This window comes from Aphis gossypii, chromosome 2 (assembly GCF_020184175.1).
Source record: "Aphis gossypii isolate Hap1 chromosome 2, ASM2018417v2, whole genome shotgun sequence".
NCBI classification, from domain to species: Eukaryota; Metazoa; Arthropoda; class Insecta; order Hemiptera; family Aphididae; genus Aphis; species Aphis gossypii.
In genome coordinates, this window is record NC_065531.1 from 77,254,174 (window position 1) to 77,315,121 (window position 60,948).

The following is a 60,948-nucleotide window of genomic DNA, read 5'->3' on the forward strand; positions in this document are numbered from 1 at the left end:
AACAATGCCTCAATATTCAAGTTCGTCGGCAGTCTCTCATAATGCAAGCCTATTGACAATACCTCAAAATCCACATTCACCAACAGTTCATCAAAATTCAAATTCATTAACATTCCCTCAACGTTCAAGGTCGTCGGCAGTCTCTCAACGTCCCAGATCGTCGGCAGTCCCTCAATCTCCAAGGTTGTCGGCAAACCCTCAATGTCCAAGTTTAATGAAAATACTTCAAAATCCATATTCGCAGACAGTCCCTCAAAATTCAAGTTCATTAACATTTCCTCAACGTCTAAGGTCATTGGCAGTCACTCAAGATCCAAGCTTATTGACAATACCTCAAAATCCATATTCACCGACAGTCTCTCTAAATTCAAGTTCATTAACATTTCCTCAATATTCAAGTTCGTTGACAGTCCCTTCAAATCAAAGTTCATATTACAATAATATTTTATCCAATACTCAATATCCAGAATCTTCGCAAACAGTGATTCCTCAAAATCCATATTCACCAACAGTTCATCAAAATTCAAGTTCATTAACAATGCCTCAACATTCAAGCTCGTTGGCAGTCCCTCAACATTTAAGTCCATATTACAATAATTTTTCTTCCAATCATACTCAAATTCCGATTGGTTTTCGAAAAGATTCTTCAATTTCTAATACTACACAAACTTCAAAATCGAAAAGCACATCTCTACCAGTGAATAACAATTTACAATCGTCAATAACAACTCTGCCTCCAGATTCTTCAAATAAATCGTCTACCATGAATGCGATGTGCTCGATGGTGGCAAATACATGTTCATCCAATGCATCAAATACATCAAACGTTAATAAAAATCCGTGTTTCGGGAATTCATGCCGTCACTATGCTCACCATACACCATACACGGGTTTTATCCAATCTCATAAACAATCGCTTTATAATGAAAACATTCCATTTACCACTTCTCAACATTCAAATACACCTACATGCATTACAAATCACATGGAACCGATATCAAGAGACGTTGCAGGAAATACTCAAACAATTGAGGCATCAATTAATAACGCCTATATTCAACAATTAAATGACAAATATAATAATATTAATCATGGAAGTAGTCTTGTGAATCAAAATAACTTGCAAACTCCGGAATATAATTCTCAGGTAAATTACAACTTAAAATTTAAATTTTATTGAACCCGACACATAAAAAATTAAGTGAAATATAAATAAAGTTTAGAATGGAGTAGATACTAAGTATTAGAAGTTCTTATTGTTTGTGAGACTGTGAGAGAATAGTTAATATAGTTAATATCAAGGATACGTGAAAGTGGTGTGGTATGGTACAGGAAATAATTTCAAGAAAGAAATCTGCGTTTAAAATAGTAAAAAGATAGAAAGATATAGTAGTAGTTAGTTTTGAAATAAATAAAAATTACAATATGGGAAAATATTGGTATGATATTTATCAGTCAGCAAAAATAAAATTTGAGGTAAAATATGTGGATGTGTATAGGTTGCCCAAGAAAGCTAAAATCCAGAGATAATCGAAAAAGTATGAATCAACAGAATAGAGAATGAGACAAAAACAGCTGTTACAAACAAATGAGTTGAAGTACAGAGTTATATTGAGCCACGAAAGTGTAAGATTTGAGTAACCGATCACATGTCACATGACAAATGATTCAGATAGATGGATGGAGAAGAAGAGTATGAAATTTGAAACTAACACAATTCTTCTGTTTTAATTAACATCAATAATATGGTTTACTTCTGTTAAATAAATCAAAATGTATTAAAAGTTATTAAATTTATAAAATATTGTATAGGTTTCACCAGATTTGCCTGATGCACGACTACCTAATATGCCAATTCTTCAGGATTCTAATACTAGAAACAAAACGGTAAGTTTTGATTGTTTGTCGCATACTCTAGTAACAGTAGTTTGGAGATCTAGTTTTTAACACCTATTATAGTTTTACAATGATTTGTAATTATAAGGGTGCTGGGAAGGGAAAATAAAAATGTATCCAACTTTATATAGCCCTACTGACCAATTTCAGTTTATAAGTTATAACTATTTACTTTGAAACAATAGTTAATTAGAAATTGTAGGTTACATAATAATATTAGATTTGCACGATTAATTTTAAAAATTAAATCAATATTGTGTTATGTACTCGTAGTTATAATTTTATTTTTATTATACTTTGATACTTAAAAGACTGAATTTCTCTTGATTCAAAATGAAATATAATTGATCTTATTTTTAGTGTATGGCTGCCAATTGTACAAATATTTCCTGTTTTCGTTGTGAAACTTGTATGGCTGCCTTTTATTGCAGTACACAATGTCAAGTAAGATTTTATATTGTTTATATTACTTGTAAAAGCAATTTTTTATGATTATGTTTTAAGAAACACATACGGAACCAAAAAAATTGGTTTATTTCAATGTATTTTTAGTCCTTTATTTTATCAATTCCTAATATTTTCTGTTTCAGACTAATGATTTGCATTACCACAAAAACGAATGTCAACGTTTTTAACTGGATATAAGGTTATTCATTTAAAATTATTATGAATCTTTTTTGATATATTTTGATATTTATTATAATTTATTTCTATTTAATATGTACTTAATTAGTAATTGTTTATAGCATGAGAATAGTTGTTATTATTATTTTCATATTTTATACTGTACAAATAATTAAGCATAACTTCTTATTATATAAGATAACTATTTGTACATACACTGTTGTTTATATAATTGTATCAAAAGACTGACGTAACTTTAAAGCAGTTTAACTAAAACTTTATTTTTATTTGTTATTCAACTTTCCTATAATTACAGTAATTAAGAGATTGAAAATCAAGGATTATTTGTAAAGATTATACATCAGTATACTCTGTTCAGGATGAGATCGTACTTCTGTGGCGACCAGTTTTCGTCACCAACTGTCAGTTGCTTCCCAATCTATAGTGAGACAATAATTCCAAAAAAGCTCAGAAAATTAGCCTTGCGGAATGAAGCCACACCCATGCGCACAAGTTGGCTGCCGAGGTATGATCTCATTCTGAACAGAGTAGTATTACAACGGGTTTTCTATGGATACAATGTTATTTCAATTAATGATTACTAATAATGATAATAACTAATTATACATAATGATCAGTGGAGATCAGTGCGTAATTAATGCTAGACAATTAATGGATGTGAGAGGCTATTAAAATCAATTAATACTTCTTAATATTTAAATGGTAATTAATATTAAATTACTTAATAGAAAATACATTTTACATGAGTATTAAAAGATAACTTTGAATTGGTTATCACAGAGTTAAACTATTAAAATAATATAATAAATTAAAGAATCCTGGAACATTTAGTACAGGGTGCGGCAGTCAAATCCGACAATTAAAAAAAATGTTTTATTAATTTTTTGTCAAACAAATAAAATCTACACATGTGGGATTTTATGTTATGTATTTAAAAACTTAATTTTTTAAAGATTGTGTCACGCAAATGCCTTCCTTGGTTAGCCATAGATAAATCATTATTATTGTAATTCGCTTTTACCATGCACGTATGCTATTCACTCAATCAATGCTCCATGATTACTAAATTTCGGGTATTTATAAGCGATAAGAACATTCCCGAAATCTACCACTTTGGCCCTGCCCACCAGTTCTTTTTAAATCGTCGGGTTTAACTGCCGCCAGGTCCGGCTCAAGTGTTTAAACACACCTAGGCAAACTTGAGTTTTGCCGCCCCTTGTACATCAAATAATTTTTTTTTATTTATAATACAAACATAATAAATGCCGCCCTAGGCGTGGGCCTATGTGTCCTACCCCTTGAGCCGGGCCTGACTGCCGCACTGTACATACTAGTGTATATTAAAGATGTAATAGATAAATAATGTCAAATTATTGATTACATTTCTTGTAATTAATAATAAGTATTAATAGACAATTTAAATATAATATCAGTTATAATAATTTTAAATTTTATTATAGTTTTATTTAAAATTAAGATTATTATTTTAAATGATATACCTAAGTACCTATAAGTATACATTTATTATACTAATAGTAAGACCGTAATTTGAGTGGGTCTTATTTAAAACGTTAAATTATTTAAATAATATCTAATAATATATTATTTATTTTGGAAACATTTTATGTTTGACCCCATGAAGAACTCTAAATACGGTCTTATAAAAGCGATTAATTTCATTTTGACCAGAGTCAGAGCATATATTTGTATTTAATAAAAATTATTTTCAATTAAAATGTGTTTTCCTTGGTTGTTCTAATAAATGACCGGTTTTTCCTACATTTATTTTACTAATAGATAAATATTAAAAATCGTTGCACAAACAATTATTAATTATATTATTATATTTTGAAGTTTGAACTATATAAAGTATATATTATATCAGGGGTGGCCAACAGGTCGATCGCGAAGGGAATTAGAGTCGATCGCAACACCATTTGGCATTTTCTTAAATTTTTGGATTTTTTTCCAGAGAAAAAATTATTATTTTTTTTTTTTTTGTAAATGTGTGTGTATCTTTGTATACCAATCCCACTAATATAAAAATTAGATTTAGAAAGAGGCAATAAATAATTCTGAAAGATGAGTCTTTCGTTCGACGCGGTACACATACAGTGTCCTCGCCAGGCGCCACGTCATTTTCAAAATACATGGGTTCAATAGTACAATGTTCGACGTCATGACTGAACGCTGCAAAGAAAACGTACCTTTACAATTGGGATAATAGTTAGTCTAGAAGTGTAGGTCTGTAACTACCTTTTGATTAGGTCCTCTACTCGTATTTATACGAGTTCTCGCAATTACGTACAGAAACCTATCAATAAATATGCGTGCCTGTGGAAAGGTGGTGTGATCTCATTAATAATCTACCTATTTATAGAAATCTTACACGGTGTTTCGGCCGTAAGCGGGGCAAAATGTCCTATTCAGCGGAAATGACATGTTTTTTTGGCCTTTGCCCTTTTAATTAAAGCCTGAGAATACAAAGTGTATTACATTAATGTATTTCGTGTACTAAATAATCGTATTATACAGTAGATTTTATATTATTAAAAATATAAAACAAATACCAGTACATTAATGGGTAGAAAGTACTACGATGTAATTATTTCTCATTAGTATAGTATTTACATTAAAATAAACTTTAATCATAATAATAAGTACAGTTTTAAATTATTTTCAATAAACTATCTAACATTAAAGTCAATTAGAACTCTTAAGAAAAAGCACAAAACGCACCTCCATACAGCAACAGCTCGGTAGTCTTCTGGCGTCTACTGATGTACATATCGTTCGTTGCCAATAAGGTTAACCCAAAAGACATTATCTAACTCTTATGCTAAATCATACATAAATCTATACATTGTGTCAATGAATTTGACGAAAAAAAAAGGTAATAAATTAATTTCAAGTATAAAATTGCTGTTTCCACTATATTCCTGATGCTCTGAGGGTTTTCGTTTTCGGAGCATTACCCCATATCTGAATTATTATTTCTAAGTTTCTAACAGTCATATAGTTGGCAAGGTTTCCTTTAAGGAACCATTGTATTCCTCTTAAATGAATATTATAGGATTATTTACAAAATTCACGATCCCCCTAACAGTATTTTCTACTACAGGAAAAGATAATATAATTAATATTATAATATTAAGTTAACAATTCTATTTGTTTTCCACTATATTATTTTATAACAATTATGTACTGCGCCCGAATTGTTGTCACTTGTTAAAATATGTCAACGATATACCTATTATAAAATAGTACTAAACAGAAAATTTTATCAAACGTGTTCGGGAAGTATGCAACTATATAATAATCAGTAATCACGTTAAATAGTCTTCGAATGTTAATATAATTTATACTTTTATGCTTCTTTAACTTCTGTAGTGATCTCTCACTGTACTTTATAAAATTCTCAAACGTTATCCATTCTCGCATTTAGATTTTAGGTTATTTAGGTTTGTTTGAAGAAAGAACAACTAGTTTGATTTGGTGTTATGTTAAAATATTTAACGTATTGTGATGACTCACTATTATATAGGTTGTTAAAATGGATGAGTTGAATAATTTCAACACGAAATGCCAAGTCTTATGTATTGTAGAGACTTTTTATAAATTTAAAATAAATTTAGGTCCAAATGGTTGTATAAATTAAATAGTAAATAGTACAATAGTAATGAGTGGAGTGTTAGTTGCAAGCTCCGTAAATCCACTTTTAAATACGTTGGGGTATACGAGTACGTCAATTGCGCCAGAAATCAGAGGTAAGGAAAAAAATTATGAGATTCACAAAAGTTCCAAAAAGGTTACCATGATGCACAGGTAAATAAGTATAAAATCCAAGCCAGCTGTACATGAATTGCTTCCCGAAGATATTTAACAACTATACGAATTGCGTCCCAACGACCCAACGTAAAAACATTATTTTCCTTCCTCCCATTCCCCATTTCATATGGACTTTGGATTGTCAATTACGAACTGTGTTATTAAACTTATAAAAAAATTGTAGATATAGTGAAATAACTACTGTCTGCGAATAAATCGCCATATCTTGAATCTGGACTAATGATTGAATGAATGTCGTTATTAGGGCATAGCCAAAGTCAGCTGTAATCTGACTAATTTTATAATGTTTCGGGACTCTTATAATTATATAGACATCGAATATAGGCCTAGTATAATACAACGGTATAGATAAAAGATGGTATCATACTATCATGGTGGAATTAATGGATATTTAAAAACTTAAGGCAACCGGCCAAGTGTTGTTTAATATCCTTCAAATACTTTGTTGCTGTACTTGTTGTTATAGTTTTTACTGTTTAATTCACATACGATAATATCGAGAACGATTGAGTTTACCTCGGGTGTGTGGTGGATCACTATGATCTTGTTCTTGCTTGTCGTTAAGTGTTGACTCCTAGGAACCGACGAGCGAGTAAATTGTGAGTGTGTTTGGTGCCTACCTAATACGAGTAGGTAATAAAATATATTAACCTTGTAGTAACACGGATGGTTATGTTTATTCACCTTGAACTGATTACGACATGTGTTTATATTATATTCTATTATTGTGGTTTTGGAAATTAGCATATTATTTTAAATAGCAATGATGTCTCAAGTCACCTTGAGTGATTAGAACATTTTAGCATTAGATATATAATTTATTCTATAATTTTTATACTACTTTGGTAACGGTCATATTATTTTTGATGATAATTTTAAATAACTAGCAATATTTTTCACGGTCACTTATGTAAAGATCAGAATGACCAAATCTTTGTTATGTGGTAAGCAGCCCACATTTGTTACCTGTTTACTTTCACAGACACGTGGGAACTACGCCTTACTTTCTGTATAAAAAGAGTCGTAGTTACTATTTTTAATCAGACGTGATTCGACTATAATAATGAACAGAACGGTACAGTTGTTCCAACCTAACGATTTATCGGGCTAGCTTAAATTTGTCTCAGTAAGTAAACTTACCAAGTGTTAATTTACCTAAGTGTTAAAAGTGGATATTTTAATTTACTTAAACTCGACATCTAGAATTTAGAGTTGAATATTTGTACACTGAATTCGTACGAAACTACTGATAAACAGTTACACGTCCCGAGACGTTATTTCTGTACTTAACTTATTTCATTTTTCGTACATTCGCTTTACTGTACCAAGTATCTTAAGCTGGATTTTCTTGATTGGTTTTTTACTTGTCAAGTACATTTGATCAACGGCAGGTAGACATATTTATCGAGTATCTTGGTAGTTCTTTTGATTTATATGTTGTGTACTTGTGTCACGTCAACCGGCAACTATCAGGAAGCGCACCATCGACCAGTGATCAATAAGGTACAATTCCAATTAGTGTTCTAACGGGTAACTAAATTACCAGTAAGGGTAGGTACCACGTATTGGCCTGGTAGAAAGGTCGTAACTATGTACACGATATACCTCAATCGTGGAAATGCCGATCGATAATATTGTTATTCACACATCAAGAAGTATATTCTGCAAATTATTGCATTATAGATAATAATATACTTGTCGGCTCTCGTATTGCTTTTGTTACGAGCTTCTTTGTATTTTATGCCTTCCCCACACCACTTATTTTAAATCCGAAGTGAATTCAGGGAAGTCCATTATTTTGTTACGGCATCATCGCTGTTGCGTATTGTTTGAGAAAGGTATTGTATATACGTAGATATTATTGTGTGAACCATTGAGATTATGACGATTTGTCATTACAGTAGTATTGTATTGAGTCGAAACCCTTTAGTCCATATAATCCAGTATTTCGTATATTGTAGCTTGGTACGTTATTAAAATAATATTATTGATTCCGATTAGCGAAATTCCGATCTCTGTATCTGTACACCATGACTCGCAACGATGAGCTCAAAGGTTAATCGTTACTGTGAAACAGCATATTTCCAGTTAGTTCTTGGGACCTGTAGTAATTGGTATTTGGTAGACCATTATACCTAACAGCATTTGTGCATACTAAAACGTAATAAAACTATAACAACACATAATTCCACTAAATAATTGTGTATAAATAATAAAAGGTACGGGTGGTAGGTATTGTGGTAATTACTGATTTTAATTGTATATCTGAAGTTGAGCTGCTGTACGTGTTCATTATTTTATAGCTTTTATAATTTATATTATATTGTTATATATTATACAGGCAATACGATAATGAGTTCAACTCAAGGCCGCCCGTAGAAATTTTTCTCGGGGGGGGCCAGCGAAAACACAATACACTTATCATAAATTCTGTTTTTTATTTTTTTTATATTTAAACAAATTATCCTTAAGAGCGGGGGGGACCGTGGCCCCCCTGGTCCCCCCTGCGGGCGGCCTTGGTTCAACTGAACACCGAAAATAAAAAAAAATACGAGAAAATCTTCGATATGAGAACGCAATCACGTATAGGTACCTCTAACTAATGTATTTAATTTTTAATACGTTCTTATTGACCTTTCATAACACGCCGGTCAATATATAATATTATATTATAGTTTTTTTTCTAAAATATATTATTAATTAATACTTTTACAGTTTTCAGCTGTATCGTTTGGTAAAGAATAGTTGTAATGATAAATACACGGTTATTACTTTATTAGTATTTATCAAATAACTACATAATTATATATATTATATTATATCTTACGCGATAAAGCTGACCTTTTGTTATTGCTTATTATAAATAGTTATCATAAATTTAATAATATTTAATTTGATTGTATTACATCATGACTTGGGAGTTGTGATTAATCATTTTTCGAATTCCGATAAATTTTGAATGATTAATATTTTATAACAGTATTTCGTGTTATACATAATATATAAGCTGTTATTATTCATTTTATCAGTATTTCGTGGAGACCGTCAATTATTGTGTTTTAAACTGTAATTTCTTCTCTTTATTTAATATTGTTATTAATATTACCCGTAGATACGTCATAGTACGCTCATAGATAATAAAGAATGGATAGGCCATTCGACCTTATCATACGTTCTCAAACAATTTATTATGAATGTAGGTGCTTTTATTATTAATCCATATATATATATATATCAGATTTTCAATAAGGGATAACCAAAAGTAGAGATAACAGGCACCTTTGTGAGACAGAAGATATCTGCTCTTTAGGAACGAGGCACCTAATGTTATAAGCATAGGCGTGGCCTATCCATTCTTTATTATCTATGAGTACGCTACAGTAATTATTATTATATTTTATATTGCTCCTACAACATTGATTCAAACGACTCGACGACTTGTACAATATTATGTCTTTGAATCGTGTTGTAATTTTTTATTAACCACCTACCTGCGCGTTAAACTCTTAGTAAGATACTATGGTTTTCATTTAAAAGTTTTTTTCTCAACTTGACAACTATTTAGTTTAATCGTAGACCGTAGTGTACGATATTAAAGTATCGAATATTCGATGACTTATGACGCTTGAGCAATTTTATGATTTTAAACGAAGGAAAAAAACAAATTGTTTACGATTAGATTTTATGGAGTCTAACGTGAATATGTTTTTAAATCACGAACAATGCACATTTTTAAATTGTATTAGTGCGTAGCCTGCATTCTACAATAATATAATATAGGTATAGCAGCCGTCGTTTGTATCGTAAATGACATGATTATTTTTTAAATCTCGTAAATTTTTATTTGCTTTTTACCATTCTGAAAAATGTTAAGTATTATAGGTATAGCTCAACACATAAAAACTGCATACCTATTGATTCAACATAAGTAGGTATAAAAAATGTACCTAATCGTGTTATCTGTGGTTATACAATTTAATAATGTATTATTTATTTTTACTAGTTTTAAACAGACTAATAATGAGTTTGAATAAAAAAAATATGGTAAATATATTATAGTTTATAGGTAATCAATAATCGATATTATAACTATGTTTGAGATTATAATGAACGGTCAAAACTGCGAACATGTTATTAAAACAATATAATATTATACCTATTTAAATATAATGTACATTATACGTATGTCGTATATTAATATTTTAATATACGTATAATACTAATATACCTACGTGCTCGTGTGTGTGTCATGTCCATGTGTTTAGGATGTTTATTTCATCACAATAGAAAACGGATATGGTTCCTTTTCACTAATATAATATCCATCTATATATTGTGTAAATGAAAAAAATGCGGAAAAATTTATTTTGGTAAAAATTCGAGATGGGCCCTTTTTGAAATTTCCGATTCATTTAAAGTTTAGTTGAGTGGAGTGGTACGGAAATACCACGTAAAATGTTAATGAACTTCAGAAATATCAATTCTGACTTATACATAGCATATAATATGATATGTTTTAAATACACGAGTCTGCTCAATATGTAAAAAAAAATCCTAATTATATATAACTATAATTAATTATATATGTAAATAAATATTTTTTTGAAATTGTTCTAATTGTTCGAGGAAAAATCATTGCTTTTCGTAAAAATATTCAATTTCGTTAAAAATTTAAGTAAAAACGTCTAAATAAATTGTGTATACTTTAACAGTTTTTACCGTTTCATTTACTTGAAATAAATCTTTCTTTACACGATCTAGCCAACGCTGACGTGGTCTTCCTCTGGGACTTGTTTTATTTAGTTAAAACAGGTACCACGACTTGTCTCGTTAGGCCATAATATATTTCCCATTTCAGTCTCTTTGAAGGTCCTAGGCGAATAGTTCGAGTGCGGATGCGATTTTAAATCGTCCCGAACGTTCGCTTAAAATGTTGAACTGCTTAAAACATTAAATTAGACCATTCACACTAATAATTGACACTAGTTGACCTTAACGGATCAATATGTAAAGCAAGCGGATAAAATCCACGATCGATCGCGCATGTTTAATTTTAGGCGAACATTCGCTCAAAACGGCTATAATTAAACACGTTGTTTCGAACGGGTCTATTCACGCTGGGCGATTGTTTGCGCGCTTTTCTGCGAATAACACATTATGGTTTGGCTCGAATTTTAACCGCGTAAGATTGTAATGTGTAAGCTTTGTGTTCGAGGCGATTTAAAATCGCGTCCGCTCGCGAACTATTCGCTTATAGTGTGTTTATGGTCCTAATGGACCTTGAGACAAAATATTTTGGGATACTTGGTCCGTTAAAGATTTTTTTTATTAAGTATTTACTCAGGTTTTATTAGTTTACACTTAACTCTGCGTTTTATTGTGCGGGTTGCCACTAGTCCAATTCAGCTGCCACTTGCAATCAACATTCTTAGGACATAAATCCCAGTCTTAGGTTTTTATTGTTTTATAAAAAATAATTGGTCGTTTTACGCGGTTGTTGACGTACGTACTACGTTAGTACCTATCTAAACGACTAGAAAAAGTCATAGGTTTCAATACATAAACATGTTTTATTATGTGGCTAATAAGTTAATTATTTTAAGATAGATAAATATTGGAAGTCGTGAGATAATAGATTAATAGGTGCATTCACCCGTTGCATTGCGCAATTTTTGTCTTCGATGTATAAACAATACATTTGTGATAATATATGCTAAACAATAATAATATTATTTAATATCGTTTAATAATCATCTACGCATTTTACACTTTTTAGATTCTAAGCAGAGCGATAAATATATTTAACTATTTAATATACAATATAATATCATGTTCACATACATTACTAATTAGTTGTTTAATTAATACCTATTTAATGTATACCTATTGCTGTATATGTACCTATTACTGTAGATAATAAATAATGAATTAAAAAAAAATAATTATTATTTAGGTGATAATACATTCAATTAAATTGATATACCTACCTAATGAGTAATGAATTTATGAATGCGAATACATACATAAAATTATTTAAGTATAGAACTCATTCATCGATCAGTGCAGTGATCGTCGGTCTCGGTCTCGCGGAAAACCGCGGAGCCGCCAGATGATATTAAACATGTGCAGTTTCGGCCGAACGGTAGTGACTTAGCCGGTGGATCAAAGAAGCCGAAAATGTGTTAATGTGAAATATCTTTGGATTTCTACGGAATCTATGCGATTAACATCGAGAACCAGCTTGTATGTAAATTTTTCGCGATCTCGCTCGATTCACACGGTTTCGTAGAATCGTTGCGCCGTTACGGCAACGCCTACATTTACTAACATCAGTAACATCCAGTCAATAAATAATAATAATAATATGATAATATACTGCGTTTGTACAACGACGGTTTGGGTTGAGCAGCAACACATTGGTGATAAAACGATTTAATAATAGAAAAATATTATTGTACGTGTACATAGGAAAAAGGACGGTGCCGGTTTATTATAGTAACAGCAGTCGCTCGGAAGTCGGAAGTCAAAGGTTATAATTTAAAATTTAAAATTTTAGTGTTCAGGTAATATATATAATACGTAAAACGTGTAATATATGTATGTATTGTATAATAGGTATAACAGATAGGTGTAATTTTTTTATTTTCAATCCACAAAATAAATATCTCTCACATTAATAAAAAAGTCTACGAATGTACAATAACAATATATTACTAACGTATAGTTTAATCGTAGTACTCTCCGCGGTTATCCGCCGGCGGATTATTCGTTGTCTTCCGCTGAATCATCTCCTTTATACTTACACATATGTATACGAAAAAAACAAAAAAAATTATCTTTACATCGTACATCATTATCGTTTTAATTGGGTTGTGGTAGCCAATTACTCGAAAACTACGTGAAATACAACACGCTTTTTTTTGATATTAAATAATTTAATACTTTTTGATAACCGTTTATACGTTTAATGAAAAAAAAAAATCATTATTCGCGGATTATCGACAGTACATTGTACCTAACACATTATTAGATTATGAATTTTTTATTATTTTGTGATTACTAAAATTATTAATTTGTATTATATTATACATTTTTTTTTTTATACATAAGTAGTACCTAATAAAGTACGAAGTAGGCAACTAAATAATTCTGCAGCAATGAAATGAGTATTTGACCAACACAATATTACAATATTATTGTTATATATAAATACTGTGAATAAAATTCGTGGAATACATTTACGATTAATGTACGGAGGACTAATGATTATCTTTTATTACTAGTTATTAATGATTTGAATCATTGTAATAATAATTAAGTATTAAGTATAAATACGAAATTCTTGAAATTCTTCGTAAACGTTTTCTTTATTAACGATAATAATTTGTACGTTCTACGAACTATTATAATTTTAAACATTTTTCATTCAGCCATCATATTCTAATGGCTTTCGGAAATTTCTGAGCTGAGTATAACATTATTGCGTTACTGCATTGAATTTTTATTTATCGATTAGATTACCTCCAACTTGCATAGAATTTGGCTATAACAGATGTATTAAATTAAAATATTATGCTGAAACCTATTATTCTTAATTATTAGGATTGTTTTATCGGTTTAGTAGCTGTAGGTTGATTTTGGAAATGAATATAATATGTATCTAATGTTGCATTTTGAATTATTTTTATGAATGAATGTATTGCGTTATTTATTTCGGTGTTATTTTAGTAATGCTGAAAAAAATATTTTTAATGTTTATATTTACTACACAGACTAACATGATATAATTATTATAATATTTTGATTCTTTGTAAGTTATAAAAATTTGAAATTCGAATTTTTTTTTCTTATAAATAATTGTGTGAAAATTTCTTGAAAATGTAATACAAGCATATACAAGACCCCATATAATAAGTCGTTTAACGTTCTTGTAATTGAATAAAATTATTAAAAATACATGGGTACAGTTTTTTTATAGGTATGCATTTTAAGTTCAATTTTTACAAAGTTCGTCGAAATCATAAACATTTACAAGTTACAAGTACATATTTTATAATAAAAAATGTATAAAAGCCTCAATTTTTATAGCTTAGGTTTGAAAGTTTATTACAATATTCCACACACGAAGATCATACTATAACCAAAAAATCTAAAAAAATATATAAAAATAATGAGAATTAACATATGTGTACATATATATTAATAGATATTTAAAATTTAAAAATATTATTCGTAGTCTTAAAAATTGTACGTACCATATGAATTTTACTATACAAGCAATAACGTAGTAAACCGGCTTCGCCGAGTACATAACATTTATCATATTATGTGAATATATATTATATGTGATACGACAATTACATTCACTAGAATAATATACTATTTCTTAGAAGTAGCTAACTCGTCCTCGGGTCATTTTAATAAGACATTTTACAACATTTACATAATATTACATATACTAATATAATACAATGAAATTATATTATAAGTAGATAACTCGTTGTAAGGAGTAAGGACATTTTATATTATTTCTTGGAAATAGTTAACTCTTATTATTTTGAACTAGATATTACTTTAATCCTCTACGACATTTGAGACAGGTAAACAAAACTATTAAACTAAGAACAATTATCTCCTATTTTCAACATTTCGATTCTATTTATTCCACCACCTATGTACATTGTGCATCTCTACCGTGCATTTGACAGCTATAGGACTTTATATAAATACCTACCCAAACTGTAAGACTTAGAATCGTCGTTAGGCCGCGTCCTAATATCGCCGCTTTTCTAAGTCCATTCCCAGTATTACTCAGGGCTTAGTAACAGTATTTTATTAAACTAATTTCTCGGGTAGAGTTGTGTACAACTCTATCCTCAAATTTTTACAAGTATTTAATTTTATATTATTTTAATAAACAAACTAATATCCTATCACTGCGTTCTACGCTCTATTCACTTTCAACACACACACACCACAGATCCAAACGTAAAACGACTCGGCGTTGCTAAATAGTAGTTTTTAATTAATATTCGTCGTCGCGTGACTTTGGGACACCTAGAGATTCACTACACAAGCAATGACGTAAAAAAATGAGATTAATTTTGAGATATTATCCATTTATACTATGAATCTATTTACATTGTTTAATTGTAAGATGTTATTAACACAAAACTCGAAAGTTAATAATAATAATGTAATATGCTGTAAGTATATAATATTATAATAATTAAATAATCATACAAAATATACAATGTTTAACACTAAGTCGCTTTCAAGCATATAGTTTTGAATACATTAATAATTAATGATGTTCAGTATTGAGTTGCTTAAGTCTACAGAAACAATTTCTTCACATTATGTTTGCAAAAAATGAAAAAGTTGCCTTTTGAAGTTCGACCCCGATGTTTCTAAAATTTAGAAACATTTATTTTTAATATAACATAAATAATGTTCGAAAGGATCGGAACGCACTGGAAATAACAACGGACTAGCTGTTACCCATAATATTAAACATTAAAATTAAAAAAAAATATAAATTTTCACTTAATAAATTACATTTTAACGTATACCTATAAATGTACACAGAAATTTATTAACATAGGTACATATAAAAAATAACGAAAATAAGCATAATAATACATGTCATACATGGTGTTGACTAACCTAACCTAACGCGTATAATTGTAATAGGTACATCATATCATTCGTATCATTATCATAATAAATGTTGATCATCGAAAAATTAATTAGAACATAGTATGAGTAATATAATATGTATATTATTATTAAAATGTTTTCCGGTGTAAGTTATGAAAAATGTGCAGCTCAGAAATTATCTAATCTATTTACATAGGTAGTATTAAATAATTAAAATATCATTTGGATGCCTTCTAGTCGTGCAGGAAGTGAATAATAATATTAATAATAATAATATATCAATATAATATGTATTATATAAGGTAGCCAGCGGAAGTACTATTTTTAGATATATTTTTACGAAGAAATATTACGTCATTGCATTTTTTTTTTTAAATTAATGTTTATTTCAATTTATTATAGGTATTTTGAAAATTAATTAAACCTCACGTAGTCACGTCATGTCAATATTAAATGTCTAACGATTAGGCACATCGCATTATATCACACTTCCAATACAAAATAGGTTCAACAAGTACCTGTTATTCTTACTATCGTTGAAAGTAATAATTGAAATATGTAGGAACAGAAAGTCAAAAACGATGGACTTAATAAAAATTAGACATTCTGCAAAAAGAGAAAAAAATATTATTGGTTCTTACCCATAAAATAATTGAAAATTAAAAATTTATTTATTTGTAATAGTATACGGAACTAGCCCTTGTTACAGTTAAATCTGTTACATAGTTTACTTAGTACGTACAATAATAACAAGTATTGGATAACAAATGTTTGTTAAGTTACAGAATTATGATAAAGAAAATAGGTACTATTTAACAGTAGACTAAACTTTGTTATTGTATACTAGTTATAGATAAAAAAAAAAATGGAATACATTCTAATATTTTATCAATTCTATTTCTACACAACTCTATAGAAAGACGATCTAATTAAAATAAAAGTAAAATATGCATTGTATTGTTGTTGCTTAATTTTTTTTTTCTTCATATGATTAAATAACTGTGATTTTGATTATATTATTCATGTCATAATCGAATCGAATATTATACATAATAAGGTCATTTGATGAGTATTCATAACTATAAAAACCTATCTATAGGACATACAATTTTCATATAAAAATTTACCTTTGAGCTTTGGCTGTTAAACGCCAGCCTAAAGTGAACACTTATATTTTGGTAATAGGTAATAGTCAAAGTTGTAAAAGTTAATTCTAAATTCTTTACTAAATAGTAAATAATATCAAAAATCGACAATCGTCATTATCGTATTGTTACTTTTTACTGATATTATTAATTAACGTGTTACAAAATTAGTTATATCACACACATTAAGCTTTTAGTTTATTTTTAAAACAATTAAAAGTTTATTTATGGATACAAATATGACACATTTTATTGTGTTTTAAATTATTTAAATTTTAGTGATATTAAAAAAAGAAAAGAAAACACGAACGTGACAGAACAATATGTTAATATGACGTTATAAATTGCAGTTTAGGAATTAGGAATGTTCATTTAATATATATATTTTTATTATTATTCTAAATGGAGATGACAAAAAAAAAACTGAAAATTAATTTTAAAATATTACTTTTTCTTTGATTATCGAATACTTTTACGCTGAAATTGATAGAACAATAAATTGTACTTATATACTTTTGTCTTTTATGATATACCTATACTTACATAATGTAATATTTTTGTCAGTTAAAATGTATTTGCAATTGACTCTTAGAGGACGCTTCACTCGCATGTGTTGTTTAAGTTTAAAAAGCATAAAAATAATGAATTTTGAAGAAACGATAAGAACTTTTTTTGTACTACTGATATCGAAAAAATAATATCAAATATGTTTGACATAGTACACTGTGTGAAATTTCCTCTTTCTAGTGTAAAAATTTGATTAATTAGCTTATAGCCCGAGTGTTCCATGCCCGCGTGAAACGGTTAAGTATATTGTACGTTTGTAAGCCGATCACAATGTATGCGGGTGTGGTGTCCTTTTAAATAGGACTAATAACAGGAGTATGTTATTATTCATCCCATCTCTCAATACTTTCAGATTAGTGACTTGAAAATACTGAAAAAGTATGCGGGTAGTAAACGGCATATTATTTTGTTCCTCCAGTGATTGATAGAAATCTTACTTTATACGTTTATTATATTATTATAAGGAGCTAAGGACCGAGACAATCAAAAAGCCTTTCGGGATCTATAAGTATAAGTTGTAGTTTCTATAGCCATGCCGTGAACCATTATTAATATTTCCATTAGTGTTTTCAGCAGTACTCAGCATTTTATGGCACGCGTGCACACGTCAAGTGTTTAAAATCTACTACCGAAAAATAACCGTTTTTTGTGCGATGGGTAGGGACTTTTATGCTCACGAGTCACGGCTGCAGAAAGATTTTTATGATGGACATTGGGAAAGTAGATTGCAATAATACACGAATCTAACAATTTTGTATTTTTGTTTGCATACTTAAATTCGAGGTTTATAATTAGGTGAACTCACTGGTGAATACGAAAAGACTTGTTGTTTACTTAAAACGAATGACTTTTTAGTCTGACCATTCTGACACAATTGAATATTCTATAATCAATGCTAATACTATATAATATACTTTAGCTAAATCTAATGACTGCATTAAATATTGCAATGCATTATATATTATAAATATTTTTAGACGGCCGTCTCAAAAGCACCGGCACAATAATCGTCGATATTGTAGCGTGTCACGTAGAGATGTAGTACGAAGTAAATATTAGTTAAAAAAATAAAGACTGATGAAATATTTCTAAGTGTTTTATTTTTACGAAAATATTCTATGTTCATATAATATTAAATAAACTAAACTCTGAAAAATATTCTAAGTCCAGGAGACATAAATATTAAACTAAGTGACGTGAAGGTGCTTGCTCTAACTCTGGTGGATCACGTCTGAAATGTGCCCATTCAGGGCCCCCTTATAGGTATATTATCCAGGGACTTCCGCGGGTACCGGCAGGTCCCTGCTGGTCAGTGCTCGTGCATCCGCTTCTTCCCACGCCTTTACGTCACCCGCGCGACGCTGTGCGTCAATTATATATCTATAATATTCTACCGAGTGGCAATTATATAACCATAATATTCTACCGGGTAGCAATTATATATCCATAATATTCTACCGGGTAGCAATTATGTATCCATAATATTCTACCGGGTGGCAATTATATATCCATAATATTCTACCGGGTAGCAATTATGTATCCATAATATTCTATCGGGTAGAAAGCGTACGTGCGATGATGCCTTTTTGATTAGTTCTTACCCTTCATTTTTAGGTCCAAAATTACTGGTCTGTACTTGATCGTCACCTGCTCACTATTTTTTACACCCCTAGCGTAATTTTAAGAATGTTTGTCATACCCCTAACGTTTTGGTTATTGTTGGCTACGGTATGTAGTAATAATTTAAATATTATATTTAATATGTAGTATCAGATAGCATGTTGCAATATCAAACGATAATAATACAATTGTCCAACGTCCGCGATCATTGTATTAAAAATAGTAATTGGAAATTTGACCGCAATGGCGCAATTGTGTAATATATTAGTGTTCACAATTCGCAATTACCTTATTAGATTTTTGACAGACATCATTACATTATTATTATTATTTAAAATTAAAAAATAAATAAAATCCCAGAGTTTTTGTACAAAAAACTTACAAATAAATGACAAGAAAAATATTTTGTTTTCCTAACAAATAGGTAAACATTCAATTTGACATTAATTTAATAATTAACATTATTATTTAAATTTTATTTAGGAAAGAGCATTTTGAAAAGTACACCAATCAACGGGTAAAATCAAAAGGTAAAATTTTCTGGTAATGAAATGAATGTATTGTTCAAATTGTGGCGATATTTCTAGCGAGGACCGACCACCGCACAAACGCGTCTGTGTCCTGTGGCACCACAATTTTGTGGCGACACAACGTGTGAAAGTGTGAAATTAAAAATAATGTATTTCTACCAGTGGAGCCAATGTTATTGTTATTATACCTTTATAAATAGGTTAGGTTTATTTATTTAAAAATAACGTTATTTTAATGTATAACATTATTTACAGTAACATATACCTATTACACCTTATTACAATTTAATATAGCTTTTATAATATTAAATACTAAATAAAACAAATATTAGGCACAGGATAATATAGGTAGGTAGGTACATAAAAGTTAAAAACACCATTACTGTTAAGTTCTACACAGACTACAACAGTCAACAGTAGTGACATTGCATATTTTGTATTTTTGTAATTTAGAACGTGGAAAACCAAATATTATTTATAGATACAAAGTTTTATAATGTGACTATGAAATGTCCATGAAGAGACATTTTGGCACGTGTACATCCGTTATGATACAGGATAACGTGGGTAGCATCCGCTGACGTGCATCTCGTCCTAGAAAGCTATAAGAAGGGATACAACACTCAACAACTCCAACAGTGCCGTCTCGTCTCTCATACCGACGGGCGCTTGTCAGACTCGACTTCACGGCGCTAACAGCAACACTTCGCATCTCTTACATCTCGCCATTATATTTTTATCTGCGTTATCGAATTAATTTGAATTTGCCAATGAATAACAACACATACACATAATACTTAACAAGCTGCGTACAAAATTGTTCAACTTTCGGCCTTTCTACATATTGGAGTTTGACGTTCGTAACCAATACACATATATAATACATAAGAATATAAGATACGTAGATACATAAAATTCTCAGTTCCTCATAAACCGATTGGTACTGCTGAAAACCCCCTTCCCGTATTTTGTTTTCTCTTAAACATCGTAGCTTAACCTAGTTTATTATGCTGAACGTTGCGATACATAATTATTATGTTTAGTCTACTATAACTTAATGACCATAAGAACTTAAATTACAAATTTTGTACTACAATATTCACGTAAATATTTTCATAACCTAATTTTAATAAATAAATTAATTAATAAGCTTTATACATGTAAACATGTTCCGTTGTTCCTTAATCCTTAACTTAATATAGTTACGTATAACGATGTATACAACTTATGTTTAATGCGATATTTTCTATCAAAATAAATCCCAAGCACGACTGCATCATAAAAATATATAGGTATATTGTATAATCATAAATACGAAAATACACAATGAATATTACAAATATATTTTCATAAGCGTTTGAAGTAAGAAATTTGACGAAATTCGCAAAAACTTACAAACTGTTTTGTAGATAGAAATTCATAAAATATTTTCTCTGTATCTTAATTTTGAAGATTCTTCATAAGCAGTTTATACCGAAATCATAAAATCTAAAGAATGTGTGTATAAAGAGGATTATTTTTTGTAGACATTTTAAATTCCACTTTAGACGAAATTAGGCATTTAAACGATAAATAACGATGTTAATTTGTTAATTATTATTTAATATAATTTATAAACATTCTTCGCGGAAATTTAAAATGTTTTCATGTATTTTAAGTATTATTATGAATTTTATTTTATACAATGACATATTAGATTTATTTTAAGATATTATCTATGTATATTGTATATTGTAAATTTATAAACATACTTTTACTGTTTTACGGTATACTTACAGAATGATTTTTTTAAATTTTAAAGTTGATAAAAAAGTTATATAAATATATATTATATTATTTATTTATTTATTCAGCCAAATTAATTACAGTTAAATAGTTACAATAAATTATATTAATGATAGTTGATACGTAGACCAACTGAGCTATAAGCTCGTATATGCTCGTATCTGATATACGGAGTTCGTGGGTATCATATTATAACAATTGAACACTAATAATGATATAATAAATGCAATATTTTCGGGAAAAATTATATAAACCTAGGTACCACCTATAATAATTAAAGAAAAAATGATTTATAATAATATTAAATGACTAATAGTTATATTAAAAAAAAACATATCACTTGATGGATATTATAGGCTGATGAACCGTTTCCACTCAAAATGGTTATTTGTACACAATGATATTGTATTACTGAATTCAAAATTAACAGACCTATACTAGACGTCTTATTCGACACAGCAGAGTATGCAGAGGTATCCACTTACCTACCTTTTTTTTTTTTAATTGTTTGTATTTTTGAATGAAAATATGTTAGTCGTCTACTTTGCTCATCTTAACTTTAACTCCGGTATTAAGCACTTAACAATTATACCAATTAGTAATAAATAACTAAACTCGTTCAAAATTCAATTTGTACTTATTATAGGAATCCTAAGAACATGGTTATATACATTTTAATCATCATTTTAATTATACAAACAGTGAAATTTATGATATTTAAAGGGATTGGTGACGGTGATTTCCTGTCTTTGTCTAATACACGTGCAATATAAGAATTCAAACGTGTTCTTTATCCAACGTACCGATTGATACAGTAAAGCGATGAGAATTCTGAAAACAGATTTGAATTTGTTGTCAAGTCTACTTGAGAATGGCTAGTCCACATTTTTGTTATTAAAATTTAACTTTTTAAACAATTGAAATATGACAATTTTTTAATTACTCGTTTGTAATATTATAATGATTTTAGGATTTTGGGAGATAATATCAAAAATGTGGACTGGCCGTTCTCAAGTAGACTTGACGAAAAATTCAAATTTGTTTTTAGAATTATCATCACTTTACTGTATCAATCGGTACGTTGGACAAAAAACACGTCTAAATTCTTATGTTGCGCGTGTGTTACATAAAGACAGACAATCACCGTCACCAATCCCCTTAATATAATATTAGCTGGATGATACCTTATCAGCTCCCGTTAGACGATAATGAGTCCGTATCAGCTACGGACGTATGATAAATAATTGCTATCGGTTAATTAATATTGCTTTCTATAATAATAACGAATTGCGATACCAAGTTAGTGTAGCATAATTAGTTAGTATTTCACTTAGTTGTCTTAATCCAATTATGGTGAAGGAAAATTCAAGCACTTGGTTTAGCTTTATATATTAAAGATATAATATCAGAAATCAGAAGTATTTTAATTAATATATTCTTTGGTTTACCATTGCTTCCGCCTAATCAGATGTTGGGATGTCAAGTATAAGAGACTTGTTCCCTCTAAAACCAAAAAGTAACGAGAACTCGCTGAATTTTTTAACTATATTTGAGTTTCATTATTTGGATGACTCGCACTTTCCCTCAGACATCTGAACTGTCAACTGATATGTCGAATACAGACGATCGCACCACGAACTGCTACGAATCTTTTCAAGCAAAATGTAATGCTGAGGCAGAGTTACGGCTACTCACCCTAACATTTTTAATTTCATTGGCGTTTTGAAGTAAATAATTAATAAAGGCTGATAGGTACATATGTCGTACATAAAACTCCATAGTAGTAAGAATATTATGAAAAAAAAAAAAAAACTAAAAACCTGTAAAACATTTGTAATTTTATTCAAAAATTAATTGATTATTTATTTTAAACGTCCACATTTTCAAAATATTCTGAAGACTAAGAGGTAAGATAAGAGGTAAAATATAGTAATCTTTATGATTTGTTTAAACTTTCAGATTTGACGGTATACTATAGAAATAAAAATATTGTTTTTGTTTTAGGTATTTCATAACTGTATATAAACATGAATTAAGTTTATATAAGTTAATATCACTTTCAGCATGTTTTACGGAAATAAAAAAAAAATAAAATCAAATCAAAGGACTGCGGTGGTCCTTATAATAATAATAAACATTATCATTATATGGTTCATCAAACATGAAATAACAAAGGACACAGATACAAGACCACGTGTATGGTCCTTTTCATATGAAAGACACAGACTATAACATAAGAACTGACCGAGGCCAAACCACCACAAAGTTCCAGTGGAAGAGAGTGGAATGTCCACATTTGTTTATTTATTCAAAACTATAAGAATCATTAAATATGTGATGTTTAATTTTGTTTGTATTCTTTTTTAGTTTTTTTTTTTTTTTTTGTAGAAAGTCAAGGCTTTCCATCTTAGGGAGGTAAGGAGGAGATGTAGTAATCCTAAAAACATTGTTTTATACATTTGTAATTATGTAGTATATACGATAAATCATACAAGTGTCAAGTAGTTTAATCTATGATAATATATAAGTTAGGTATTAATAATAAATACCTTATGTTGTACATGTACGTATAATCTAAAACACGGAAGTCTATGTCAAAGGTGGAAACGACAATAAGTTGTTTTTACCGATTTACATAATCATGCGATTCGACAATAAGTTGTCACTCCACCATACATCATTGACAGGACCCATATAAATACGGGTAGAGCACCTAGCAATATTCAGAAGGAAGTTATGGTTCTATTAGACTGGCTAATGTCCCAATTGTAAGACTATTGCTCCTCGTGGACTTTGGCTGTCATAGTTATTCCCAGTGCTAGTCACTTTACATATAGCAGTTGGCTATTTTTATTTGTTTTATTAATTTTAAGTATTAAATTATTATTTATATTATAAAGTATAAGTTTTTTTGTTTTAACAACTACCTGTCTTCTCGCAACCATCTCAAGCTTACCGGAGCCGTAGGACGTCGTAAAAATTAACATAGTAAGCAGTGTCCTGCACAACGCATGGTGATCACAAATTTGAGGAATCGTGTAATTTTTTGGAATTAATAAAATTTTTTTTTCATATCTGGATATGAAGTTGTTCGGTATAGCGTATAAAATAATTAACATATTTGTAGCAGCTCACTTGTGAGCAATAGTTTATGATGTTGATTTGAGGTTTTAAATAAAGTTGACAAAATTTAATAATTTCGAAGTGTATTATTTATTAAAAATATTTCAAAGTGGTTGACAGATGAGAATATTCTAAGTGTTTTTGAATTAGAAAAATGAAAAAGTGTTTAAAATTCAGAAAAATAGACCAGGTCCCCAAGACAAAATTATTACACCCGTGACGTCAAGGTGCTCGTTCTAACTCTGAGGAATCACGTCTGCCAGAGGCCTATTTCGGACCCCCTTTTATATGTTCGATGCTACCCTCCATAGGACAGGTCCTTGCTGGTGAGTCACACGCACGTCATCACGTTCCCACACTCTGCGTCAATCGTACGCTGATCACATATTTTAGAATATAATATGCGTACGTATGATGATGCTGTGGTCCTATAACGTCCGGTTGACGAACCGCCCACACGCCTCGGTACAACCGTTACGCTTAGTATTTCCAAAAAAACTATTCTGCCACCTCTATTGATTATATAGGCCCATAACCCTCTCATTGAGTCTCATTATCAAGATCGTTTAATATTTTCGTGAGAGGGTGTCGCTGAGTTATTCCCAGAATATATTATGTAATTTCTACCCTTCACTTTTAGACCCAACTAAGTATTTGGCCGTTAAATCCTAAGAAGTAGTACCTTCGTGTATTACGTTTAGTATATATCCTACGCAGTACCTACATGTGTTATATTCAGCACGTAGCATATTGATAAATAAATGAAAAAAAAAATGTTCGACCGTATACAAAGAGTGTATCTTATATAATACAATAACCGTAAGACGTGTATTTGTTTGGAACTCTTCAGTTATTTACATTATCTATTGTCGTATACGTCGATCACTCAACGTACCTACCCATTAAAATATGAACAATCAAAATATTTACAAATACTACACTGCGTTAGTGGTAACCTATATAACCAGTATCGACTGCCTTTTTGGACATCCTATTCTCCTTATATATTAATCACAGACGCAATTTCAGTTTTTAATTTTGAGGGGCTCAATATTTTTAAATGAAGCAAGCCCGTGAGGGGCTTCGCCCCCCCCCACACCTCTCATTCAAATACCGAAATCATAGTTATCTCACCAATTTTCTTGCATAGATTATACATCCATTAACAAAACTAAGAAATATTTAGATATTTAAAAATATAACATTTATTTATTAGGTATATTATAATTGTAACCGTCGGTTCGAAATTGTAAATTTATCCAAAATTTGTTCGTTAGACAATTCATTTGACAAATCTCGTTCTGTATAAATTATTGATAAATTGGTAAATCTATCTTGATTCATCGAAGTTCGAAGCCAATTTTCAATCTATTATTTTTTCAAAGAACGTTTAACATATTTTGTATATTAGATAATTAATGAAGGATTCAAAACTTAAATTTAAATACAATTTTTGGAGGGGCTAAGCCCCTCCAAGTCCCCCAAAGTGCGCCTATGATATTAATTACTTATATATTATATTGTTGACTTTATTTTATTCTATAGTTATCTTATTGACTACGCATAAAATTATACTAGTTGCAATATTATTGATATCTTACCCTATAGTTACAGTATGGTTAAAAACGATTATTAATTATTATATTGTTACACAATAATAAAATTGTTTTTTTAACCTACTTGCATGTCTTATATTGTTATTTAACTTATTGGTTATTGTTTTTAAATTTCACTTATTACTTATGGTTGTTTTCTTAACCTAGTTTTAAATACTAACGTTACATATTTTAATTAATATTTTATTAATTACTCAATACAATATTATATCTAAAAATATTATCATGTTCCTTGATCTCCCTCCTATATAGACATATATTGGGGAACGGTAACCTATGTAAACTGCATAATTCGGACACTTTATACGGTCGGCGGTCGGGTGAAAAGATACATTGCAGAGCACGGACACTGAACTATTATATTTCATAAATTATATGTTATAAACCTAAGTAGTAAGTGTATATCTTGTCAATTATAAAATGTAAAAATTAAACTACTAATGAGTAATGTTATAAATATAAATATAGTACATTAACAAGTTAAAATAATCAAAGTTTTTTTTAATTGATCACTACATTATATTATCAAAAATAAGTCATGTTAAAAAATAAATTAAAAGTGAGTATAATATAATAAATATAAATAAAAAAATAATATCGAAAAAATCTATAAAATCTACACCTAAAATAAATTGAATTAAAAATGTTTCCCTTTTTTTTTTGTAGCTGGTTAAATAATAACATAATATAATAATTTTATAGTTTATGATTGTCACCAGCATTGGATTTTTGTCTCTTATGAAGTTTATTATCACATTCGTCCAATTCGTCACATTCGCCCCCAAAATTGTTCAAAGCTCGGATTAGTTGTCCCTTCTTGTTTACTTAACGAACATTATTCTACCCTCCACTGAAATTATTTGATCGATGAGACAGTCGTTGTCTTTGGTGAAATGCATTTGAACCTTAAACGCAAACGATGATTTGATTAAATTCAATATCGCTCCTGGGAAATATATTTAATTAAAAATTAATATCGATTGGTAATAATCCACGATTTTTTCCTATTATTGGAGTGAATAGTATACTTAGATTTACCAAATAATATTTTAAACTCGATAACATTTTTAATAAAATTGGTCATGACTTTTATTAAGACTTGTTTATATAATATGTCTAGGTATATCATTATACTTGATGTATATAATAGTACAAACTACAAAGTGTCCTAGTTTCGCACTTTTAATGCTCGACCGTACTAAGTAACCAAGAACGACACCTAATATTTACTGGTTTATACCCATTTCTTTTTACGTAGCAGCGATGTAAGTATAGATTATTTATGAAGGGTGCCAGGGCGTAGTAAACCGGTGTCACCGCTGTACAACATATAGGTAAATTTTCCACCGGAGGTACACCAGATATGTGCGGATTTATCTATTCGAAATCGATAAACAACATTTTAATTAAAACAATGCTAGTTGTTCAAATAACTATCACACTAGTTGTTATACCTATGAATTAGAATATTAATTGAAGAATTGATTTATCAAAACCATATTACACGTAGGTATGCTCTAAAACTGCGTTCACTTGACGCGCACTGCACTCCTTAAATCCAAACGTGAGACTGAGAAACTTTCACAAAGTAGTTTCACTTCGACGTAGAGTGGCTCTAAGGCACCAAGAGGTGACTACAAAGGCCAAGATTTTCAGTTATCTGTAAAAATTAAGCTGTTATAATTGCTGTACATATCAACGTATTTTTCTAACATTGTATCACAATAAAATATTCATGTTTTGTCTTTACCAGGCGGAGCTCTTCATTAAAACTCATCATTATGTATTTTTTTATTATAAATAATTTTTATTATTACTTATTGGGATTTTGCCATTGGTAATGGGGGGGTCAACTCCCCCTTATCCCTTCTTTACGGCTAGACCAGAAGTCATATATTATTATGATTTATGACTAACGCGCCTTTGTTGTTCACTCGAGTGAATGTTGTTTTTGTAAATACGAATAAATCATACTTGAAATATCAGTGGAATTTTGACTATAATAGTGATATTATAATATCACGGACTGAGATTAATTAAGATACTAAGATATCTTAGTCCAGCGGTTCTCAAACTGTGCTCCTTTGAAACATCTGAACTAAGCACAGATATTATTATTCGTTAAATTGTTTCAAGTTACATTTATATTGTATAAAGTTTGTATAATACAAATTTATTGATCTATAATTTTTTATGAGTTGTAAAATTGATAATTCAAGTTTTTGGGGCTCTGTGAATTTTTTTGTAGCATTTCAAGGGCTACACGAAAAAAAAGTTTGAGAACCGCTGTCTTAGTCCTTGATTAATATATTATATAGGTAATTAATCGTTATTTCGAACATTATTAAACAACGGCTTGTTGATTTTGTCAACAGCCTTGGAGTGTCATTCAAATTGTATTAATATAATATTTCCAATAATAATTAGCCTGTAACAATGACTAAACATATTTGAAAAATATTAAATTACCTAAGTATTCTATTAATGTAAGTTAAGTATTTCCTAATATTGTGCTTTTAAACCGGTGTGTTTCGTAGTGTCGTCAAATCACCAAAACAATTTATTAGCAATTTTTTATGAATTTCATTGATATTTAGTATTTACATGTAATAATAAACTATGTGGCTTTCAATTTGGATTTGTCATTTTCTAGTCGTAAAAAAAAAATACTGAGAACCACTGCACATACATGTGTGTGTGTATGTGTGTGTGTGTATGCATATAATATAATATAGGTATGTATTATATTTATATTTTACTGAAAAGCATGAATACCGGTTTGCCTAGTAAACATCTAGGATACACAAAATAATTTGGTCAAACCTTGAATGATTTTTGTAGGTCGGACTTTTACAAATGCGATTCGATAAATCTTAAAATGAACAACCTGCAGCGTTAGTAAAAGTCCGAAATTTTTATCAAATACTAATTATGTGATTTTTTCCTTTCTTTGTACTCGTATATTCGTATACATAAATAATCATTATTATTAACTTCATTAAATAATATATTATATTTTTCATTAGTTATATATAATATATTGTAACGTGCCACGTACAAGCAACCAAATGATATAGTGTTGAATGGAATAATTGTAAAAAATGAAGACTGGTTAAATTATTCTAAGTGTTTTTTATTGAAAAATATTCTAAGTCCAAATGATTTACCTAATTATTGAACTGGGTGACGTGAAGGTGCTCGCTCTAACTCTAGTGGATCACGTATGAAATGTGCCTATTCAGGGCCCCCTTATATATCATCCAGGGACTACCGCGGTACCTTCGGGTCCCCGATGGCCAGTGCGCGTGTATCCGCTTCTTCCCGCGCCTCTGCGTCATTCGTACGACAGTGTGTATCAATTAGATATCTATATTATTCTATAGGGTGATAATTGTATACCTTTAATATTCTACCAGGTAACAAGTATACGTGCAATGATCTGCCTTTGACACTGAACGATGCCGCCACATAATATAACTTGTTATAATGCAAATATTGTCGATGCGGACAGCGTTCTTACGCCGCCGTTGATGATTGTTAATGTATTAAGAAAATCTGTAGTTGATCACCTGCGCACTTTTAGAACCTTTTAGCATTTTATTTGTTCTACCCTTGTCGTATTTATAAAAGTGTTTGTTGCACCCCCAATGTTTAGGTTATTGTTGACTACGGTATGTAGTAATTTATATACTTTATTTAATATAAGTATCAGAGCACGTTGCAATATACAAATTTTTTTAATTATTTTTTACCGTGATGACGGTATTTGAAAATTCATAAAATCGTGTTTTAAGTGACATGATATTGAATGTAATGCACTATTGAACTATTCGCGACAATTTCGTAAAACGAATACTGCTTGTAAAGTTATTTGTAGGCCTGTATATCAATCAATTGTCTGTATTGTCTGTATAACCTGTTCCATATCATTAACTAAATTACAGATAACTTTTATCGCACGGAACATAGTAGATACATTTTTGGTCAACTGATTATTGATTGCATGAGTAGGTACATACACTTATCAAGGTCTTCAAAAAACCATGATTTATATTAAAATCAAAATCAAAATTCCCAAAGTCGATCGCAGTTTATAATAATTTGTAAGTTTGTAACAATACGTTATATTATGTTGTATGTACCTATTTAATATACTAGTAGGTATAGTAGCAAATGTAGTATCTAAGCTATACTTAAATAATAATAATAATTAATATTTTTATGTACAAATAGCAAAGGAAAAAATATCACACAATCAGTAAAGATTTCTTACTTTTACCAACGTCGGTTAATTATTATCCTAAGATTTGTCGAATCTCGACTGTAAAAGTCCCAATTACAAAAATCATTCGGGATTCGATCAAACTATTTTGTGCCTCTTAGGGTTTACCGGCGGTATTCGTACTTTCACTGGAACATATTGTACAATATAATATATGTAAACACATACACACACATGTATAATATGTATTGGGCAGCAGTGGTTCTCAGTATTTTTTTTACCACGACAAAACGGCAAATCTTAATCCAAATCTAAATTGATGGTGTCTCACTTAAATCATTTAGGCCTAAGATTATTACGTGATGAAATTTGGAAATTTACCGACAGCAGCAGTCGGTAAAACTTAGGATTTACCGGTATTCATAGTTTTACCGTGACCTAGCCTAACTTATACTTGTTTTCCATCGTCGTTGGCATGACCTCAATGCTGTGCCTGACTTAAAGAACATTCAACACAACACTAAAAACAAGTTCACGATAAATTTAGAGAATGTCTTTATCTAATAAAAATGGTGTGGCCTCACACTATAACACTAACTATTCAATGAGATATAAACATTTGAAAATATGGGTGTGACGTCATAGATTAGAAGTCTGAACGGCGACATACATTTTACGTGTAAAAGCGTCAAGCTTGATACGATTTCAATCGTTAAAGATAATATTTTTTTTTTACTTAACCCTAAGTGCTTTTTGCGTGTATATTACTGGTGAGATTTTAATTTTGATATATTTTCTAGTTTTTTCACAGTAGATAAAATTATTATCGTAAATTTCATAACATTTGGTATTTATACGGCAGTACGACGCCAAGTCGCCAATCAATAATTTTACTTAATTATAACTTATAATAACGAGAGATATATAATTTTAAATCACATCATCATCATATAGTATAAAATATATACTTGGGATTATGATCATTTTGAAATACCTACTATTTAAACATATTTTTTTCAACTTTAGATTTTTACCAAAACGTTTTTCTTTGTTTCGACTACAATAATAGGTAGGAGGTATATAGTACATACTAATAAACTTAAAAAAAAAATAGCGTTGTGATTAAAACGACGGTCGGCAAAATAAAAGCCAAAAATATAAATAGAGTTTTGTGGAAAACTTGTATCATCGAGTCGTAACATAGGTACCTATACAAATCTATATAATATGTACAACATACGTTTTACAAAACCTTATTATGCTGTAAATCGCAATTAATACAGCCAATTTCAAACACTGCAGTTTTCGGCGGAAAAATGGCCGTTGGCGTTTTCAACGATTCGGTCCTCCGACACTGCAGTTCGTATTGTTATTTCGGCAACGGTACGCGCTCTACTGCGCAAGGCTGCGTCGAGACGCACGCGATCTCCGGCGGTGAAGGGCCGTGGGATGGATATCGATTTTCTCGCTATCCGACCGAACACTTAACGGGCGGCGTGTGCATGTGAAAAATAATTGTTTCCGACGTCCAAACGGCAAACAATATCGTCCGTCGCACTCGCAGAAGATACAAATAAATAAATGTGACGTATACACAATCAGCGCCCGCGGACGAGAGTAACACGAGACGTTTGCTCAAGAAAATAACTCGGACTTGTGTATATTTTTATTGTTATAGTAGTCGAGTAGTCGAGTGGTTGATAATTTTACTTTTGAAGACGAAAAAACTCCGTCATATGATATGGCATGGAAATTGTTGTTAGTCGTTTACAATTTCATTGTACTGGCGCACTGCGGTGAGTACCTCCTAATAATAATTATTATCAATTAATAATAATATATAATATTAAAATATAATATGATACCGATAACGATACCTGAACGTGATAAGTGTGATAATGTGATATTTTATAAGTATTTAAGTATTTCATTCGATTATTCAATTAAAAATGTTACTACCTTTTGCTGAAAAAAATGTTTGTGTCATATCGTATACACATCTTATACGCACTGATAATAATATTAAATTCTGAGAAGGAAATTATAAAAGTGTTTTGTTTTCTCTGTATAAGATTAATGTTTTTTTTTAATAAATATATTATTTTTATATTAAAGTAAATATGTTAGGTATTATTTCTTTTACACACACAATATTTTATAATATATAAATAATAATATAAAAAATATATATTTTTTAATATTTTATATTTTATAAATAATAATTACGATATTATTATAAATACATGGCACAAAATTAAAGATCCAACGAAAAAAACTTTTTAGTGGCTCGGTGAGTCTTGTGGACCTCGTCCCCCTTAATTCGAGCTTATAGATATACCTAATCGGTTTTGTACTGATAAGTAAAAGTGAATGTATAACTCACCCCTAAACATTTTTTCAGGCTACACTTTAAATTTACAATAATATTAAGTAGGCATAAGCGAAATTTTATACTTCCGGAAAAAAACACAGAAATCCGTTTGCTGTAAGTAAAGTAAATACCTAGTTGTAATTTAGTGTTCCTCGTCATTATTATGAAGAGGTGGTTGTAACAAAGATGTCTTAAATTTAAATTCAATAATAAATCATAATAGTTATAGGCAAAACGATTTTGAACGGAAGTGATCTGTAATAGATAACTGCACATATTTTTTAAACAAATTTTCTAAAATCCTTTTTTTTATTAGTCAATGTCACCCAATTTTTAGATAAGAGAATGTCAACTGATAGGCAACAGGCTGATTGATCAGCCTATATTTCTATGGATATTTTACTGTTTTATATTTTATGAATTTATTACTATTATTATAGTAACTGGAAAAAAATTATATTAGTTTACCTAACAATAATTTGTAAATTTATTTTTATATGATATTGACTTTTGTCATAGTTGACTGGTCGGGAAAAATCTACCAGACAAACGCGGCTCTAGAAAAAGAAAACCTAATGTTTTGCTACGAATGCAATACAATGGTGAACGGGAAAAGCTGTAGCAATTTCACGGACAAGGAAGAGTATTCGAGGTTTTCCACGAAATGCATAGGAGATAGAAGAACATGCATGGTAATTTTATTATACTACTCGTTTAATATAATTTATATTTCATAGTATTGCAACGTGCTCTGATACTTAATATATAAATTACTATATACCATAGCTAATGATAACCTAAACATTGGGGGTATAACAAACATTTCTATAAAATATACGATGAGGGTACAACAAATGTTCTTAAAGTGAGCAGATGATCAAGTACAGATTTCCTTAAATATAAACTTTAATATAAACATACCTAATAGTCATCAACGGCGAAGCGACGTGAGAACGCCGGCACAATGTTTACATTGTCAAAGACAGATCATCGCACGTACGCTTGCCACCCGGTAGAATATATAGATATACAATTACCACCCGGTAGAATATTTTAGTCATATAATTGACGTACGGTATCGCTCAGATAACGCAAAGCGTGGGTAGAAGCGGATGCAGGTGCAGATGACCAACAGGGACCTGAAGGTACCGCGGGAGTCCCTGGACGATATATAAGGGGGCCCAGATTAGGCACATTTCAGACGTGATCCATCAGAGTTAGAGCGAGCACCTTCACGTCAAACCAAATCAATAGTTTTGTCATTTGGACTTAGAATATTTTTCATAAGTTTAATTATTTAATTAATTGGACTTAGAATATTTTCAATAAAAAACACTTTGAAAATATTTCAAGAGTCTTCATTTTTTTACAACAACCTATCCGATACTACATCATTCTACTGCTTGTACGTGGCACGTTACAGTACTACATTAGTATAATTTATATTCAATAATTTTAATTAATAACATTGTCTTAATGTCATTCATTATTGGTATACAATTAAATAAGATGAAGTTATTTCAAAATATGTAATCGCTAGTATGAAATTGACTCATTTTTAATCTGAAATTTGTATTCAATAATTATGTATTTACATTAAGATACGCGCCTTAATATCATCACATATTATGATAAACAATACCGAGTGAAACGGCGTGTCGGCCTTTATTTTTATTGATATTTTATAATTTATTTGTACTGCTGAGTACTTATAACGTACTTACACTATTATGATAGACGCCTAATTAATTTTTCGTTTAAATATTCAATTTTCTCAAAATTTGAACTACTATTAAAATGTGCTCATGTATTTTAAATATTTTTATATTTTTGGGAGAAAAACATAAATTAAACTCGTATTGAATTTCAAGATTTAGCTATTAAAATAGAAAATGTTATACATATTTAACTACAATTAATAATCAGCAACTTTTGTGATTCTGTAATAGCCAATACGGGCGATTAGTGTTACGTCACAAATGTTATAAATCCTTATCAAATGTCCCCATTGGATCCAAACAAATATTTTGTACTATATGAAAAGCATATACTTTTAGAAAATTTGAAAAAAATTGTAGTTTGAACTTTCAATTTACGCGATTTTTCATTAAACAACTATGCACAGTGTATTAGTACACACAAACCTTAAGAATTAAACAATTCTGCTTAAACAACGTGTAAAATATTAATTAAAGCGAAGTTATCACATTGTAATAGTCTTTGTTTGGATCCAACGGATCCATTGATAAGATTTGTACGTTCGATAAGAACGTGTATGACGTAAGCACTAATCGTCCGTATAGGTATATTTAATTATAATATATAAATCATTTAATATTTGATTATTTTGACTATGTTAAGTATTATTCATAGTAAAAATGCTGAATAATAAAATTTAAATATGTGTGCTATGTGCTCTGATGTCTATATATTAAATATAATACACATAGATACCAGAACGTAGATCTTCGTTCGCTAATATTATGATGAAAAATAAATTATACGAGTTTTGTCAGTTCTGAAAATTGTGAGAAAGTTGGCCTATTATAACATTATTAGATACCTACTATTATTAACGTAGGTATATAACGAATTAAGAATTCGCACATCGTTAATTATCAACAAGTTTCTTACAAATACTTTTTAATTCAAAAACTATTAACGTGTTTTAAAATGTGTTTTGTAATATGTTTTTGGTATGCTATCGTTTAATATGATTTTAATATGGTGTCGAGTGAGTCACTGTAATGGGTGTGTTAAATATGTATTATTCAAAAAATTGTAACAATAAAAAATAAATTTTTTTTCCAAAACCGTGGGTGTTTTCTGAAATAATGAGTGAATTACATTAATAATGAACTACCCGGCCGTATTTATATACAGGTTGAGTTAGCTTATATCACTGTGGTGATAGATAAATCGTATTCTTTTATAGGTACATCAATTGGAATTATTCTTCAATATAAGAGCTTTAAAATATTAATAAAAGCTTCAATGAATTAAAATACATACATGTATATTATATTGTATATAAGTACATTTAATTACTAGAACATCTACTCGCACATAAATCAAGATTATAATAATTTAAATAAACGTATTTAATATAAAGATATAAGAATCTTTGATCGAAATCACCTGGCAGTTTTTGTAACATTTACCACCACCAACAAATTTTTCGAATATGTGTCGAAGAGTAAATACATAAATTCACGTTGTGTGCGTGCTAATACAGTGTAATACATATATACTAGCGTTGTTTTCTTAAAAATAATTTAATATTTTCGAAATGTCAAATATGTTAATGGGCCGAGCCTTACCGCGTGCCACCGCTGTATGCTACGGTTTTGCGTTTTTGTCGCACAATAGTTTGGAACGCTCTTCTTTGTGATTTTTGAGTAGGTATTTAGTTTTGAAGAATAACGACATAAAGTAGTAATATGTTATTGCGTATTACACTGAAAACATAATATAATATAATACATTTATATATTGTAGCGTGCCACGTATGAGCAACAGTAGAGATGTAGTATGAAGTAGATTAGTTTAAAAAATAAAGACCGACGAATTATTTCTAAGTGTTTTTTTATTGGAAAAATATTCTATGTTCAAATAATTAATTTTATTAACTCTGAAAAATATTCCAAAAGGTACACTTATTGAACTGGGTGACGTGAAGGTGCTCGCTCTAACTCTGGTGGTTCGCGTCTAAAATGTGCCTAATCTGGACCCCCTTATATATCGTCCAGAGACCCCCGTGGTACCGGCAGGTCCTTGCTGGTCAGTGCACGTACATCCGCTCTTGCCACGCCTTTGCGTCATCCGCGCAACGATGTGCGTAAATCATATCCCAACAAAAACACTACGCCAAACTCCGTGTAAAAAAACGCTCAGTATAAAAAAAATCCACCTCAAAAAGTTGTGATATCATTTTATAGCTATGTATTTAAACTATATAAGAATAGATATATTATTATAATTTATGTTAAAATTCATTGCTTATAAATTGAACTTAGCTGGTGACATTATTTAAAACTCATGAGAATTCATTCGTATTGAGTATACATGTTATCTTTGAAAATGAGTGATACTAATTAAGTGTTATATAAATTAATTGTTATAATTACTAATTAAGTGTTATAATTTTAAAGTCACCAGCTAAGTTCAATTTATAAGCAATGAATTTTAACATAAATTATAATAATATATCTATTCCTATATAGTTAAATACATAGCTATAAAATGATATCACAACTTTTTGAGGTGGATTTTTTTTATACTGAGGTTTTTTTACACGGAGTTTGGCGTAGTGTTTTTGTTGGGATATCACTAATTTTTTTCATGTTATTATTATTATGTTGTTGTTGTAATCATTATTATTAAATATTATAATGTCATATATGTATTATTATATATCAAACATTTAAGTTTTTAATTATTTTTTTCCTGAAAACACCGCCACCGCAAGCGCTGTGACAAAGCACTCGCGTACGGTAAGTGTGTGTGTGTATTTCCTCAGTGGGCGGGGAACTTCATGCGGGCCGCAGGGAATATTATCAAATAACATTTTCTTTTTTTGCCATAAAAATTCATAATATATTTGGCTATAACTCCATTTATAATGTTCAGATCGGATTAAAAAGTGCAGCATGCACTTCTACGGAACATTTCCAATAAGATTGGTGCATTGTCAAACTAAATTATTGTACAAGAAATTAGGTATGCATTGTCAACTATTTTTTTTCGTGATTTCAGATGCTTCCTGTAATTATACCCGGCAGTTGTCACGCGTTGTGATTGCCGATGCGTTCATTTTAAGGCGTTTTTTTTTATACTTAGCGCGACCCTGCCGGGTCGTTGGATATCTATAATATCCTGTCAAATCATAAGCGTGCGTATTATATTTAATATAAGTATCAGAACACGTTGCAGTACTTATAGGTTCTATATCTGTATGAATCTATTTTTATTGTTGTACATTATTTATAAAAAGATGAGTTATATAAGTTGATACATATAAATACTATATTTTCAACAAAAAAAAAAAAAATATATTAACTTACTTGTGTAATACCAAAGATAAAATAAATGACTAATGGATATATCAAAAAAAAAATTAATATCACTTTGTGATATACTTATAAACTGTTTCCGCTCAGATTTTTTTTTTTGTATACATTTATGTATAATAATATTGTAGCAGTTCACGTGTGAGCAACAGTAAGTTTCGTTGAATTGAAATAAATTTTACAAAATATTTCAAATTGTATTTTTATTAAAATTATTTCAGTGTTTGACAAATGAAAATTATTCCAAGTCCTAGAGACCAAATTATTACACTGACTGGCGTGAAGGTGTTCGCTCTAACTCTTGAGAATCACGTCTGGCAATTGCCCGTCTGGGGCCCCTCTTTATATGCTCGGTGCCCCCCTTATTATCGATAGGTTAGTATCACACACACGCCGCCGCGTTTCCACTTTTTGCGTTAATCATATGCCGATCACGTCTTTTGGAATTGTAACGTGCCACGTACAATCAGTTGAATGATGTCGAATCGGAAAGGTTGTTTTGAAATAAATGAAAACTCTCGAAATTATTCTAAGTGTTTTTATTTAAAAATTATTCTTAGTCCAATTAATTAATTTAATTAAACTTGTGAAAATATTCTAAGTCCAAATGACAAAACTATTGATCTGGGTGACGTGAAGGTGCTCGTTCTAACTCTGGTGGATCACGTCTGAAATGTGCCTAACCTAACCCCCTTTTACTGCAGCCCACCCAGCTCTCCTCTAAATCTGGCCCTGATAATATAGGTCATAAGATATCAAAGCACGTAGCAATGTATCATAATTTAATTAAAATTTAATACATTTATAATATAGTGACTCACTAGCTATTATTGATACCTAACGTTCAGCCGAGTGGAATTCACTTGGCTACTTTTTTCTTTTCACATAATATTATGTATTTGAAAATCAAATTTTTACAAAATTCGTCAACATTATGAAAATTTAAAACAATGCTCCCCGTGAGTAGTTTATTGGTAAGCTGAACCTAAAAAAAAAAATTAAAAAATGTATATAACACAATTTTTATTTTTATTACGAGTATTATAATGATTTATTAATACCTAGTACGTATAACCAGTGACCAATATATGACTCGAGTAACGCGATCGTGGTCTTGCGGTGTTCACAGGTGAAACGATACTCGTACACGACGAGCAACGAAAGCACAACTTCCGGCCAACAGCTATGGTCACTCGAACGCAACTGTTCGGCCAAATGCGAAGACGGGTGCATCGTGATCGGCGAACGGATCAAGATCTACGCGTGCCAGGCGTGTTGTGAGTCGCCACTGTGCAACGTGTCCAACGGATCCCATCGTCGGCCCGCAGCTCCTTCGCCGGTCGTGTGTCTGGTGTTTATGTTCTTGCTCTTGAGAACTGTCGTGGGTCAGCTGCCGTTACAGCCGTCAAAACGACCGTCCGTCACTCACACGTCGACTTCCGTTTCCGCCTCGTCCGATCCCTTCCACTCGTCGTCGGACGCTAGGTTCACCACAAAATTCAATAAACATTTTTTAATTTTATCGTCGAGCTATCACCTCGCGGTGTATCGTCGGTAATTTTTTTCTTCTCAAATATATAAATCACCGATTTTTTATCGTTTATCGTATAAATATAATATATTGTTAAAAAATTGTACCTGTGTAGCGCCGTAGTGGTTCGTGCCTACCCATACGGATTTACATATAGGTACAAAATATATTATGCAATAATACATCGTATAATGAGACGATTTAGAGGCGCCGAAATACTGATGAATCACTATCCATCCTCCGTAAATCAATTTAATCTACCTTTAATTTAACTGATTAACACTGAAACTTTTATGTCGAATAACGATCACCACTATACCATAATATTATATTATCACATGCTACAAGTCATAGATAAAACTTATTATTTTCAGCGCCTCTGTATTATATATTATACGGTTTTGATAAATATTTTTCGATTAACGGTGCAAAACTGAACGATAAATTATTGCCCATTTTCCATCGGTACTTATCTACCTTTAACATATTATATTATTATACAATAAATATTACTTTTCTTTTTTTTTTTGTACTTTATTTCTGAAAATCAATCATTTTTGTTCCCTTATAAATAAAATGTTCTTCATGATTGTAGCTATTCATCATTTGCTAATGACAGAAATGTATATAATATAGTATTGATTTCTATATTCTATACCTACAATATGTTTATATCATTAATTAATTATAAAAAAAATGTATAGGTTACTTATCTATCTATGTCTAGTATAAAATAAATTTGTGAGCACAACAAACATTTTTAACAGTAATTAAGTACATAATCGTCATAAACTTTTTTTTATCAATTACCTCGGTTAGCACTGGGTGTATTGTACAGGTGTCAAATAGAACAATTTTCATTGGATACCTACATGATATATCCCATTAAGCTAAACTGAATATAATATTTAATATATCATATACCATAATATATCCATATCAATTATCATAAATAAATTCTGGAAAAAAAGACAGAGTATAATATTTTTAAAATACAAAATATTATGTATTAAGTATAGTTAACCTATTCAGAAAATAGACATGCACAAGTATAATCAATACAATGTATAAATAGTATATTATTTTAAATTAATATTTATTAGATAATAGTTCAAAACATTTAACACAATCGGCAGTATTCAATAAGTTAGCTGTATAATGATCATATAACTACCACAATCACAGATAAGTTTACTTATTTTCTGTAAATCAGAACTCAGAATAAAGGTTGGTTTTTAAATGCTTACTACAATGGTAACGCTTATAAAAATATCTCACATAAAAGTACACCGTGTAATAACAAATTGAATAAAGTTTTACAAAGAAATAAATACATCAGAATTTAAATACGATTTTAACAAACCCATAATACCAACACATTTTATATAAAAAAGTTATACAAACAAAATATATTTCTGTAAATATAAAAAAAAAGTACCATTTTAATTTTTTTTCACCATTACACAACAATATTTAAAATAAAATTATTTTGAGTAGTTTATCAATTAAAATAGTACTTACAAAAGCCATGTAATCATGTTAATTGCACCATATATAAAATACAAGTGATTAGACATTGGCTTATATTGTGGTAACTAGTAATATTAAATTGTGGAAGACTTGGAACACATAGTTCATTAATCATTACTATCACTAGCATAATCTAAAGTTAAGTCTACTAAAACATTTAATATTTTGTATAATGACCCAATTGGCAAGTATACAATATACAGTAAGTTAAGTACACAATGCATGTTTTCATTATGAAAGTGGTTGAAAAAAAAAACCAAACATAATACAGCACCTTATTAAACTTGGGTAATAAAATAAGTTTCTCTTAAACTAATATACTATTATTACATAGGTATCTAATTTATTTGAAAATATATATTTATAATTTTATAACTTTTCAATGACAATAAAATACCTACTTGTTTATTATAATTATTCAGAAAATATATTACTCATCTTTACTTTTTACTAAATACATATATATATATTTATAGTATGAAAATACTTATTATAAAATATATACATGTGACACAAAACATGGAATCAGGAATGTCACTTTCTCTATAACAAAACACCGTAAATTTCTGTTCATAGTATACTTTAAATAATAAAATAAAAACATTTTTATTTTGATTTAGAAAAGGTAATATTTTCCTGGATATTATGAGTTAAGAAGAGTAGTATTCTAATATAATTTATTACTATGTGAAACAAAAAAATAAATATATGAAAACAATTTGCATTAAATTTGATTATACTTTTGAATGGTATCATTAAGGATACTATTTAAAAGGAAAAAAATACCAATAATTTAATGATTTCATAAAAATATATCTAATAGTTTTAATAGAAGTTATAAAATTTCTAATAGTAAAACTTTATCATATATAATTTAAAATTTTTAAAAACAGAAATATTATAGTATCTTTTATACATTTTTCACAACAATATAAATAAATTAAAACTAAAAAAACAGATAAGAAGCCCACATCTCTTCCATTTTTGTTGTTACTATTTTTTTTTTTTTTAGTAAATGAATTATTTTTAAAATGTTCCTTAACAAAATTGTTTAACATTGTACATTTATATAAAAACAAAGTCTGTAACAGTATTATAAATCAGCTCCACACATCAGCAGAATATCTTTTCTGTTGTTCCATTTTTTTAACGTAATTGAGTGCTTGACTATTGGTCATTTGACCTTTTTCCATGACAACTTTTACAATAATATTGTGCACATCCTTTGCCATACTCCTCGCATCACTAATCGTACAAAAATTGAATATCATATACATTTAAAATTATTATACAATTATTTAAAACAATTGATACATACCCACAAACATATAAATGACCATTTTTTTCACCGATTATATTCCATAATTCGTCAGCATTTTGTTCTAACAAATGTGTTACATATATCTTTTCAGGTTGATCACGTGAAAATGCCAAATGTAGCTAAATTATTATAAAAATAATGAATTTAGTAAATATTAATTTGGGCAAATTTTCTTTTTTCAAGTACAATAGTAACAAATGTAGTAAGTAATAATACATTTTTAATTTACCTTTGTCAAGGTTCCATTAGCAACATATTCTTGTAGTTCATTTTCATAAATGAAATCTTCATCCTTCTTTCGACATCCAAAGTATAGAACCATTTCACCAATTTCTCTTCCTATATAGATAACAGTTACCATAATTTAATTAAAAAAAAATGTCTCTAAGAGGATGACACACCCGCACATGTTCTCTCCGTCTTACAAACGTACAAAATAATAAAAACCGTATTATAGGACAAGGACTACTCAGACTATAGTCCAAGATGAGCAACTAAATTTTCACATTAGAAATAGGAGATTTTAGACTGTGTATATCGTTTTTATTTTTCTAATATCAAAACTACAAAAAAAGTTATCCAAGTTTGAATAACACAAAACTAATGGATGGAACTTTTTTTATATTAATGATACGAGTGGTTTTTACCCACGTGATGCGGTTTTTACTATGTTGTACATTTGTAAGACAAAAACAACACATGTAGGAGTGGTGTCCTTTTAATGAATACATTTACAGTTAATATAATTTAAAATATTAATTACAAACCTTCTTTACGTGCATAATCTCTTTCTTGTATAAAACCTCGGAATGGTGCTAGTCCTGTACCAGGACCAATCATTATAATTGGAGTTTGACTTTTAGGAGGCAATCTATAAATAAAAATTGTATTAAAGTCTAAGCAAACACATTATTTTTAAATAATTATAAATAAACAAATAAAAAAAAAAAACAAGTGAATTTTTTTTAAAAACTATAAAATTGAAATATTTTAGTTTTTGTTTCATTTATTTTTATTTAAGCTAACTATAATAATTACCTGAATTGAGATCTTCTAATATAAATAGGTATAGTAGGTTGTGGAAGTTCATCATTGGTTGGTTTCAGTTGGGCTAACAAGTTAGTGGCAACACCTTTATTGACACGATTAGTAGGAGTAGTATAATTTACTAGAACTGCTGTAATATGGATAGATTTTGGGTACACTTTTGGTGACGAGGATATAGAATAATAACGACACTGCAATCGTGGAAGTAGTTCACATAAATGGTCCAAATCGGGCTTAACACTCGGTAAATCTTCCAAAATATGAACAATATTACGGTTGTCACGTAAAATCCAATCGTGGAATTCTTTTTTGCCCTCTGGGGTTGAGCTTGCCATAAGCTTTAATTTTTCTTGATCCTAAAAAAATAAATACAAAAATGATAGAATTAAAAAAAATAAGCTAATGGTTATAATTAGCAATGATTGTTAAAAAACAAACAAACCTTTGGATCACTTGCATATTCTATTAATTCTTTCATAATATGTGTACGTGGATTTGAAGTTATATCCAAATAATAAGTTAAAGCTGTTCGATAAGTACAAGGACAAGGGAATGGATGTTTCTTACTCGATTCCTCTATAAAAAAAAAAGTTAAAATAAGTAATAGTAAAATTTTAATTAAACATGAAAAAATATAAATTGTTACCATCAGTGTTCAACAGTGAAAATACAGTATCTAGATCGGCATTTAATAATTCTCCAATTTTTTCTACTAATTCAGAAGAATTTTTAGGATAGACAGCCACATGATCACCAGTATCATATCTCATTTTTGATCCATCAATATCAAACTCAATATGCATACAAGAGCGGTCGCCAGATTTGTGCAGCTCACGATTAACTGCAATTTTGGATAAATATGGGTTCTTAACATCAAATGGGCTGAAAAAATAAATTTGAAAATAAAGAATAAAAAAATTATATATACTAATAGCATGCCAAACCCCATGGTTAGGTTAGGTTAGGTATAGGGTTGTATCCATCTTATAAATTAGACATAGATATTTTTCATTCGGAATAATTAATTTTGTGTTATTAGTTTAAATATTGTATGAATTGCCTATTATCAAACTTATCAAACTTAAAGGTGACAACATTATTTTAGACACTTCATATTATACTTTTAATTACATTTTAATTTTTAATCAAAGCCAATAATATGAAAATAAGTTAATTTAATCTAAAATAAATTAATAAATTTGATTATATTAAATGTAAATTTTCTATGTAGTATATTTATAAAACGGAGACAACATAATATACAGATTTAACTTCCTATTAACTATAACAATAAATTAAAAATATTTAATACAACTTACAATCTTTGGTTTTCATAAGATTTAAGTCGTGATATTTCGCCCGAAAATATTCGTTCTGGTAAAACTTCGGAACAGTCAACTAACTTGTATTGTCTAATATTACTTTCTTCACCAGTTTCTTCAATACCATAATGGGAGCAAACACTTTCCCATAATTTTTCTTTCCAAGAAACAAAGTCATCTTCAATACTAAAATATGATTTAACATATGTATAATTAATATTATAACATAAAGTTGTGAGAAAATAAATATGAATGCTAGAATTTAAATGGCTCTAAGGCTGTAAATGGAAATTAATTTTTGGAGGGGTTTTAAGCTAAAAAATTGTGTTCTAATTGTATTATAATATTGTATAGGTAATTTAGTATACCATACCTAACTATATAATATAAAATGAACACATTTTGGGGGAAGGGGGGGGGGTTGAATCTCCCCTATATACGGCCTTGAATGACTTAGATAAAGAAAGTTCTCAAAGTTTATCCAAAGCTTAGACTAAATATTATTATTTTTTTCATAATACTGGTTGCACTAGGGTTGCATTACTAATTATTTAGTATTATTTCAGGAACTTTTTATTTGTTTCTTAAACAATATTATTTTTAAGTTAAGAAACATACTCGGAGATTAATTTTTGGTGATTGGTAATACTCGTCTATTATCATCATTGAGTCAACTATCTGTACCTAAAATCACCATGCAGTGAAAATGTGCACAAAATATACCCATGTAAACAAGTTGGCCGCCAAGTATGTTTCTTAACTCTAATATAGTATGCATTTTATTTTAAATTCTATCACTAAATTAATAAAAATAAAACTAATTATAAAATAACAAATTATATATTATATTTAATAATACAGGTAATACTTAGTACGTAATATTTGCTTATTAATATACACATATTTAAAAAAAATACTTTGTATTTAATTTAAGAATGGTTTGTGATAAAAAATAAAATATTTACTTAGCATCATCGTCTCCCAAACCAATTTCATGAACTCTAGTAGCCCCTAATTCTTCCAAACGTTGATCAATGTAAATAGCAATTTCATTATAGTGTTCATAAGTTTTATTTCCCAATCCAAATACCTATAAATAGAATAGAAGACAATAAATAATATTACAAATAAAATGTATCTATAATAACTATATGATATCAATAATAAATAATTAACTATGAACTTAAACAATAGTGGAGTTTTAAATGTTTATGTGAGTTAGAATAATACCTAATAAAAATGTAAAAGTAGTTGATTATAATAGGAAACTATATTTAAAGAAATTAGATTGTAAAATTAAAAATATATATATTTAAATGTAATCACAGTGAAAAATTTATATTTTATGCCTTTATGGTGTTACTTAAGTTTTCCATACGGATAATATTTAATATACCTACATCAAATTTATGAATTAGTATTTTATAATTTATGTACTTTAATTTACAATTATGTTTGAATAAATTGTATGCTTTTGAAACCTGATCAATATAATATGTTAATAACAATTATTATTGATTGGATTAAAATATACATTTGTTCTCTATTCATGAATGTCAAACATAAATAGGATGAAGTCGGCAATAACTTTGGGATGACCTCCACTTAACATCGGTATGAATTAAATTAAATTTAACTAACGCACGTAGACATTTTTTCAGATATTCATTAATATAGGTAACAAACAAGTAATAACAATTTTAATAAAAATACAGTTTTCTATAGGATTAAGTTTGAGATTTAGACTGAAGATCTATATGGTAAATTTAAAAATGGACAGTTCGGAATAAGAATATTAAGTAGAAATTATAAATATGAATGAATATAATAAAATTCAGTAACGATAAGAAAACTCTAACAGAAGATTACTAATCATACTAACAATAATAATTTGAATTTGATATAACCTCAATAAGATACTTACTGCATAATTTAATCCTTCTAGGTCAGCGTCACCATTTTGAAGCCATTCGTAGAAATCCATAGCATTATCAGTTGGGTCTCCCTCACCATATGTTGCTATACAAAAAATTGCCATTGACTTTTGTATTTCTTTCATTTCTACCAAGTCAGCCTAAAACCACGGATTAAAACCATTACAAAAATATAACTAATAATAAATAAATGGTTACATCTTAATTTTTAAACTTAATTTATCTAAACAATTATTTTAATATGGTTAAGATAGATAAAAATTTTGTTAGTCACATAACACAAAAATATTTTAGCCAAATGATTGAACATAAAAATGGTATAAGGCATAAAATTAAAAGATATTTTTTATTAGTTACAAATTAAAAGTAAGTACTGTTTGTATATAGTGTCATTTAAAAAAATCAGTTTTCTATTATACGCTAAATTAAATTAATCATACATTTTTCGAAAAATTCAATGAGTTATAAGTTATTACACTGTCATAAACTTGAATAATAAATTTATTTAAACGGTTTGTTAAACAAATTAAAATACTCCATCTAATGTCTATAATATTTCTTTTAAGTGCCAATAAAAACACACAGTTAATACTTATACATTTGTGTGTAGTAATTCATCTAATAGGTTAATTCATTAATTTCATAATAATATATGAATTTTGAATACGAAATATATTTTCAAAAAAGTATCTTAAGCTGTATTCAAATACAAAAATAAAATTTATGTTGAGAATTAAATAAAATAACTCTATAACAAATAGCTAGATAGGATATAGATACAGTATGGGTTACTGATTAGTAAGTGATGTGTTGCAATATTAAATTTGAAAAAAATAATTGGTTTTATTATAAAAAAAAAGTAAATTAACCTCAATTTCTAGTTAACTTATAACTATGTTTGTTTAAATATATTTATTTCTTCCAAATTTCTTTTCCGTATTTCATTTTATTAAAGCAAAACAGCTAAGAAAATACCACTTCAAAGTAACTACTAGACTCAATTTCAAATAAATAAATTGGCTACTTGAAACTTTTAGAGTATTCCTTTTTCCTTAAAAAAAATGTTATAAAAAAAAATATCTTTGTGAAATCAATACATTCCTTGATACACTTAGAATTTAAAATGTAAATAACATTTTAAAGCACTCTTCAAAATTACATAATGTTACAACAAACAGTGGAAAAAACATTACATGATGTGTAATTCTAATATCAGAGTAATATTCCAAATTGCTCAATTTAATTTGGTTCTCGATTTATTTCAAAGGGTGCATCTATTCTGAATTGATTTCTGGTTAGTTTTAAATAATATGATTCATGCTGATGATATTTTCTTTTTTCATTTTTATACTAGGTACTACCTAAGTAACAAAATAACTGTTTATTTTTAGTAGGTATAGGTAAAATAATTAAAAACAATTATTCTAATACAGTTTTAAAATACAATTAAATTATGAATGAATACGCTTAAAACCATGCATTTTCCTTGTGATGTATTAATTATTTATTTATGTAATAACACATCATACATAAAATAGTTGAAATGAAATATTATGATTTAAAGTAATTAATTCCAGTAGAAACTAATTCAGATGTACATAATAAATTCACATTAAATAATTTAATAACCAATTTAGACAACATACAGTTAAATATAAAATAATTAATTGATCAATTTGGATCTTGTATTTGATTTGTGAGAACCAATTCAAACCTATAATATTTAGTTCATGTCTTAGAAGCAAATAGCTAAAAAGCTACAAGACATAAACTTTATTAAACTTTTTTTATTATTAAAATATATCTATTATTGTTTTATCTTTATATTTATTTAGATTTTAGAATTAAAAAAATATTTTATTTATAAAAAAAATGTATGGATTTAATAATATAAGTGTGGTATGTACAAAATTGAATAAATAATGTTATAAATGTATTAAAATAATTGCTTAATAAATTGTGATAACTACAGTGCTAGACTATAGTTAGGTACCATACCTAGATTACCATCATGTACCAAATATTAATTGTATTTTAGTGGGTTAAAAATCTATTAGAGTAATTATTAAAATATACATACATATTATTCATAAAAAAGCGTGTATAAATACGAGTAATTATATGTAGTTATATTATATAAATTTATTATTGAAATTTAAAAGAATTTTTTTTTTAATTATGGAAAGTAATTTTTAGCACCTATTCAAATTTAATTTATTTTTATTAAAATGAAAAATTCTAATTTTCCTTTTTTCCTATAGATACTTTTAATGATAATTCTTGTTAAATTATATAATATACTATAATCATTGTACATTATCATTTATGACAATAATTTATAAAATTGCACGGGGTCTTAGTAAATAACAATGACAGACAACACATTATAAATAACAGGTAATGACTAAAAATATAGTATTACATAATATATTTGCATTATTTTAAAGGTATCAATAACATATATGCAGCACTAGGGCACTAGGTTATTAAGAGTTTATCTAAGTTCAAAAATTTGATCATGAAATTTTTTTCACATTCTAACTTTTAATTGTTTTTTTTTTTTTATATATATATTTTACTTTGTTCCAAATTTAAAAACCTAGAATAATAAACTAATTACTAATAAGTATAATTATATTATACTTATTACAAAAAATTTTTAATTTAAGACAATTTTAACTTTTTTAAGTAGTTATTAAAAATCAAGGGCAGACTGTAAAACCAGAATTTTTTCAGTAGGCCTACATTAGTAATTATATACATTTTGGGCAATGGAAATTTAACGGTTGAATTGGAATATACAATAGAATGATGGATAATACCTACTATATTGTTTTTTAGAATTTAGGGATCTAGAAAATCAAATAAACTATAACAAATATTAATATAATATAATATATATTATATACTAAGATGAGTACAATTAATAAAACTCAAAAACATTCCCCAAGGTGTATTAGTATTTTGATTTATAAAAATAAATTGTCTAGTATATTCAAACATGCATATTTCTCAAGGCATCCTACATTACGACTATGTATAAGTAATGACTTCCTGTAGAAGGTTTTATCACAAATTATAATATTTAAAGTTGTAGTTAAAAATAAATATGTATAGATTTTATACTTCCAAATTGTTTACTTAATTAAGTCATTTATATATATTTTATGATTTTATAAATACAATAATCAAATTAAATTTAATGATTTATTATATTTTTTCCATTACCTACAAAATAATATTTTACAATATGACATTGGATCACTATAAAGTAAACCTTGTATTTTATGGGCACAGTAGTTAAATGACCTTCAACTTCTATTTCAATTTAAACTCTCAATTTTATATTTGTTCCCAAATCATTTCACAAACTATCAACATTCAATATTAATTGTTGGGAACAATTAGTCAAAAAATTATTTAGAATTTTACAATTGATATTATTTTATTTAGGGATATCATATATTACTTGAAACAAAATATTATACCTACTTAATAAACTATGAATATATAAAAAAATTATTAATGGTATAATAGTACTAAAATATTTTAACGTCTACATACTTTGTAAAAATAATATCAAATATTATATTGTATCATTGGTTTTATAGTATGATTTTTAAGTGTATGTATATACTATATCATCATACCAAAACAATAACATATTTTATAATACAATTTATTATTTTGTCATTAACAATTGTTAAATGTTGACTAAATTATTTAACTAATAGAATATTTACCATATCACATTCTTCAGGATCGGCTACCATCCCTTTCATTTTATATCTAGCTCCTTCTTTGGCTATTCTTCCAGCAAATTCTTCTGCAGTTCCTGTTTGACTTCCATAAAATACTACTAAACTACGGCCGGTTGATTTAAGTTTTTTTATGAAGGAACTATTGGAGGTCTGTTCAATAGAACTCAATGAAGATGGTCTATAGACAAACATTTCAAATTTAATATTTAGTGATTTAATTTAATTAAATATGTAAACATAAATGTATATGATAATCATTAATCATTACATAAACTATAAATTATAAAATAATTGTTTATATAAGCATTGTATTATACACAAATAAAATATTTTTTTTTTATAATTTTAAAGCGTATAATAAGTCAATAAAATTAATTAAATAAAACATAAAAATTTATAAGATTAGTTTTGAACCCTCTTGATTTTAATATTAGAATAGTTAAATGAATAATACCTACTGTTATATTTAAAGTTTTTATGAGACAATTTTTGTATTTTGAAAATAAGGGCGAGGTATGTTTTATAAAAAAGGTGAGTTTATTTTATTATAAAATTGATACCTAAGTTTGGACTTATTTAAAAAAATTATTTTGAAAAAGACTTTTTGTAAAGAAATCCATATACTTTTTTAGTTTTCACTCATTGGATTTTATGAACCTTTGAATTTTATGTTTTTGCTGCAAAACAAGTTGATTGGAAAAAGTATAGAATTGTAAAAATAGTGCTTTATCATTCCATATTCGGTATCAATATAAATATTATAATAGTATATATTATATTTAAATTTCAGGAATCTCAAGTATTTTAATGAATTAACTGGTATTTGAATTATTTAATATATAAATAAATTATATGGAAGAATTACATTTCCTTATACCAAAATTAATACCATACAAAAACTTGTTTTTAAACAGAATAAAATATTGTGGTAAGGTCTTGACTCCAATTACAAATTTGTATATTTATATAATGACATGGCTAAAATTTTGATTTAACCAATAATTTGTTATATAGGTATTTATATAGAGCAGGTTTAACTTGGACTTCTAATAACTTTGGAATATAAACTTTAAGATTTTTAAAGAAACCTTTGTATAAACTAAAATGTTTATACAGGCTGCGTTTTAAATTCTACGAATTTTCAGATATTTTCACAAAATGTTCCTTTGTATATATTTACGACTACAAAATACATAGATTCTATATTATTTCATATATATTTAAACCTTATGATTATCAATTACAAAGATAATAAATTAATCTACAGTAATTAAAAAATATTATGTAATAAACAGGAAAAACTAAAAACACACTATATATTATAAACACATAATATTATAATGATAAAATTTGTAAGTATACAACCCATTAGGTCGAGAATAATAAATTATATTATCTTCAAAAAAAAATTTGAATAATAATTATTACTAAATAATACTCAGTATAAAAATGTTAGATGCTTAATGATATTATTTTGAAAATAAAATAAATACATAAATATATTTATTTTTAATTTCATAAAAGTAAAACTTATATATTTAGAATAATTTCAATACAATATACAACACCAAGTTATAACAATTTTTAGTATATTCATACATTTTTATTTGCAATTTATAATGATACAATTGTTATCACATTATTAGTTTGAATATTAAATTATAATACTATAAGACTAACAATAGGATCAGAACACTTGGAAAACAAAACCATATTTAAATATAAATAATTTAAGATAAGACTAATATATTTAACAATATTGTTGAAAGTAATTCATTAAATGTTTAAGAATTAAGATAATACTTACTGAATAGTGTAGGGTTTTTTTTCTGAAGAACTAGACTGTTTATCTCTTTTGAAGTACCAAAAATATGCTACTGTTATAATAACAACGAAAAGAGCAATATCTAAAGCACTAATCAATGGTTCTTCTGTAACAACAGTTGATTCGATTTTCACTCCTTCAGAATTCTCCATTTTAATTTTTAATTTAAAAAAATTGGCAACTGAAACATGTATTAAACAAAATATTATATTTAGTTAGGTAGGTAACAAGAGTAATTTAATTTTTCAGGGAATTCCTAGCTTATGGGTAGGTATATTTTAACTAGTAATAGTCTATATATTATATAGTTAGACTACTTATTATTATAATTCATTTTTAATTACTAATGACAACAGAATATTAATTGAAAAGACCTTTAATTTAACCTTGTGAATTCATATTCTATACAATTGGGTTTACACCTGTTGGCTATGGATAATATTCAGTAATCAGTATTCACTAAGCAGGAATACACACATGAGGAGTTTGGGGGGTTCCACCCTTTCCTTTACTAATGCAAAACATTTTTAACTTAATTTGTAACTATATTACAACTATAAACTTTATAGTATAAAACTAGGTATATTGGTTATGAATTTATGATTTATGATAACTCATCCCCCTACCATAAATGTTTTTTTTTGTACATTACTAACTAACATTTAAGTAAATTTTATTATTGTTTTATAGATTTGTACTTATATTTTTTTTTTCATATTCTATTATAATAAATTTAAAATACAATATTGAATCAGTAAGTCACTTATAAATTATAGAAAACAATAACATTGAAATTACATTTTAAAATATTTTGTGTATTGGTATCAATAATTCACTGATTTTAGTATTGTAGAAATATTTAACATATTTTATGTAATATAAAGCAATAGAAATGTATTCACCAACACCTTATCATGACAGAACGTCAGAACATAAACATGTAAATCATGAAGAGTTAAACACACTAATACATGTACATCATCACTGAATGCAGTAAGCACGACAAAACAAAACAAAACATCCTTCAAAAAATTAGACTAGTATTACTTACAGTCAGGTGGTCTAAAATTAATATTTTGAGGTACTTAAAAGAAAAAAATGATTTAATAATTTAATTTAATGATATATACCTATATAAAATAGAACTATTATACAATTAACTTTACCATTTATATGTGTTAGTAACATTAACTATAAGTTAAATAAGACCTAAAATGTAATACCAGTGTGGCAGTGTTTAAAAGTGAATCATCTGTTATATTTTTAATGAAATATATGGAAGAGTTATGTTGATTTTTTAAGAAAACAAATAATGACACCTAATGAACTTAATGATTATACCTTGATACAACACTTCGAATACTTCTATAGATATTATTTTGTTTTCATTGCATTAGGTAATTTTGTTTTAGAAAAATTAATTAATAATTATTTATATGTACATTTAATACATACTTTCCTACATAAGATATAAAACTATTATTAGTTTCAGATACCTAAATTTGCAAGTCATTATATACATATTTTTCCTAAAATGTTAAATCATATACAATAGAATAATCTTCTTAAGTAAATTGTAATAACAATATTATTGCTTACAGAAACTTATGATTTTTTTTCACAAGATGTTCCATTTTTCATTATTGTAAACTTCTAATATATACATATTTAGTTAATTAAAATGCATTATTGTACAACTACATTAAATGTGGTATAATACATTTTATTGTAATATAAATATGATCTTCTTATGTTGTAATACTTAATAACTTAGGCTAGAATCACACTATGCATGTTGTCGGTTACCAACTAACAGAAATCGATAGGAAATTAAACTGCAACACCCAATAAAAATTGGGGCTAAACTAAACCAATTAAAAACCCCTTTAAAAACCCTTTGGAGCGAACGCACCATATTGCAGTTCTAACAAATAAAATGCATGGTGTAATCCTAGCCTTAATATACATTAATATAAAATTAAAATTATTTGCTTTAGATATTTATACAAATAAAATAGAGATCATAATATGAGTTGAATAGTTATTACAATATTTGTATACAATCTTTCCTGAACTTTGCTTAGTATTGTAGAATATTAATGTTTTTAATATAATAATATATTTTTTTTTATAGTTATACAATTTGAAAAACAAATTTTGAACCTAATTAAATTTACAAAATAATAGGTCAAAATGTTTATTGAATTTAATTGTAATTATTTAAATATTTTCAGAAATTATAAAACAGATTTATCTTAAATAAGTATTATCTAAGTTAAAATTTAAATCTATAAAAGTGATATATGAATTCTATTTTCAATTTTAACAGTAGGTAAATCAAAATGTTTAAATAATAAAAATTAATATAGATACAAATGTTAAATAAAATGTTGTAAATGTGTATTGTTATCACTTTATCAGTACTAAAAATCTGTTTTGAATACATTTAAAATTATGTAAATAGGCCTATTTCGTAACATATTATTAACCATACTTCAAAATAATAATAAATATCATTAATTTTAAAGTAATTATAATATTTTACCAAACCATAAATATATACATACATAACATTAACTGAGTAATATAATGAATCATGATAATTAAAAAATCTTATGCTGAAGTACTTATTAATTTGATACATTATACAATAATGACGTTAATTTTTTAATTAATAGGTTAATGTGTTTCAAGTAAATATAAATACCTATTATACAGAATGATTATAAATAAAAATATTAAGGTATTTACTTACTATAATTATAATTATTAATGTAATAGATGTGCCAGATGTGGTACCTATAGTATTTCTCAGTAAGAAACACATTACATCTACATTTCTATGATAACAAAAAAGATCAAATATTTTGATTCTGGTCCTAATGTGACAAATAGTGTAAGGAGTAATATTAGCCTGAAGAAAAATTAGTATATTTTGACTAAATAATAATTTTTATTTCTCACCTTTTTTAGTTTAAATTATTATAAAAATATAATTAGGTAATAACTTATTATAAGATTAGGGAAACTGAGAATTTTGTGTCTTTAGTTAGTACCCAATAGTCAATATTACCTATTATGATTTATTTCAATTTAGGTATGCATCTAGTGAATAACATATAAATATTAGTTGTTGGTAATATGGGTTTGTAAAAGGTAAGTTACTTATATACAGATAAAATATAATAATACTATTTTTATATTAAAATAATTAAAATTCTACATTTTTGAATTTAGTCGCTAAAATAACGGATTAAATAATGGATTGATTTAACCTTGGATTTAACTATTTTGGTAAAATAATACTTAGAATAATATTTAGAAAAAAAATAAAGTATTTTATTTTTCTGTTGGCATCTTTAAAAAAAAAAATAATAATACAATATAATATATTATATAATACAAAAACAGTCTAAAGGTTAGTTTTAAATATTATTAATTTATAACAATGTAATTTATCTATATTATAACTTATTTGACTAAAATAATTTTTCACTGGGTTTTTAGCGTCTAAGTTCTTACCTGATCTGTGGCACAATTTCAATAAAAAAATTAGGGGTACTGAAGCTCTTCTAGTTCATATTTGTTTAGTTAGTCTTATGATCATGGATCAAACGATGAGCAATTTTATCCTATCCTCAAACACACCACTATTCAATAATCACATACTTAATAATGATTGTCCATATTAATTTATTATATGAAATAAAAATTTTTAGTTCTTATCTGGTTAATTAAACTATCAAGGCCATATTAAGTCATCAAGACGCAAATTTAAAAAACTGAGGGTGCAAAGCACACTCAGGTTTCTCCCAAATTACCTATGTCAATTTACCTAATATTTTTAAATTATTAGTCCAAATTCTATTACCAATACAATTATAAAAATAATAGTAAATTTATTATTTTATTGTGGTATATAATGTGTAATTGATTTTAATAAATGTGTTATAAAATATGTTATTTTATACAATTAGATAGGTATTTTATTATATAATCGTCAATATAACTTTAAATTGATTTCAGTTGCACTGCTCATAGTTACCTACATATTACCTATAGATTTAAATACTTATTTCTTTAAAATTAAAAGTACCTACCTATACAGATAAATAGTTTAAAGTTAACAAGATTTTTCAACAAAGTTAATAGTTTGGTATTTGTGTTAGGTGTATAACAATGGTGAATATGCAACAAATGTGTGTACAGAGTGATGGCAGGCAAGTATATAATATACCTTCTAACATTCTAATGTATAATATGATTTTGTCAAAAAATTAATTTTTAAATTTTACAAGATTACAAGAAATAGATAATATCCATTATCCTAAAATATATTATAATAGAAGGTAGTTCACTTAGAAGAATATTTTTAATTTTTAATATCAGACGAGTTAATAAATATGATATAATTGAAAATATACAACGATTACAATGATAATTTGGTTGAAATGATACATTAATATATCATATAGGAATCTTGTCACCTTGATATTTACTAACTATAGCTTGTATGGTTAAGTCTTTAAAACGCATACATCCAAACTATTAAACCCGTTTAGTATTGGTTCAAATAATAATAAAAAAAATTACGGATTTAAGTATTATCTAATCAATGATGAAATATATTAATATGCTAGTTATCTTCAATTCAGCATTGTAAAAAAATAATATCAGGGTACCACGTTTTTTTCATTCAACACTAATGTACCTATTACGTATTTACGTGTCTGGTCGGGAACAATATTTCGTAGAAATTAATCACCAAATACCAATCGCCATCACGTACCTATACATTTAATGGTAGGATAGACGTTTATTAAATTATGACTCGGTTACACGACGGTCGACGAGTGTCTAGAGTACGTTTAGCAGGTTTAGCTTAACTACCGAACAGTTTTGATTTCAATCAAGGTTACCTAATAATATGTCAACGAGAGCCTAAATTAGAAATCGATAGGAGACCAAAACTGAAAACAGCCAACAGGCGTCAACAGTAATGAATTATCATATATATATATATATATAATTTATATAGACGCGAGTTTGACCGTACAGCGTACGACTACGCCAATTTTGAGGATAAGATAAAAAATTATCACAACAATACTAATATGATATTACGATAGTCGATGGGCAAACCAATGGACCATGGGCAGGTACTTACATTGTTATTGACTACCAAACGGCTGCGACTTTTTGTAAATCCAAAGAGAGATAACGGCGCGAGTACAGATGATATCGCCGACGGTACGTTACGAATTTACAATACTATTATTTTTATACTGTCAACACGATGATAATAATAATAAAAAAAATTATTTTTTATTTTTTAAAAACAATAATATTAATATAACAATACAATATAATATAATAAAAATATATTCTCCTCTATACGACAATAATAATAATAATAATAATGATATTTTTATACCGTGAACGTGATACGCGTGCGCGACGAACGCCGAAACGAAACTAGCGACTACAAGTAGAATACTACTACATCGGTACTACTACTTCTACTACTACTACTACTACTGCCGCCGCCGCCGCCGCCACCGCTATTACTGCCATTTTACTACGGTGACGTCACGACACGCGGACGTCGTAGCTATAAAATATCGGAGGTGCCGCGATAAATTTTTGGTTTCGAAAATTCTGGTTTGCCGAAAGAGAGATTCTCCTACGATTTAGCTCGCCCGCACCGCGTGGGCGTATAAAATCTCAAATTTATTAATTATTATCAAACGATAGGACTACTCGTTTAATTACTGATAGTCCATTAAAATATTATACTGTCGTCGCTGGTGTTCCTGAAACGGATTTCGCACTATTTTAGAAATCACGAATGTCAACATTGACCACCGCCGACGAGTGGTTTGCATTGAAATCGGCACATCCGCACATGCGCGCGCACCGTACTCGTATAATATATAATAATATTGTATAATAATACCGCCGATAGGCCGAACCGATTATCTTGCACCGAATAATATGATTTTATTATAAAGAGTTTATGTTTTTTAAGAGGTTGTGTAATTGATATAATGTACCTATTATTATTATTATTATTATTATTATATATACTTACGGGTTATCCGATGACGCGATGTTGTGTCAACATCTCTGGCGTTTGAATGTTATAACTATAAGTCACTTGTAATCGTTATTAGTAGTTTTTTGTATATGTTATAGTTTATAAGTATACGTTCTTTATCGCGTGCTATTCGAGGAACGAGGAAGTGTACGTATTATATGAAAATAAATCCGGGTAAATTATCGAAAAAACAACCGAGTTTTTTTTAAACTAACAATATTTAAAACAAGGTTAGGTAAGGTTAGGTAACCTATACACGCTCAGGAATGTCACGGTTCTTGATTCACCCCATACCCCTCCACCAAATTTCCTTAAAATAATAAAATATGACGTATTATTTACTATGTGTTTTATGATAACTAAATAATATTGTAAGCACAAAACATGCTGAAATTATATTTAATCCGTTACCCGAGAGGTAAAACATTGTTTGTTAAACAAAAATATAATACATAGGTCTTATATACATATTGATATATTATCCATTATACATTTATATATATATATATATATATAATTTATATAGACGCGAGTTTGACCGTACGACTACGCCAATTTTGAGGATAAGATAAAAAATTATCACAACAATACTAATATGATATTACGATAGTCGATGGGCAAACCAATGGACCATGGGCAGGTACTTACATTGTTATTGACTACCAAACGGCTGCGACTTTTTGTAAATCCAAAGAGAGATAACGGCGCGAGTACAGATGATATCGCCGACGGTACGTTACGAATTTACAATACTATTATTTTTATACTGTCAACACGATGATAATAATAATAAAAAAAAATTATTTTTTATTTTTTAAAAACAATAATATTAATATAACAATACAATATAATATAATAAAAATATATTCTCCTCTATACGACAATAATAATAATAATAATAATGATATTTTTATACCGTGAACGTGATACGCGTGCGCGACGAACGCCGAAACGAAACTAGCGACTACAAGTAGAATACTACTACATCGGTACTACTACTTCTACTACTACTACTACTACTGCCGCCGCCGCCGCCGCCACCGCTATTACTGCCATTTTACTACGGTGACGTCACGACACGCGGACGTCGTAGCTATAAAATATCGGAGGTGCCGCGATAAATTTTTGGTTTCGAAAATTCTCGTTTGCCGAAAGAGAGATTCTCCTACGATTTAGCTCGCCTGCACCGCGTGGGCGTATAACATCTCAAATTTATTAATTATTATCAAACGATAGGACTACTCGTTTAATTACTGATAGTCCATTAAAATATTATACTGTCGTCGCTGGTGTTCCTGAAACGGATTTCGCACTATTTTAGAAATCACGAATGTCAACATTGACCACCGCCGACGAGTGGTTTGCATTGAAATCGGCACATCCGCACATGCGCGCGCACCGTACTCGTATAATATATAATAATATTGTATAATAATACCGCCGATAGGCCGAACCGATTATCTTGCACCGAATAATATGATTTTATTATAAAGAGTTTATGTTTTTTAAGAGGTTGTGTAATTGATATAATATACCTATTATTATTATTATTATTATTATTATTATATATACTTACGGGTTATCCGATGACGCGATGTTGTGTCAACATCTCTGGCGTTTGAATGTTATAACTATAAGTCACTTGTAATCGTTATTAGTAGTTTTTTGTATATGTTATAGTTTATAAGTATACGTTCTTTATCGCGTGCTATTCGAGGAACGAGGAAGTGTACGTATTATATGAAAATAAATCCGGGTAAATTATCGAAAAAACAACCGAGTTTTTTTTAAACTAACAATATTTAAAACAAGGTTAGGTAAGGTTAGGTAACCTATACACGCTCAGGAATGTCACGGTTCTTGATTCACCCCATACCCCTCCACCAAATTTCCTTAAAATAATAAAATATGACGTATTATTTACTATGTATTTTATGATAACTAAATAATATTGTAAGCACAAAACATGCTGAAATTATATTTAATCCGTTACCCGAGAGGTAAAACATTGTTTGTTAAACAAAAATATAATACATAGGTCTTATATACATATTGATATATTATCCATTATACATTTATATATATATATATATATATATATATATGTACGAGTATATATGCGTGTGTGGTGTGTCATAAAATTAGTACCTATTATTACTTTATTAAATTATGTATACCCCATAGAGTAATACCCGCAGTGATAGTCGTTAATATAATATAACACGATATCCGAATTTCTATTTTATTGACCAAGCTCATCATCAATGACTTCATATTGTGATAGGTACAATGTTACCACAATATATTTCGGTATGGTCACTCGAAAATAATGAATAATAAGGACAATCATTTAGGCTATTTTTATTATAAGCGATGGTTCGGCTTGTTGAGCTGTATCATAGATAGGTTCCAATTAAAATTATAGTAATGTTATATAATAACACTAATGACTAATGAGTTATAAATTTATAATAAATTACGC

The 60,948-nt window shown here is 28.3% G+C and overlaps 3 protein-coding genes and 1 long non-coding RNA gene across 5 annotated transcripts in view; 2 read left to right on the top strand and 2 right to left on the bottom strand.

Moving 5' to 3' along the window:
- LOC114131758 (uncharacterized) overlaps positions 1-4,277 on the top strand; it is a 16,858-nt gene extending 12,581 nt beyond the window's left edge. Inside the window, exons 5-8 of the mRNA XM_027997058.2 lie at positions 1-1,147; positions 1,813-1,887; positions 2,257-2,340; positions 2,487-4,277. The exon at positions 1-1,147 is cut by the window's left edge and continues 3,201 nt beyond it. Of these exons, the coding sequence (XP_027852859.2) occupies positions 1-1,147; positions 1,813-1,887; positions 2,257-2,340; positions 2,487-2,531 (1,351 nt within the window). The 3' untranslated portion in view covers positions 2,532-4,277. The remainder of the gene's footprint in view (positions 1,148-1,812; positions 1,888-2,256; positions 2,341-2,486) is intronic.
- Positions 4,278-32,098: 27,821 nt separating this feature from the next.
- On the top strand, positions 32,099-40,153 carry LOC114131759 (uncharacterized). Its single transcript, XM_050201318.1, has 3 exons — positions 32,099-32,454; positions 33,549-33,721; positions 39,228-40,153. Exons 1-3 carry the CDS (start codon positions 32,400-32,402, stop codon positions 39,654-39,656), a joined length of 657 nt encoding a protein of 218 aa, XP_050057275.1. The 5' UTR covers positions 32,099-32,399; the 3' UTR covers positions 39,657-40,153.
- On the bottom strand, positions 38,622-39,301 carry LOC126550219 (uncharacterized). The gene is made up of 2 exons (XR_007604261.1): positions 39,160-39,301; positions 38,622-39,083 (listed from the first exon to the last, which is right to left on the bottom strand). It is a non-coding gene; the product is annotated as an uncharacterized LOC126550219 (long non-coding RNA).
- Positions 40,154-40,706: 553 nt separating the features above from the next.
- LOC114131750 (NADPH--cytochrome P450 reductase) lies at positions 40,707-59,468 on the bottom strand. Of its 2 annotated transcripts, none has more exons than XM_050201316.1 (13): positions 59,115-59,468; positions 52,352-52,550; positions 50,527-50,722; positions 46,774-46,923; positions 45,815-45,939; positions 44,847-45,035; positions 44,174-44,409; positions 43,970-44,103; positions 43,519-43,883; positions 43,248-43,351; positions 42,710-42,819; positions 42,478-42,599; positions 40,707-42,404 (listed from the first exon to the last, which is right to left on the bottom strand). In XM_050201316.1, exons 2-13 carry the CDS (start codon positions 52,519-52,521, stop codon positions 42,260-42,262), a joined length of 2,046 nt encoding a protein of 681 aa, XP_050057273.1. In that variant the 5' UTR covers positions 52,522-52,550; positions 59,115-59,468; the 3' UTR covers positions 40,707-42,259. The 2 variants fall into 2 exon arrangements, with proteins under 2 accessions (XP_050057273.1, XP_027852852.1); XM_027997051.2 differs by lacking the exon at positions 59,115-59,468 and adding an exon at positions 57,537-57,869.
- Positions 59,469-60,948: the final 1,480 nt, after the last annotated feature.

Coding starts and splice junctions, on each gene's coding strand:
- LOC114131759 (XM_050201318.1), top strand. CDS start 32,400: ATGGCATGGAAATTGTTGTTAGTCGTTTACAATTTCATTGTACTGGCG. Junction 32,455..33,548: donor CATTGTACTGGCGCACTGCG/GTGAGTACCTCC, acceptor CTTTTGTCATAG/TTGACTGGTCGGGAAAAATC. Junction 33,722..39,227: donor GAGATAGAAGAACATGCATG/GTAATTTTATTA, acceptor CGGTGTTCACAG/GTGAAACGATACTCGTACAC.
- LOC114131750 (XM_050201316.1), bottom strand. CDS start 52,521: ATGGAGAATTCTGAAGGAGTGAAAATCGAATCAACTGTTGTTACAGAA. Junction 45,940..46,773: donor TAGAAGGATTAAATTATGCA/GTAAGTATCTTA, acceptor TTCTATTTATAG/GTATTTGGATTGGGAAATAA. Junction 42,600..42,709: donor CTAATGGAACCTTGACAAAG/GTAAATTAAAAA, acceptor ATAATAATTTAG/CTACATTTGGCATTTTCACG.